Consider the following 72,089-nt stretch of genomic DNA (forward strand, 5'->3'; position numbering starts at 1 on the left):
TATTAATTGCCATGCATGCCAGGTATACAGCTTCCCACCATTATGATGGTTTGTTTACAAAGTAAACCAGAGTTAACCTATCACTTAGTAAATCTTTCTGCAGATCTAAATACAAAGGAAATGAAATTACTACCCCATAATGATATGGGTAGCAGCCATAATCAGCTCCAGTATTACATAAGCAGTGGTATAAAAGTTAAGAATTCAAGAGCAGTCGTGGCTACATAGCAAGCCATTTTCTCAGCATCCACTGACAGAATATTGGATACAGGTGTTGAAAAGGAGGTCTTACAGTTTGCTCAAGACATAGATGAATCTTGAGAATATGGTGTTAAATGAAATAAGACAAAAAGATAAATGTATTCCTTGATCTTGGATGTGAAACCCAAAATTACATATTGAAGTATATAGAAGTATACGTCTGTGTATGATGAACAAATTTAAGAATGTAATATAAAATGAGAAAAATAGTAAAAATATATTAATTTTTAGATTTTTCTTTTTTAGGTTAATATATATTATTTTTAATAATTTTATTTGTTTGAAAGGGGATAACATTTTAGAGTTTTCTTAATGATGAGATATAGCTACTGTTACCATGATGCATATACCGATTTGCTTGAATAGTTAAGTATATATCTGTGTGTACATAATCTTGTCATGCTTTATACCTCAAAGCTAAATTTACAGAGTAAATTTTCTTTTAAAATACAATTACAAAAAAATCCTCAAATAAATTGCCTATCAAGTTAATTTCCTATCATAGACTAAAAAAATAAAATACAGTAAACCAAAATGAAGGACGCTTAAATAAAGAAACAGCCAAGGCATTGTCTGGTGTCAATAGAAGAAGCTCTTGGTCCTGTGAAGGCTCGATTCCCCAGTGTAGGGGAATGCCAGGATGTTGAGGAGGAAGTGGGTGGGTGGGAGAGATAGCATCCTCATAGAAGCAGTGGGAGGAAGGATGGGAGAGGGGGGAACCAGGAAAGGGGATTAACAGTTGAAATATAAATGCATAAACTATCCAATAGAAAAGGAAACAGCCAAAACCGAGAGCCCTGAATATATGGGGAAAAACATAGAAATAGTGAAATGAAAAGTTTCTTCTAGAAATAACGACATCAAAACCACTAGCTAGACTGACAAAGCTAAAAAGACAAGAGAGGAATAATCTATGTCAGGACTGAAAAGTGCTATACTGCCAAAAGGTATTTTAGGTGATAAGATAACATAGTATGAGAAACTATGCTCCTACTAATTTAAAAACATAATGTAAATGTTCCTTTGCCTCAAAATAAACAAACTTCCAAGGATCAAATAAGGTGAACATATAACCTAAATAGTCTTACAGCCGTGAAGAAAATGAGTTTTGCTATTATTTTAAAACACTCAATAAAGAAATGTCCAGGCTTGGATAATTTTTTTTTATTTTTAGGTTTTTGAGACAAGGTTTCTCTCTGTGCAGCCCTGGCTGTCCTGGAACTGCTCTGTAGCATTAAAGGTGTGTACCACCACCACCACCACCAGGTCGAATTTTATCAAATATTTTGAAATGATGCAAATTTTGTGCAATTGCTTCCAAAAGGAAGAGATCATTCAGAACTTGTGATGTGATACTAAAATCATACAAGGATAGCTTTATAAGTATAAGTATAAGTAAAATACAGATCAATATATCTCATGAACATGTTTAATATTTAATGGTGAAAATTAGTGCACTTGAAATGAAAAAAAAGAAAAAAAATTCCACTATTACTAGTCTTTTCTTTCACAGCATTGAGAGATCTACTCACTGCCAAAAAGAGAATACAGGAGAGCAAAAGGCAGGACTCTATAGGAAGAAATGAAACAGTCACTATTTATAGATGAGATCATTTTCTGCATATAAAATTCAAGCAATCTAGCAAAAGGTACTGAATTATTAAGTGAGATCACCTAGTTGCAATATCACAAAAAAATCAATCACATTACAATTTACATATCAATGAAAGTTATAGAACCACAGAGGTTAGGTATAGAGTAAGGAACCAGAGGCTGGAGTCGGGGCTGAGGATGTGGGTGGCGGTCCAGATAGATCTCATTAGGAGATAATAAGATAGATCTCATTAGGAGATAATATAATTATGTGTAGATGGAAGGGTCTGGAATGGGATGGTCAAGTGGGGAGGGAGACGGTAGAAGAAAAAGATGGAAGAAATATGGAGATAGACAACTAATATTAAGGAACATTTGAGACATAGTTTGGAAACCTAATACAGTAGAAATGTTCTAAATTATTTGCATATATGAAGTTGATATAAATGAAAGAGCCAAATATCATGTGTGTGGATGGGGCAGGGGTTGTATACCACTGGCCATCCTTTGCCACCAAAGTTTCCAATCCTGGAAATGGGTTAAATTGTTGGCCAAATGTGTTTGTCTATGGGAATACCCAAACAACTAGGCTATTGCCAAGACTGTAGGTTGGTCTCCACTAATTGACAGCCAGACCCTTTGCTGAAGACAACACCTACACAACTCATTGAACACAGAGAAGTTGATCTGGTGCCTACACAGAGCCTTCACTAATATGTTCTCGAATCTTTAGTATAGGAATATACTCTAGACATTACCAAAAGATAAATGTAAACATCATGACAAACACAAACCCTATGATCTTTAATACTGTCCTGCTTGCACTTATGCTATGGCATCACAACACTTAAGGGAGTAACCAGACCAATATCTGATTTGAGTTATGGCCCAATTAATGAAATGGTACTCATGCCTGACACAGCTTAGATGATCAAGAACCTGAGACCAGATAGTCCAAAGACCTATGGTAAAGCCAAATATGACTGTTGTATTAAAGTAACATAGTAAACAAATGACCCTTGGTGACACTTTACTACACTTATACATCAGTACCTCGTTCAGCTATCCTCAGAGGAGCTTACTCCTTCAGCAAAGGAGAACAACTACAGAGACCCACAGCCAGATTACATAGAAAACTTCATCAAATCTCTCCTGCCAGGGCTCAGGGAACCCTGCAAAATAGGAAACAGAAGGCATGTAAAAGTCAAAGGGAATGAAGGACTCCACGAAAATACGGCTTTCTAAATCAACAGAATCTAAGCTCATATGGACTCACAGAAACAGAGGCAGCATTCACAAGGCCTCAACTGGTCTGCGCCAGATCCTCTGAGTATGAGTGGCTTCAGTTTAGTATACTTATGGCCCTCCTGAGTGCAAATGAGTGTGTCTCTGACTCTTGTGCCTCTCATGGGCTCTTTTTCTTCTGCTTGTTTTGCTCAATTCAACTTTTTGCTTTGTATTATCATATTTTGTTGAATAATATTTTGCTTTATTGTTATCACTTGTTTTTTTTAATGATAATAAGACAGAAAGGGAGTGGATCCAGATAGGAGGTGAGTTGAGAAGAAACTGCGAGAGTAGAGGGAGGGGAAACTGTACTCAAGACATATTATGTGTAAAAAATGTTTTTTCAATAAAAATGAAAAGAGGTTTTCTGTTACTCTGATAATATTAAACAGTAAATGTAAACTTAATAATAAAATGAGCTCAGAGTGTTGAAACTTACAAAAGGACAATGACATAAATAGAATATATGAAGCAATTATGTTCACGAATTGAAGTATTCAACACAAAAATTATGCCAAGTTTTATGATCTGATAAGTAATGTTAATGTAGCTCATAGCAAAATATCAGTTTTTTTGTTAATGCACAGATGATCTCAACATTATGACTCAACTTGTTGTAGTTTTACACTGAAAAGATGCCAAAGTGATACATTTTCAGAGAAATATTTTATATTTTTTGAATGCATAGCCCACTTAACATGTTAAGGAATAAACAACAGAATCAGCCTTTCTGAAATCTGATAAAGGGAATAAATATATGTGATAATATAAGACATAATAAAGATAATTAAAGAGAATCAAATACTGAATCTTTGAAGATTAAGAACATTAGCAAATCTGTAGCATTTTGACTGAAATGACAGAGAAGGGAACATGTGTACTGTTGAAAATGTAAGGGAGATGGTATGTATAAAACTTTGAAGTGATTTAAAACTAATAACTTAAATAAATGAGAAAAATCAAGCAAAATAAACAATACAACCATTTCTCCCTAAAGAATCCACCACACCTAATCCAGGGAGATGGGAAATGTGAGCATTTCTATCATGGGAAGAGTCATCAAAATCTCCAAGAAAGAAAACTCAGTCCAACCTGTTTCAAGACAGAATTCTACAAGGTATCTTAGAAGTGCCAGTCTTCCATAAATCATCACAAGTATAAAGAAGAAATGAACAGGGCTGGGGAGCTAGATCATTCCTGACAGCACATAACCTTCATGTCAGTTTTCATTTCTGGGTTTTACGAACCTTTGTGTAGTTAAGTATAGAGCAGAGTCAAAATCAACTGAGAAACCCAGGGGCAGAAATGTAGCATCTCTTATAAAGGGAGACTGATAAACCAATTTATGGGAATTTCCCCTACTTATTCTATAAATCATTAAGTATCATGTCCTAGATGTCTGAACAACCAACTCCAGCACCGTTCAAATTCATTAGTTACAGTGAGATTTGAGAGTTCTAAAATTTGGATTCCTAAATTTTGATTAATTGCTTTTCGAAGTACAATGGCAGAAGAAACTGTTTTTCTTTTTTTTTTAAACAATCAGATGTTTCTATTCAATTTCCTGACCCTCTGTACTTTTCTCCTGTCCCTTCTAATACCTGTTTCTGCCTCCCTCTTTTCCTCCCACTCCTCTCTCCCTCCAAGGTTCCTCCTTTCCTCTTTCTCCTGTGATTATTTATTCCCTGTTCTTTGTAGAATTGAAGCATCTATCCTTTGATTTTCCTTCTTCTTAAGTTCCATATGATTTGTGGGTTGTATTGTGGGTATTCTGAGCTTTTGGGCTAATATCCACTTATCAGTGAGTGCATACCGTGCATGTTCTTTTGTGTCTGGTTACCTCACTCAGGGTGATATTTTCTAGTTCCTTCCATTTGCCTGGGAATTTCATGAGGTCATTGTTTTTAGTAGCTGAGCAGTACTCCAAAGTGTAAATGTACCACATTTTCTGTATCCATTTTTCTGTTGAGGGACATCTGAGGGCTATGTGGACAGACTGTATTTGAACCAGTAAGAAAGAATAGCAACAAAGAACCTATATGTGTCTTCTAATGGGACAGAATCAGCAGAACCAATGGGCCTCAGACCATGCAGAGACCATTTTTTAAGGTGATCACCTACCAAAGAATCTGCATTTTTCTTTATGGAACACAAAAGAACAGTTCCAAGCAAACTGTCACTGTGAATCGGTGCTCAATAAAGAAAGATGTCCTCAAAAAATGTTTAAAATGGGGATTCTGTCTTAAAAGGTAGAGTTACTTTTTAAATTTTAGATAAATGTCACCCTTTATGTGTGAGATAAATTTTAAATTATTAGAAATATATTTTGTTTAAATATGAAGTACATGACGTGACATGTTGCCTAGCTTCCTAGAAGTATTAAACTGTGAACCTGATGAAATCACCAGAGGGTTGGATAAAGATGGAGTAGGAAAGAGGGAGGGATGAGGGCATAATTTTGAAGTGTCATCCATGTACTCATAGGTGCTAGCTATGTGAAGAACAGGAGGTGAAGAGGATGTGCTTTGTGTGACTGATAAACCAAATGACAGAGGGTGAATACATTAAAGTTCTATGCATGTGAACTATTGTGATGATTGTACATTTTAACTAAGCTTAACAGGGAAGCAAGAAAGTGGACATGAGGACAAGTGAGGTCAGAACAAAATAAAGAAAATTGGAAACTTAAGAGTGATGAATTACAAGAACTGATGATAAGAACCCTAGAAGAATGAACCAGAAATACTTAGTGCTGGTGATAGATGTTGTTACCGAATGGCATGTGGCATTATTGGTAATGCTAAGTTTAAGAACAGTGCCAGGGGGAGGAATGGCTGGCAGAGGAGGAAGAGAGGAGAATGAGTCATAAAACTGAACTACCAGGAAAATTCTACATATATATATATATATATATATAAATTTAAATAATTACAATGGAAATAATTTTGTAAAATATTCTATCTAAACTTTTGTAAGTATTAATAAAGCCCTGATATGTAATTATAATAAGATTGTTGCAGGTTGAAGTTATGAAATAAAAGACATCTTTAAATTTTTATTAATTTTTGAGTTTCATACAAAGTATTTTGGTCATATTTACCCTGCACACTCCCCAAATCCACTCTATCTCCCTATTCCCCAAATTCATGTCTCTTTTTTGTTTTTAATTAAATAACCCATTAGCTCTAACTTGTACTGTCAATATTCTGGGTATGAGAATACCTGATAGAGCATGGTCTACCTTCCAGGAGCCAAAAACCTAAAGAAAACTATCCCTTCCCAAGAAGCCATTAACTGTCTAGAGCAGTGATTTTCAACCATCCCAAAGCAGTGACACTTTAACTAAGTTTTTCATGTTGTGGTGACTCATCCAACTATAAATTTTTTTCATTGCTACTCCATAACTGTTATTTCTAATGATCTTAGGAGACCCATGCAAAAGGATTATTTAACCCCTAAGGGGGTTGATTGCATAGATTGAGAACCACTGGTCTGTAGCTTCTTAGTTGGGGACACTAGCTCATGAACCATTTACAACTCCATGCTAGAAAACTGACTTTCTTGATGTTGTATAGGCAACCATAGCTATTGTGAGCTCATAAACACGGTCATCCTGCCATGTCTAGGAAAAAATTGTTTGGCTCCAGTCCTCCCCAACCTCTGGATATTTACAGTCTTTCTATCCTGTCTTCTATGATGGTGTCTGAGCATTAGGAGGGTTTGTAACTCACTGCCAAGCCTGGAAGAGGAGGAATCCATATATGATAGCAGAGATGAAGAGTGAAAAAGTACTAACTGATGAAATCTGTAATTGGATAGATTATCATGGTAAGAGTAACATGCCTTGAATTACTTCTGGTAAAACTGAACCAAGTGAGAGGAAGATTATAAGGGGACATCAGTATATTCTATGTTTTTAAATTTCCTCTTTTCTAGTATTATGAATGTAGTATATACAATCTTGAGCAGCAGTTAGCCATGTGATTGAGAGTAAAAACATCTATAGTATATTGCTAAAACATTTAGTTATGTGTTTTGAACTTAAAATCTTTCCATTTTTAAAACTTTGTACAATATATTTGATCATATCCTTTGCCCTCTCCCAAGTCCTCCCAGATCCCTCCAATTATTATATCCACCAAACTTCAAGCCCAATGAGTTTATCATGATTCATTTTCATCATGAATCAATGACTTATTGTGTATGAAATTTGGTAAAGTAGACGTACAAATGCAATGTGAAATAGTATACAATAAATTAAATAAATTACTCTATCCTATATTACAGTTCACTATATAGTTACAGTAATTAACTCCACTGTGGTATTAGTAAGGGAATAGATTCATAGATCAATAGAACAGAATAGACCAATCTAGATATAACCCTAAGCTCTATGCCTAATTGATTCTAAGGAAAGCAATACAATGGAGAAAATATGTCAACACATGGCACGAGGGTGACTGTAAAACTATAGCAAAGAAAAATCAATTAATATAGATATATATTCTATACTGTTTACAACTTTTAAATTAAAATGAGTGGTGCCATGAAATGTAAAACTGAAAAGTACCAAATTTTTTGAAAATAAGGGAAAAAATTTCAGAAACTAGATGCAGAAAATGGAATGGAGTACATTACACCAAAAGGACCTGTGCTATCAGTAAATGAAATAAAGAATTTTGGACTTTAACAATATCCAAATTGTTCTGTGAAAGCCTAAGTAGAGAAAATATAACTGTGCAGACTGAGACATGCTATTTGTAATTCAACTATCAGGCAATGGGTGGAATATTAGAATATTCTAGAATATTAGAACATTCAAAATGGATGAAAACTTTGCTACATTTCATTGAAGAAGATGCACAAATCTTAAGTGTACATAATAAAAAGAATACCTAATCAAGTATTAAATGAATGAAAACTGAAATCCAAAGAAGTTATGACCACACATTTATCAGAATGACTAAAATCAAAAATGACAAAATGTGGATGAAGACTCGGAGAAACTAGTTACATAGCCCATTATAATGAGAATGGAGGATGTACTAGGCAGGCTTAACAATCTGACATTTTGTTAGAATAGACCTGTAATTACTATGAAATTCGTCAATTGTATCTTGGACAGAGTTTCAATTCCCAGAACCCAAAACATGGGTCTGATCATGTGTGACTCTAGTTCCAGGTGATTCAATGTTCTCTCTTGATCTCTGAAGCATAAGCACACAGGTGTTGCACATAGACATATTCAGCAAAGCATTTCATATGCATAAAGTAAAAAAATAAATCTAAGAAAGTTTTGATGTTGATTCAAGACAGAAAATAATAAAAACTAAAACTATCACATTTCTAAAAGAAAAGATTAAAAGAAAGTTTCACAGTTTAAGCTGGTTTGTATTGAATTTACAAAATAGATATACCTACCATAAAGGAAAAATGACAAATGCCATTTGAAAAAAGTTAAAAGTTCTGCCAATCAAAGTTATTTTTTTCCTAAATGAAAAACAATACCTTAGAGGCTCTATTAACAATGCACATGTCATAAAAAGACTCTGAGGCAATTTTTATTGGTTATTTTATTTATTTATATTTCAAATGTTTTCTCCCTTCCCAGGCTTCCCCTCCTCAATCCCCCCATCCCATTCCCCTCCTTTGCCTCTATGAGGCTGCTCCACCACCCCCTATCCCACTCCTGCTTCACTGCTTTAGCATCCCGCAAAGACATTTGACAAAATTCAACACACCCCTTCGTGATAAAAGTCCTGGAAAAATCAGGCGTTCGAGACCCATACATACCCATACTAAAAGCAATATACAATTAACCAGTAGCCAACATCAAACAAAGGGAGAGAAACTTGAAGCAATCCCTCTAAAATCAGGGACTAGATAAGGCTGCCCACTCTCTCCCTACTTATTCAATATAGTTCTTGAAGTTCTAGCCAGAGCAATCAGACAACAAAAGGAGATCAAAGGGATACAGATTGGAAAACAAGAAGTCAAAATATCACTATTTGCAGATGATATGATAATATATTTAAGTGATCCCAAAAGTTCCACTAGAGAACTACTAAACCTGATAAACACCTACAGCAAACTGGCTGGGTATAAAATTAACTCAAATAAATCAGTAGCCTTCCTCTACACAAAAGAGAAACAAGCCAAGAAATAAATTGGGGAAATGACACCCTTTACAATAGTCCCAAATAATAAAATATTTTGTTGTGACTTTACTAAGCAAGTGAAAGATTTGTATGACAAGAACTTCAAGTCTCTGAAGAAAGAAATTGAGGACGATCTCAGACGATGAAAAGATCTTCCACACTCATGGATTAGCAGGATTAATATAGTAAAGATGGCCATTTTGTCAAAAGCAATCTACCAATTCAATGCAATCCCCACCAAAATCCCTACTCAATTCTTTATAGAGATAGAAAAAGCAATCTGCAAATTCATTTTGAATAACAAAAAACCCAGGATAGCGAAACTATACTCAATAATAAAAGAACTGGGGAAAATACCATTCCTGACTTCAAGCAGTATTACAGAGCAATTGTGATAAAAACTGTATGGTATTAGTAGAAAGACAGGCAGATAGATCAGTGGAACAGAATTGAAGACCCAGAAATGAACCGACACACCTATGATCACATGATCTTTGTCAAAGGAGCTAAAACCATCCAATGGAAGAAAGATAACATTTTCAACAAATGGTGCTGGTTCAACTGGAGGTCAGCATGTAGAAGAATGCAAATCGATCCATTCTTTTCACCATGTACAAAGCTTAAGTCCAAGTGGATCAAGGACCTCCACATCAAACCAGATACATTCAAACTAATAGAAGAAAAAGTGGGGAAGAATCTCGAACACATGGGCACTGGGGAAAATTTCCTGAACAAAACACCAATGGCATATTCTCTAAGATCAAGAATCGACAAATGGGACCTCATAAAACTGCAAAGCTTCTGTAAGGCAAAAGAAACTGTCATTTGGAAAAATGGCAAACAACAGATTGGGAAAAGATCTTTACCAATCCTACATCCAATAGAGGGCTAATATTCAAAATATGAGAACTCAAGAAGTTAGACTCCAGAGAACCAAATAACCCTATTAAAAATGGGGTACAGAGCTAAACAAAACATTCTCAGCTGAGGATTATCGAATGTCCAAAAAACACCTAAAGAAATGTTCAACATCCTTAGTCATCAGGGAAATGCAAACCAAAACAACCCTGAGATTTCACCTCACCCCAGTGAGAATGACTAAGATAAAAAGTCAGGTGGCAGCAGATGCTGGGGAGGATGTGGAGAAAGAGGAACACTCCTCCATTGTTGGTGGTATTGTAAATCGGTACAACCACTCTGGAAATAAGTCTGGAGGTTCCTCAGAAAATTGGACATGCCACTACCTAAGGACCCAGCTATACCTCTCCTGAGGATATACCCAAAAGATGCTCCAACAGACAACAAAGACACATGCTCCATTATGTTCATAGTAGCCTTATTTATAATAGCTTGAAGCTGGAAAGAACCTAGATGCCCTTCAACAGAGGAATGGATACAGAAAATGTGGTACATCTACACAATGGAATATTACTCAGCTATCAAAAACAATGACTTCAGAAGCCGTGACAGGACAATGGAGGCTGACATAAAGATTCCACTCTGTGTATTTACAGAAGATTCTGCTCTGTGTATTTACAGAACCATTCATCACCCTACAGAGACCGTGGGGACTGAGACAGAGTTGGAAGCTACTCAACTCCCCCAGGCCAGTGGTATTTCTGTGTCTCAACAACACGGTTCGAGCTCCTCAGGACCTACCCTGGTGAGTCCACTCTAAAATGAACTCCAGGATGATAGCCACCACGGTGGGCATCTTCTCCGTCCTGAATACCATCCATTTCTTCATCTTTGAGCTGAACCAGATGACGCACATCGGCTTTGAAGAGAATTACAGCATCTACCTGGACACAGAGTTCGAGGTGCCATCCTGGGTCGTGGTCTACAGGCATAATATCAGCACGAGGCTGTCCATTACCACCATCACGGTCAGCTGCTTCCTCCTCTTCTGCCTGGACAAGAACATGTTCATCGGGCTGTTGGGCTATACCTTCTGGATCACCGTCTACGAGCTGCTCAGTTTCACCATGGTCCTGCTCATCCACGGCACCATCAAGGAACAGTTCAAGGACCTGAACCACTGTACCTGCTCTTGCAAATTTCCCGCATGCTCCTGCACTTCGCCCCCCAGCCCTTTGTGGTGAAGCACGCTACACGCTCTACAGGGACCCCAAGATCGTGAGCATAGCCGGCCTCTGCAAGCGCTCCTCCATCAGCACAGTGGACTCGTGGCCACCTGTCGGGCTGGGGTCCTTGCACCTCAAAACAAACTGAACCAGGATTGGGATGGTGCCCACCTGGGGTCTGCTCTGACACCTCGTCTTTTCAGGAGAGGTTGAGTTACGTGCAGCCTGTTATAGGATTGGTTACCTAATGATATATCTGTTACCTTTGCATGGACTACTTTGCTGGTGCCCATTTTTAACTTTTTTTTTTTTTAAAAAGATGTATTTATTAAAAAAAAACAATGACTTCATGAAATTCATAGGCAAATGGAATGAACTAGAAAATATCATCCTGAGTGAGGTTACTCAATCACAGAAAAACACACTTGGTGTGCACTCATTGATAAGTGGATATTAGCCAAAAAGCTCGAATTACCCAAGATGTAATCCACAGACCACAGACAGCTGAAGAAGAAAGACGACCAAAATGCAGATGCTCCCACTCCTTCTTAAAAGGGAGAAAAATATCCATAGGAGGGGATATGGAAGCAAAGTTTAGAGCAGCGACTCAAGGAACGGCCATTCAGAACCTGCCCCACATGTGGCCCATATATATATATATATATATATATATATATATATATACCAAAACTAGATAAGATGGATGAAGCTAAAAAATGCATGCTGAAAGGGACCGGATATAGATCTCTCCTGAGAGACACATCCAGAGCATGTCCAATACAGAGGTCAATGCTAACAGCAAACCACTGAACTGAGAACAGGACCCCCTTGGGAGGAATGAGAGAAAATATCGAAGGAGTTGAAGGAGCTTGCAACCCCATAAGAACAACAATGCCAACCAACCAGAGCTTCCAGGGACTAAACCACTACTGAAAGTCTATACATGGACTGACTCAGGGCTCCAACTGCATATGTAGCAGAGAATAGCCTTGTTGGGGCACCAGTGGAAGGGGAAACCCTTGGTCCTGCCAAGGTTGGACCCCCAAGTGCAGGGGAATATGCGGGGCAGTAAGGGGGATGTATGGCGGGAATACCCGTATGGAGGAGGGGGAGGGTAAGGGAGGAGATGGGGGCTTATGGACAGGAAACCATTAAGCAGAATAATATTTGAAATGTAAGTAAAGAAATATATCTAATAAAAAATTAAAAAAAGTAAAGTTAAACAATTACTATTTCTAGAGATGGAATTTATTGGAAAGAGCTTCAGGAGAAGTCATAAACGGTAAAATTGTTCTATCTCTTATTTTGGCTTGCTTTCATAAAGATGCATATGTTTTTCAAAACCCATTAAGTTCTACACTTAAAATTTTGTCATTTTGTTTAATACAAATTAAAAATTGAAAATGAAAACACAAATAGAATTAATTGCAGTTTAAAATTGTGTGAATAAATATTTTGATTTCTAAAAATTGTAATGCTTAACCATGTTTGTTTAAAAGTATTTTCATTGCATGTTACTTGAACTGTTTTTCTTATACATTTAATAAGGAAATGTAGGCAGAATCTAAATAATGGATTCCCCTATAGATTGCCGGGAATCGCTAATAAATGATATGAAGAAAAAATTCAAAAACAGCCAGAAGAAAAATGAAAAGGAAGAATAATGATTGTCCAGAAGATAAGAAAGCAAGTGCATAATACATAGGCTAAACAACTAAATACAAGCATGATCACACATAGGCAAGTCATTTGGACAAGTCACATGTTTTAGATATAGACTCACATAAAAATGCAAATAAAACATGGTCTTTATCTTACGTAGTTTGAGAGAAATAGCAGTGATTCCGAATACAAATAAAGTAAATCAAAGCTTAGTCTGTGGTACATTTCAAACGTTTGTAAATTTGATTTACATAAGCATTAAAATATCTGTTTCAAAATGCCCTAAGAAATGTCAGGGGTTACACTGTTGTCTCAGAGAATGCAATTTAAATGACAAAATGTGTATAGTATTTCTAACCTGTAGTGTATCATAAAAATAGAGAAGGAAATTGTGATGGTTTGACTATGCTTGGTCCAGGGAGTGGCATTATTAGGATGTGAGGCTTTATTGGAGTAGGTGTGTCACTATGGGTGTGGGCTTAAAGACCCTCATCCTGGCGGCCTAGAAGTTAGTATTCTGCTAGCAGCCTTCAGATGAAGATGTAGAACTCTCAGCTCTGCCTGTACCATACCTATCTAGACACTGCCATGCTCCTCCTACCTTGATACTGGACTTATAAGCCTTGATACGGGATCTCTGAACCTATAAGCCAGCTCTAACTAAATGTTTTTTATAAGAGTTGTCTTGGTCATGGTGTCTGTTCACAGCAGTAACTAAGACAGAAGTTGGTATCAGTAGTGGTAGGCCTGACCATGATTTTGTTTGGAAGAATGTAGATTTTGGGACTTTGCATGGGGAAAGCAGTGGGATGCTTTAAATAGGGGCTTAATAGGCAATTCTAGTAGAAATATGGAAGACTGTTAGTGACAGTGATTTCAGTGGAGAATTTCAAAATATGGCCTAGAGACTGTTTTGTGGTATTTTGGTGAAGAATGTGGCTACTTTTTGCCCTTGTCTGAAGAATCTGCCTGAGGCAAGGTGAAGAGACTCAGATAAATTGCACTGAACAAGGAAGTCTCAAAAAAGCCCAGCAGAGACTTTGTTCTTTTGTTAAGTCTCATGAAGAGCATTTTGAACAAATGTAGCAAGCTAAGAAAGGAAAAATATAAAATATATGGTTCATGTATTAAAGGGACAACAGGACATGAAATGTATTCAAGGATATTAAATTGAATTAAGGAAGTAGTGACCTTGCGGCAAGGTCCCACCTAGCTAAGTTTAGGCCCAGGTATGTTAGTACAAGCCTTTAATACCAGGAGGCAAAGAAGAGCAGGTCTCTGAGTTCAAGGGTAGCCTAGAATAGAGCAAGTTTTAGGTGAAGAAAACCCCAAGTCCAGACTCGGTGGACATCTTTAATCCCAGTCTTCAGGAGACAGGCATGAAGATCTCTTAGTTCAAAGTCAGTCTATGGAGCAAGTACCAGGACAGCCAAACTTAGGCAGTGAAGGGGTTGGAAAACAGAAAATGGGTGATAATATAATAGAACAGTTGTTACAGCGCTAGCAAGCAGCAGAACTTTGCAGCATTGGTCACATGGCTCTGGCTTTAAACGAGTACAGAATAGACTGGGACAATTGATGCTGGTTAGCTGGAGCTAAGAAATTAGTAGCAATTAAGAGACCAGCATCACTGAGGTGAAATCTTCTGGAAAGTGTTTTTTGGGAGCACAAAAAGCTGTGTTTCAGAGATAGCCAAGGTTGTACCTCGTGCTACAGCTGTATTTGGCAATGTCTAAGAGTCACCCAGGTAGTACTGGTTTTGAGGGCATGGAGGGGTCATGAAGAACAGCTGAGTCTTGGTACTGTGAGAGGCCATGGAAGGCCATTGTGCAGCCACGGTTGCAGTTGACAGCCCAGAACTGAAGGGATCATGCAAAGGACTTGAGGCATGGCACCATAAAGAGAGCCTGTGAGAGGCTACTGGTGAAGCCTAGTTGTAGTGGAAGACCCCAGTGTATTGGAGATGCCAGTACCATGGGATGACTGCCAAGAACAGCAACTTCAGTAGAGTGGATCAACCTGAGCTTAGAGTACTACAGAGGGCAGAGCTAGAGAAGTAATGTCATTCCTTTAGAGGAGCCCAGAAGATCATGTGTGGGTCCCAGACATTGAAACAAGAAGCTGTAACACCAAAGTTGCCTTGGAGACCCCAAGATGTTCCAGATGCCAGAGCAGTAGGTTATTTGCTGAGGAAAGCTGCTAATGGAGTGGAACCAGCCCTGAGAAAGAAGCATGGTGCAGTCAACAAAGATGAAAAAGGAGTTAAAGATCTGAAGACTGTCTTGATATCAGACATGGAGATGCAGAGTTTTTAGTTTGCCCAGCTGCTTTCCTGTCTTGCTTTAGGGATTACAGTTAAGTGATTGGATGAATCTCAGAAGATACTTTGAACTTTGGACTTTTAACATAGTTAAGATTGCTATAGACTATAGGGATTTTTGAAATTGAACTAAATATATTATGCATTATGCTGTTTAGGTACATCTCCCATAGACTCATATGTTTGGACAAGTCTATGAAGCCAAGGAGTGGAGAAAAGATTAGAAAGTCAATGTAAAATGAGTGAAAATATATGAACAATATGCATAATACCAAGAAAAGTCTATGTTACAATTAATATAACTAATCCTTAGAACATAAAAAGATCTTCAATCTTATGTAGAATGATATAACAATAAATTTAAGGTACACTTTTTACAAATCAGTAGAGAAATAGTTGTTTTCCTATAAAACTGATGGAAAAAGCAAAATAATTGGGTGGTCCTTTAACTCAGTCATGATCCTTCTGAAAAGATAATACTTATACTAAACAATAATCACACATAAATATTCCACAAACAGTATGTAATACATTTATTAATTGTAAGATTTCAATAGCAAAAGTCCTGAAACCAATTTGATCTCTTCTTTTAATTTTAACTTTATTTTTCTTAAAAAAAATCTGGTGCTCTCAGAGACTGAACTACCAACCAAAGAGCACACATGGGCTGGACCTGGTTCCCACCACACATACGTATATGTAACAGATATACAGCTTGACCTTCATATGGGTCCTGAAAAACTGGAATGAGAGCTTTCCCAAAAGCTGTTACCTGCATGTGGAATATGTTCTTCTAGCTGGGATACCTTTTCTGGCCTCAGTGGGAGAGGAAGTGCATAACCTCACAGAAACTTGAGGTGCAAGGTTCAGGAATACCCAGGGATGGGCCATCCTCTCAGAAGAGAAGAGAAGAGAAGGGAGATGGGAAAGAGTCTCTTCGAGAAGGGAATTGGGAGGGGTTGGCAGTGTTTGGGATGGAAAGAAAGAAAGAAAAAGAAAGAAAGAGAGAGAGAGAGAGAAAGAAAGAAAAGAAAGAAAGAAAGAAAGGAAGGAAGAAAGGAAGAAAGGAAGGAATGAATGAATTACATATATGTTTATATAAATGCTAGTTTTAATTAATGTCCCAGAAAACATTTTCTAGAAAGTATAAAGAACAACAACTTCACACTTGATCTTATCCAAATGGGTAACAGAGGCCATTTGCTGATAATGCCCCCCCCACACACATACACAGGCAAAGAGAGACAAATAGATAGATATAGATATAAATAAAATTGAAAACTGCATGTAAATACACAAATGCATTTATACAAATTTAGAAAAATCACATGAACAAATGTATGGAATTTATAAAGCATTGAAAATGGCTTGCATAATACAAGTCTTTAAGGCCACACTTGAACACATATATGAATTATAATTAATAATTAAGCCACATAGGCAAACAAACAAAAATCTTTTTACTTGATGTCTCAAAAAAAGATTATATTTTAAGGATTTCTCTATTAGTAAACTAGATACTTTTTTAAGATTTCACCGTTAGATTACAATTTGATTGAGATAGGTCACAGTATACCTGGAACCCACTTTGCATGAGCATTGGACCATAAAAATGGAGATCAAGTTGTCACTGACAAGGAAGCTTCTCCTTGTTCATTAGCTTTCATAATCCTGGAAGGTACTATGCAGATTGCTGGGGGCATGAGTGTGTCATCTTACCCATGTGTGGGCCTTATGAACCGCAACAATGACAGCACTGTTAGGAAATGCCCATGAGTGCAAGAATGGCACAAATGTTATAGGGGTGACTAATAACTTTCTGAGGATTTAAGGCTTGTTCTATGGGAATAAACACATGCTTCCTATTGGGAATAGGGTCAAGAACCTATAATTGGAGAGATCATAGGCTCTAGGGTGAACTTACTCTTATGTTTTCAAATGGATATGGTATCAAACTGCCCTCTAAATTCTTAACTCTCTACCCACAGATTAATACAATTCTTAGACATCATTAGAGAAATTTATTTGTGCAGTGGATGGGAGTTAGTGTAGAATCTCACCACTGGTCAGAGAACAAGTGACTGTTGAGTTTTCAGTCACCAATGGGATGTCTATATCACACTTCCTCCCCAAGGCTCAGGGACCATTTTGTAGTAAGAGATAGAAAGTTTGTAAGAGCCAGAGGTCAGAGAAGACTAGAGCAAAAATGTGTCTTCTGAAAATAGCAGGATTGCTATCCTCACAGTTTCCCAGCACCTGTGGTCGCCTGCACAAGGCCTTTACAAGATTCATCTGTCAATATTCTAGTATGGAGTGCAAAGTGGTTCATGAGTCTTCTGTCCTCACTGAGGAGTTATGGACAGTTCATGACTTCTGGAGGAAGGACAGTCAGTTTCCTTTAAGGATGTGAGTCTTCATAGCTTGGTAATGCTCCAGTGAATTGCTCTGTACCCAATATTATATGGTCAGCAAAAAATGGAGTCAATTAATAACTATTCTAAGCAAAAGAACAAAAGCATTCACTTCAATTGTTCTAAAATTATAATTTAATGTTTTAAAACTAAATCAATGTGCATAGGTACTTTTCTTTTAAATTTCCCAAACCAATAAATAAATGATTAGTCAATCCAAAACAAATACTTAAATTTTACTTTAATCATTCCACTGATGTACTTTAGAGTCCATGATGGATGTCATTTTCTGTTAATGTGTCTAGTTGTATCCAGAGTGGAAGGTCCTTACCTTCCACGTGCTGTCACTCTGGAATTGTTCTTAATGAAATATTTGAATGGTTAGCTCCTTAGTTTTCAGTGTTCCCTGCTTTACTATCTAGTGTAAGAATGTTGCATCTTTTATCACAGTCTCAAGCTGTTTACAGGGCTTTTGTATAGCTCTACTTTAAAATAAACATCATCATAACTATACTTTAACAATAAATAATATACTTAAATGTTATACTTTAACAATAAATAATAGTTACAATGAATTGGCAATTATAAGTTTTATATACTATATGATGGCAACATAATACTTTAAAATTAAGTACTGTGTTTAATTAAAAAAAGTACAACAACTTTGAAAACAAGTTTGACAATGGCACTGGTAGTTAGATGCAAAGAATAGTCTTAAAAATGGCAGGTATAACATTAAAATATTCTATTTTGCCTTTCAATAAATATTTGATTATATCATTAACACATTGGAGTAAACTTTAATAAAAAATTTAAACATTTCAAAATAATAATAATAAATCCCTATGACATATATATAAACCAGAAAGCCTCACAGGTTGCTTCATATAGTTTTCAAATGGTGTTAAGCTGCTGTCCATCTGAGACAAGTGCCTATGCTGCTGTAAAGGCCTCCAGTCTACTGGACACAAGTATTCTTTCAGCTCTTGCTCTAGCTTTGAACTACGCTAACATATATTTATCTGACCATCTAGTATGAACCCTATACATAATTCATCAGAAAGCAGTGACAATATATGTTAAACTTTACAGTATGCAAAGTTATCTGAGTTAAGAGAAGTCAAGCTTGCTATGAGAACAGAAAAGGCTCCAAGAAAAGGGGATGATGCGTCCCTTGCTTTTATACTGATCTAGGCAATGTTTCATTCTAAATTTGAAAGCAAAAAAAAATATTCTAGTAATATATTGCACAAACAAATTTTAAAGACATATATTCAAGAAACACTGATTCTCTTGGCAACTGTGGAAAATAAAGTTAATAGTGCCAAGACACAACTTTTATTAGGAATCCATTAAAAATGGAATTGGTTCCAACAAAATTCTTATTTTGATGTAAGACAAAATATACCTTAGCTAAAACCAGTTTTAAATTATGGAAACATATATGTTGTCCCTGGATTGCTAAGCTGTCTTTATTACACAAAGCTTGTTATTTACTGGGAATTTCTAGCTCATAAAATTCAGGAAGACTTCCTCAACTGGATGGTTCCAAGCCATGCTTCAAGCTGAGCACACCAAACAGAAGTATATTCTCCAAAATATCATAAGGGGCAAAAACACAAAGGTTCTCCCCTGGAGATTGATGCCTGGACACAGCAGCAAATGAAAAGTGAGACACTGAATCCTATAAGTGAAATTGTTAGGGAACTCTGCTTGTTAGTCGTAAGTGCACAGGTACGTATCATCCTTGCTAATGACTGCTGCTTTAAATAAGAGGCCATTGAAGGAGGGAAAAGTGTCGCCTCTGTCTCTGTCCCACAGAAAGGAGCGACACCACAGCGTTCTTCTCAAAGCAGTTTATTCAGGAACCTTTCTTTCTGCATGCTAACAACAATCTCAATTTTCTTTCCTTTCTCCCTCCAGCCCCCTAGCACACTCCCTTATATCCTCCCTCAACTCCGCCTCTCAGTCCAGACTGTGTAATCTCAGTTCATAGGTCCACGTCACATGGCCTGATCTTGCGTCATGGTGCGCCTGCGCAGCTCTCACAATGGATGTGGCTAGTTTCAGGTGTGTGAGGAAGTCGGGTGCTAGTCATGAGACTTAGCTGCAGTCCCTGGTGCCATCTTGGGACTGCCTCCACACCCGCTCCCCACATCCTTTGTGACTGTATAGCTCAGAATGGCTCCCTACAGGAAAGGAATTTAAGTTACTGCCTAAACATGAATTCTGAAGTCTGAAGAGGTCTTTTTTTTTTTTTTAAGCTGAGAACAACTCTTTCCTCCTACTTAAGATCATTTTTCTCCATTTGAAGAACAGCTTGCCCACTGCCCAGGGACATAAGAGAAATACTGCTGTTGGAGCACTTCAGAACAGAATGCAGTGACACTATGAAGGGCCCTTTTAGAAGGGCATGGTGATTAGGTGCACAATTGCGTGCTATCAATTGAATTCCACCATCACTTCAAGACTTGTACCACACTAAGGCCACACTTCTGTTTGGTGTTTTATTCACTGTCTGCAGTAAAAACTAACTTTATTTAACTGTTTTGTGAGCGATAACACTTATGAATCAGAATAATTCCAAATTCCTCATCCTGCATTATCAATAAGAGAAAAATGTCTATAATTTAGCAGTACCAATTCCATTAATTTGACTCTCCGATTAAATTACAACTAACATGGAAACAGGAGTATATCAATACTGGTATAGCTTGAGTGTTTGTCAATTAAGAAACATGCTTTTGTTTTTCTTCTTATTTGACAGTATTTCCCAGAAAAAAATTAGAAGTAAAAATAAAAGCATTTGTCTCTTTAAAAAGTCCAAGAAGATGCTTTATAGTCATTAAAAAATTTGAAAGCAAGAAAATAACCTGAGCCCGTATATGTGTGCATACAGCAAGTGTGTATATGCATATATATACTGAGGAAAATTCAAAGGTCACTGTCTGTCTAGAATAAAATGTATTATGAAATAACACTAAACTTTCCCAAAGTTTTTCTCACTATTTAAAATACAAACACACACACACAAACACACACACTCACACACACACTAGTATCCCTGTTCTAAATACTATAGTCAAGCTATAAGTGATATGAAAACTGTCTCATATAAGCAATTTTGTTCCAATACTTAAAATATCTCAGTCAAAGAACTTTTGAACTAGTAATATAAATCCTTTTAGCGTGGATTAATGGCACATATACGTATTACATTGCTTTCTCAAAAAGTTTTGTGTAAGATCCAATTTTTATATGTATTTTGAAATCCCTGAAGATATTTATCTCTATATTTTCCTTAGTAGGAACATTTAACAATGTTTTAAATCTAATTCATCATACACTTAATTTTAATTATACAAAACTTGGAAAGTTTTGCCTTCGATGATCTCCTTTACTTATGATATCATAATATTTCTTCATTATGCTACATTTAGAAAACAAATGCAAGATTCTCTTTCTGTACAAGTGTGGCAAGATGAATGTTACTCCATGACACACCCTGGCTGCATCCTCTCAGTAGACAATTTTTACATAACAAAGACAGCAGCTAAATCTTAAACACTTCCAGAGTACTCAGGGAAAGGGTAAAGGCCCCAGTGAGGCTATACATTAACTGTGAGGTTAAAACATTTCAAAGATACTATTTCAGGAGGAATTAGTCTTGGGGTGAGCCACATCCCCAAATGGCCTTTCCCAATCCTTACAACTGTTACATTTTCTACAGACCAGAGAACCTTCTAGGCATCTAGGATCTTTCCAATGCACGCATGGCCATGCTTATGCTGCAACACAGAGTAACTGAAAACAAGGTGAGACAAGAGATTCCCCATTTCCCATGCTAGCCCTGGATGTGCAACGCTGGGCTGCCACACTGCTGACACTGTAATTATGGTCTGCTTTTGAATTGATGCTGGAGGCTTGAGAATGGCTCTCCTGCAGTTGCACAGCACTGGGGGCACTGAACATGCTGCCATAACTCCTCTTTTTCTACACTGATGTATTAACAGGCAAAGGCTTCTCACATTCTAAAATGTCTTGTTCTATTGAAGTACTTAAAAGTATTGTTGCGGTGGCAGCACCAATATCAGATTCTTTAAGAGTTTGCACTTAACTTTGCTTGTGAACAGAGCATAAGTAGTGAGGTGATAAACACTTTTGGATAGGGTAAAGGTTTCTTCTTCAAGGCCTGCATAAGATTGGGCTAAAATCTCTGGATCAACACATCATGATAAGGAGCCTTTTCCATTAACCTTGCCATGACTTCTTTCCACTTTCTGAAAATATTTATCAGGGATAGATTATGCTGAGCAGAATTCTTCCAGCCTGTAGGTGCAGTGGCAAAGTATGAGAAGCGATCCAGAATTCACTTGTAAATTTCTTTGACAGGCAAACATTTATTTGGTGAGTGTTCAATAGCCATATAAATGAGAAGACTAAAGGAGTAGGGGGGCTTAGAAGATGCTGATTATTTTTCTGGCTTCTGGTAGCCCAGTGGTCCAAAAGATGGCATATCATCTCCCCCTATGTCACAACAGATTAACCACTGGAAGGCCTTCGCTGCCAAGTCTGAGGTTTGTTAGATTACTACTCTCATCAAGCCAGTTCAAGTTTCTTAGTTCGTCATCTGCTGAGTCACTGCCCACTAAAGTGGCCTTTGGCCTAGCAGCATCCCCAGCTTCAGGCACACTTCCCATTTTGTAAATCTGACTCAGTCCTTCAACCTTCTCAGCTCCCGAGGTCTCAGATCTCTTATCTGGAGTCATTCCAATTACTGGACCCATTTATTTATTTCAGCTCAGCCTCAGTGAAGAGGAGGCGAGGGCCGGGCCAGGCCAGACACAATATGGCAAAGCACCCCAGCTGTTCCTGTGGCTCCCAGCAGCCACCTCTGGGACACCCACACACTCTAACAATTTTAAATATTCTTTTCCACTTCGAAGATTTAGAGGTGACATTTTTGCTTTTACTTTTGTAGTTTTGTTACTAGGAGAAGACATATAGCACTTGTATTTTCATGTCTATCAATAAGAATAAATCTGATGAGTAGAAGTCATGTCACAACATACAGAACTCCAAGAATGACAGAATTCATCTCTGTAAAACAACCTAAAATGAGAGGAACCGTGTCTTAAAATAAGCATCAGTTATCTGTAAATTTCAATGAATAAATCTATAGTAAATAAGTGAGAATTTATTATCCAAACAATCATAATTACTCCAAAAGGATGCAAATAATAGTTGGAAATAACATCAGAGATACAAAGTAAAACCTTGAGAGTTCAGGAAAGAATCATCGTAAAACATGAAAAGACAGGAAGAACTAAAATTTACTAAAAACAGTTCCATCATAATATGTCACAGTTAAAAGATATTAACTAAAATAGAAAGGAAAGCCTAGAAATATTCAAAATTGTGTTTTCATTTTATGTACATTATCATATGGATTTTGCTGGCTTTTAGGGTAGAGTTCACTTCAGATTTAATCTCGCTTTGTAGGAGTCACAATTCTGCACTTAAGCATACATTTTATATAAATAAGACGTCCAAAGTTCATAAAAGTTCATTAGAAGAAAGTAAACTCAAAGATGAAATGAAAGCTATGCTTAAGCACGTGACATTTGAGAACACAGAGGAAAATTATCTCACAATAATCAGAATAAGCTACTAGATATTTTGTCAGTGTTTACTTAATCTTTGAGATATTTTGAAATGAAAGATAGGTCTTTAAAATGTTTTAATGATTTGATTTGGTAATATGAAATAATTGAAGCTAAACAGCCAAAACTGTCTTTGGTGAAGCATCTTAAGTGTGTTTTTGAAAGTGACAGGGTTTTCAAACCTAGTACATGTTAGTGAGCTATGAGCCAAGCCTTCAATTTTGGGTCTGTACTTCAAACACAAGCTCCTGTTACATTTCCTATACAGAATTTCTACTAAATTTATTATCACAAATTCATTTAGCTTTATTTCTTCTTTCACTGATAATGGTGCATGTTTAAAATGTGATCTGAGTTTTAAATAGCAGTAGGGATCTCATCAGAGGTTTTATCTCAATTAGTAAACAAAATATTAAGTAGAAAATGACTTTTTATAAACAAAGTTGACTTTGAGTCATAAATATTTAAGAAAATATAGAAATTAAAAATTAGGTTATATATAACACCATACTTTTGTGATTTATTAATTTCAGAGTATTTTGTCAAATCTTCAATAATATGTATTTTAATTATTTATAATTACTTCATTTCACTATATCTCCATATCTACTCTAATTAACAGAATTTTTTTTGTGTCTAGTTTGAACATATTTTGAAAGTATGCACTAAAAATATCTACTTATAACAATGGCTTTTTGTTGAACTTCAAGATTTTTATTTTCTAATGACAATAATCTAAATATAATTATTGTTATATATTTATCAGGGGACAAATATACTTTTACAGAAAAATAAATCCATCTCTTTCAAGGTACGGTTAAATATCCCGATACACAACTGGAGCACAGTAGCCAACATTACTGTGGAAGGAAGAAAATCTTTACCTACTGAAGCTGAGGTAATTCCCCTGAGCATACAAGAAACTGGCAAAAAGCAGTACCTCAGTGTCTATGATGGCAAACGAAATTCATTCAAGTTTCAAGTCTATGATGGCAAATGAAATTCATTCAAGTTTCAAGTCTATGATGGCAAATGAAATTCATTCACGTTTCAAGTGTTCTGATTTATCTGCACCTACGAAGCCTAACAATGATGAGTTCTGAAGTAAGAAATAAAAATTCAATATTTTAATAAAATTTTGTTATGGCACCTTTTTATAATTTTTTAAACCAATCTTAGGAAAATAATTCTAAGTTTCAGATCATAGTCATAGTGCTTTATTGATATGGTTACATGAAGATCTGCTACATAAATATTGAAATGCCAAGTGAATAACTATTGTCAAGCCACAACTGTATCATAGCAACCCACCAACATGAAAAATCAAACTATGCTGGGCCTGACTATGTGCTATGGAAATATGAAGAGAAATGGAAAATTAGATACCGCAAACCTCAGCCAAATTTTAATAGATAATATTAAAACTAATATAGCTCTGATAATTTTCCTTCAAAGATAAATGAAAATTAGTTACTGAGTCTTTGGGAAATAAAAATCTATCTTGGTGAATATATTTTAACTTTCTCTGTTATCAAATCTCTTAAATTTATCTGTATTCAGTATTAAAAACCTTGTTTTTTGAAATATGTTATTAACAGCTCTTGAGCATGCCAAGTGAAAATAAAATTACAATATTTAATAAGAGTGTCCCTAAAATCCAAGATATTATAATTCAAGAAATTTAAGTTTTGAAATTACATAAGAGTACAATATACTTCTAGAAAACATGCTTTTTTATCATTAACCCACTTGTGACATGATTTTCCTTGTTCTTAAGTGCGTGTTTAGTTCTTTTCTGTCAGAAATTTCAAACAAAACAACATAAAAGATGACTACAGGAAGAAAATTACTTGCCAGGAAACTGGGACTGTTTTAATTATAATTAGTAATCAGAGAATTTCCTTCCCATTATATTGATCAGATGAATCTGAACTTATCAATGGAATTTGATCCTTTTGCCTTGCCTGCCATTAACTTTAACGTGAAAACAGCTCATTGAGTGGTGACAAAACCGAAGCTGAATCTTTAGGAAAACTTCACAAGGGTGGACAGGAGGAGAAAGTGAAAGCAACAGTAGGTAGTGATGGCTACCGTTGGGTTTAAGAAATCTATTCAAAGTTGTTATGTCTGTGTCAGTAAACATTTGAAATAATCTAAAGTCTCTGAGTAGATGATTTGTTTTCTAGTTTGCTTTCTATTACTATGATAAAGGCCATAACCAAAGCAACGTAGGGAGGGACAGATTTATTTTAGCTTACAACTCCTAATCACAGTCTGTCACTGAGGGAAGTCAAGTCAGGATCTCAAGGTAGGAACCTTGAGGCAGGAACTGAAGCAGAGACCATTAAAGAATGCTGCTTTCTGGCTTGTTCATTATGGCTTTTTCCATCCTGATATGAAGGGAAAAAAAGAGAAGTCGAAACAATCTTCCCAGTGGTGGACCACCCACAGTCGGCTGGGTCCTCTCTCCTTAATCATTGGTCAAGAGAATCCCTCAGATTCGGTTACAGGTCAAGGCTATAGAGAAAATTTTTTAAACTAAACAATTTTAACATGTTTAAGTAAGAAAACCAGAGTTCACAATTAAACTGAATTTCATTTTTAACTAAGGTAGATTTATTCAAAGTTAAAACATTTCTTTTTATTTTCAACTTGGATACGCTTGTGCTAGAAATGACAGAAAGAAATCAAATATTAAGTTTGAAAACAATAGTTATTTCTAACCATTTTATCTCAAGAATTGTCTTTAAATTATCGAACATATTTCAATAATAACTACTATCGTAGAGGTGGCTACAAATGAGCATTCAATTAGTTAGTTAAGTGGCAAGCATACACCATCTCATTCCCATAGGATACCTATAGGATAAGAAGTGTTATTTTCTATATTTAATAAATAAGTAAATTGGGGCTCTGAGTAGCTGAAGAAAATGAGTAGTAAATTCAAACTTCTGACCTATTCTAAATCCAATTCTCTTAAATAATATGCTTTAATGTTAGTGCTAGCTATTGCCTGTTGAAGGACTGAAGAAGACCACCACTTATTTTTATAATTTCCTATAAAGCTCTGGTACTGTGATGTACTAGAGGAGAAATTAAGAATTTGTCAGGTGTTCACATTTTTGTACTCTATCTTATTATTACTCAAATGTAGAGTGGGTTAATTGTGGCATATTTTATAATAGGAAATATCCAGTGTCAAACTTACATTAAACAATGCATAAAGTGATAGATTGAATGTTATAAAGCATAAACTATACCATCAGATACAAAGATTAAACAAAATTGATTGCCAAACTGAAGTGTTACCTGAAAATTACATATCACTTTTTGTTTGTGCAAGAATTAAATAATTAACACAAAATAATTAACACAACCACAGAAACATCCAATTACCTGCCAATTGAATTTAGCTATGCTATAGTGCTTACATTGAACTTATAAAAATAATAATACACTATCAAAACATTCCTTAAGGGAATATAGATCCATCTCAATAAAATAAATTATGCATGATAATTAATATATAACATAAAACTAACTTTGGGAAATTCAAAACAATTCCAAAAGCAACCCACAACTCATAAACCTTCTCCAAATTTGCTGTAAAGGGTCCTTCCGCACAGCATGCAAAGCTTTACCCTCTTCAACAATGCTCCCTGATGATAGGATTCCCGTTTGCATTTTTTGGTGACTTTTACTTCCACCATAGAAAATTCAAATGATTTGGTTGATCTTTGTCCATGTTTTTGAAATGTGTTATAATAACGAAATGTAGCATCATTTGACAGGATTTAAAATAATGTCACTAGAGATAAAGGTACCTCATCTGTGTTTTCGCAGGGACAATGGAAAAAATTATTCATGAATGAAAAACAAAAAATAATCCTGGAGTTCTTATAACTATTAAATTTTTAATTAAGTGTCACTGTACTAATAACCATATTTGCTATCTGTATTTTAAGTATGTCATCAAGAACTAAGAATTTTGAATAATTTAGAAGTAGCTAAAGAATGACATTGTCATTGTGGTAATACATTTTCTTACTTCATTATTGTTTTTGATGAAAACATATACCTAATAATAAGTACATTAAAATGGAATTCAAACTCAACCAAACAAAACTATTAAGGGGGACAAATAGGAAACAATAAACAAAACCTTATATACCATACTGTTCAGAGCACTATACTTTACACTATCATAGAACGTCTTCTGTTAAAAAAATCTTTATATGTTAAGGGAGACATCAATGCAAGCAATAAACTAAAACTTTCCCCATATAGCCAGCTTCTGTGAACTTAAGCATGTCCTCCATTTTAATTTGTTGGTATTTTGAAATCCCTACGATTCTTCTTTGCTTAAAATAAATGGTCCTTTATCTTTTAAGGTCATTTGTGGCAACTGTCCTTGCCACCAAACTCTCCTCAATCAATTAGATGTGCTGTTTAGTCTGCTTCAGTTGCTGGGGTGACCCTATGCAGGAGATCAGTCGTTTTTCAATTCATGTTTTTCATCAAGTAGACATAGCTTTGAAATATTAAAAAGAAACCCACTAGCATAACAGTACACTTACATCACTATTAAAATGTTTTACTTAAAAATTCAACCCAGAATACATATTTTATAATTATAAAAAAATGCCTAAATTTTATCGAGTTACAAATATTTGGATTAATTCAATAAATTTTCTTAGGTGCTGAAAATTAGAAGTGATGAAAAGAAATTGGAATATTTAATTCTTTACAAAGTTTACTTTAGAAATATTAGACACTTAAATCACCATAAAAAGCTCATCTATTAAAAGACCCTGTTTTCAACATCACATTAACATCGAAGCTAAACAGTTGGCCGTGTCATTCAGGATCTGAAGTAGAAAAGTCTATTGTGTCTCCTCAAAGTGGTGCTTCGTGAGAGTTTACTGCAGGAAAAAAGGTTCATGAATGCTTTTGATTTCAAAGGAACCTTTGCAAATATTTAATTTAGCTGGTATTTGAAATAAGGGCCACTTTAAAGATACACACACACACATACACACACACACACACACACATATATATGTGTATATATATTTATACATATGATGCATATACATTAGTGTTATATAAATATATATTTTATATTGTATAAGTAAAATTTGTTGAGTTGATTGAAATATTTGTGATTTAGTAAACTTTAGACATTTTTTTACAATCATAAAGTATATACGCTGGGCTGAATTTCTGAAAGAAACATTTTAATACACAGGCGCGCACACACACACACACACATACACACACACACACACACACACACACACACCCTGAAAGACCCTTGTACATACACATCATTAAATATATATATACATACACATTTATACTTAATATAATATATAAAGATATATATTCAAATACAATAAAGGTACAAAATACAGCCTGATTATCATTTATCTCTTTGGGCTGGTACATTAATTTCTCCTGGAATCAGGTATTTGTGTTATTGAAGATAGAAGTAAGTACTGAAATTACATAATTAAACAGTTGTACTAGGTGAAAAAATGTCTGAAAGTGTAGCTTCTGTTTTCCCAGCAATCATCTGTTTTGTCATTCTCTTTTAAGAGTGATGAAGCGAAGCTGCCTATTCTCTTGCACTTTAGAAGTATGGTTGGCATTTTCTTAGGGAGGAAAAGCATCTGAAGCGTTGTTGCCCTCTCATGAAATAAAATCCTCGACAACCAAGTTATCTCATGGATCACGTTTATTTAAGGGTCTTTCAGGATTTGGTAGGAAACTGAGCAATACGTCAGAAGCTTTATCAGTAGCATGGACAGACAGGTGTTCTTTGGCTTCTAAGAAGTCTGTGAAAACAGTCCAGTTAGAAACTAAAGACTATTAAATGATGAGGAGGATGGAAGAGAAGGACACAGTAGGAAATAAGGGACACCAAACACTAAAGGCTATTTGAAAATCATATGGACATCTACTACTATAGAAACTTCCCAAAATATACATATATGAACTGAAATCTACAATCATGGCATGCCTTCAATCTCTACTGGGTAGAGTGATACAACTGCTATGGGGTAACAGCTTTCTGATTGGATTTAAGACGCATGAGATGGAATTCATACTTGACACTAGCAAAATGGCCAAGAACCTTAGGTAAGATAAGTCATGAACCTAGCTAAAACCTAATACTATTATTCTGCTAAAGCATCACAGCCATCAAGCGATGGATAATGATATTCTGTTTGTTATACCCATAGATAAGCACGTCTCTCGGCCTTCATCAGAGAAGCTTCTTCTTGCAATAAATGCCAACTAGCACAGAGACCCATAACTAGACAATGTGCAGAAAGAATGAGACATTGGGGCACTCAGTTCTTAACGGTATGTCTTTATCAAAGCCCCCCTCCACTAAAGGCTCAGTGATCTCTATGGAAAAGGAGGCAGAAGGATTCTAAGAGCCATAAATAATAAATGAAGCCAAGGGAACATTGTATTCAAGACTAAACAGTACTGATGCATATATGAACTCACAGGGCAACATGCATAAGGTCTACACAGGTACAAGCTAGACAGGGTCACAGAACTGAGAATGGCAGGTGGCCATGGGCACCTACCGATAACCAAGAAGCATATGCATTGACACATGCTTGCAAAAGAAAGAAATATATTTCTCCCATTCACTGGATATATTAACTATACCTCAAAGCAAGCTCCAGGCCGAGGAGTACTTGACTAGGACAAAGTAATCTGAATGGTATTTTTTAGACTTGTCACACTTTTCTTTCTTAGAGCACTTTCTGGTTTCACTGGTCTTTTTTCTTTTTTCTTTTTCCATCTTTATTAACTTGGGTATTTCCTGTTTACATTTCGATTGTTACTTCTTTTCCTGGTTTCCAGGCCAACATCCCCCTAAACCCCTCCCCTTCCCCTTCTATGTGGGTGTTCCCCTCCCCATCCTCCCCCAATTACCACCCTCCCCACAACAATCACATTCACTGGGGGTTCAGTCTTGGCAGGACCAAGGGCTCCCCCTTCAACTGGTGCCCTTACTAGGCTATTCATTGCTACCTATGAGGTTGGAGCCCAGGGTCAGTCCATGTATAGTCTTTAGGTAGTGGCTTAGTCCCTGGAAGCTCTGGTTGGTTGACATTGCTGTTCATATGGGGTCTCAAGCCCCTTCAAGCTCTTTCAGTCCTTTCTCTGAATTCTTCAGCAAGGGTCCCGTTCTCAGTTCAGTGGTTTAATGATGGCATTCGCCTATGTATTTGCTGTATTCTGGCTGTGTCTCTCAGGAGAGATCTACATCTGGCTCCTGTCTGCCTGCACTTCTTTGCTTCATCCATCTTATCTAGTTTGGTGGCTGTACATGTATGGGCCACATGTGGGGCAGGCTCTGAATGGGTGTTCCTTATGCCTCTGTTCTAAACTTTGCCTCCCTATTCCCTGCCAAGGGTATTCTTGTTCCCCTTTTAAAGAAGGAGTGAAGCATTCACATTTTGATTATCTGTCTTGAGTTTCATGTGTTCTGTGCATTTAGGGTAATTCGAACATTTGGGCTAATATCCACTTATCAATGAGTGCTTTTGTGTTTTTATAATGTGTGTGTGTGTGTGTGTGTGTGTGTTTGTTTGTTTCTTTGTTTATTGTTGTATTGGTTTGAATTTTAGAAAGAACATAAACTAGGCTGGGTACAGAAGTGGGGAGGTTCTAGAAGGAATTAGGGTAGGGGGAAACCTATCAGAATATATTGTGTGCAAAAAATTCAATTAAAATGTTAAAAATAAGAAAGAAAAGACTCAGTTCACTTAGAAGGAGCTTCATTATTACCTAGGGTTGGGAGTGGAGAGCAATTGACCACTCTCATGAATGGCAGTATTATCTCTGAAAATTTCAAAATGCATCCTGGAGTGAGGTATGGAGTAGAGAGCCACCCCTCCAAACTAATTCACTGAATCAAGATCCAGCCTTTATAGAGCCAAAGCATTAAATCTAAGCTCTTGGCAGATAATTTTCTATATCACCCAGTTACCTACTCTGCTGCACAGGTTTGCCTTCAGGGGTTAGTACCAAAACGGTGAGGCCAGAGTATCTTGTAAGGGAGGTTTCCTGCCAGTTAAGAGAGACTGCAGCTATGGTTGGAACAAATCCTAGAGCGCTTCCCTTTCTTTCTTTTTTAAAAACTTTATTTATTTATTATATATAAGTACAGTGTAGCTGTCTTCAGACACACAAGAAAAAGGCATCAGATCCCATTACAGATGGTTGTGAGCCACCATATGGTTGCTGGGAATTGAACTCAGGACCTCTGGAAGAGCAGTCAGTGCTCTTAACCACTGAGCCATCTCTCCAGCCCCCCACAGCTTCTCTTTTTAAGAATCACTGAAAGGACCTAAGGCAAGAGAGGTCTATAAAATTATGGCAGAATGTAAAGATTCCATACTTTCTGAACTCTAAGCTATCTCATCCCTTACTTTATAATCTCTCTGAGGGTCTGGTAGCTGGAGAAATTGCTAGCTCACTGGAACATTAATGTCCTTTCTTTTTAGTTATTGCTAGAAGTCACACAAATGCCTGCTCAGCCGCTGAGGGGCACTCATTATTATCAGGTCTGAAAAGTGAATAAAAATCCATATAAAATATTCAAAATTTCCATAGTAATGCATTAAGTGTGACCCCCATCTCGTAGCCTTCCATACTGCATTGGGGTCATCCCTACTCTTACAAAGACATTCCAAACTAGCAGTGATTAAGTTAAATGCCCCCCCCAAATGCCTTAATTCAAGCTAAACTTGCTGGTAAGAGCTACAAGAATGTCATCTGCACATTGATACTAGCAGAAGCACAGGCTGCAGGGTGATGGTCCATGGTCCATCTCGCTCTCCTGGGCACAAGACATGGGCAGAGTGCCAACATCTTGCTCCTCCACTTCTGGTGGGAATCTGTGGCTCTGGATCTCCTTCATAAGTTGACACATTGGCCGTGACAGTACATAGTAGATGTTTGGCCTCTGGAACCCACTGAAAGTAGAAGCAGCAGCAACAGTGTATGCACCCATGGTCTCAACAGCATCCAATCACCCACATGCATTTCAGGCAGGCTACAGCGCTCGATGATCCGATCAATGTCATCACATGTTGGTCCCCAGATGCTGGATGAGTAATACTCATCTGGCTTGGGTCTCTTCTGCAGCAGGGCTTTCACATTTGCATGATCATAAAGCATGCAGTTAAATGATCCATACACTCCATCATTCACATTGTGCATGAAGGCTTGCTCATTTCACTCATCTTCATCGTCAGAGCTGGGCTGCTCCTTCCACACTGTAGAATTCACTTCACCCTATAGGCTGAAACTGAACAATCAGCTACTACCTGGTTATGAGGACCTGAAAGGGAGTACTATGACATCACAAATGGCATCAGAGGAAGCAAGAGTTTGGCTTTCTTTCAAGTTACTCCAGGACTAATAAACCTCTGCAGCTCCATAGGCTGGCAACCCACCACCAGCAGGCACTTCTCTATGGTCCTCCCCTTGAATGCTCACTAAAGAGACATTAAAAAAACTCCCACAATTGTTCTATGATGGGACTCCCAACCTCTCTCCATTGCTTATTGCTAACACACACACACACACACACACACACACACACACACACACAACTATTTCATTCGTAATAATTGTCATGTGCATTCTTACAGAAGAAAAAGAGTTACAAATTTCTTTGTTTTGCTTGGGAAGGGATCAGATCTGGTTGGTAATTGCCTTCCTGATCAAGAGCTATTTCCTTCATGGTTAACCAAACATCAGCTCCACTCAGCTGGTCTCGTTTTAAATATCACCAAAAGTGAATAGCTCCAATTACGACAGGAAACACATTTCCCGACATGAAACAAGGACCAGAAACAGATTTGTTCATGTCTCAAAATACTTCTCAAATCAGGGATAGGCAGGCATGTTATTCCTTTATCCCTTGCACCCTTCATGCCTTATTCCCATAAACTCATGCACGCACAACACACACACACACACACACACACAGACACACACACACACACACACACACGCACACGCACACACACGCACACACATTTTAAAAATTGTGATAACACCAAAAAACCTTTTTTTATGATTTCCCTATGAAAAATAGCTGAAATTTCTTTCTTTACAGTGATATTTTCTATTTTAAAGTTGAAAAAAAATCAAGGGAAAGTCATAAGCAGGAAGCAAAGTGCCTCTTCTACTTTGCTTGGGAAAGAGAAAAAACACCAGAAAATTATGTCAGAAACTATCACGCTCCTCTTAAGATGTTGATTACAAATATTTGTTGGAAATTTCAAGAATTTGAGCATCTATTCACAGGATTTTTATGCATCTCATCCTCACAATTTGGAACTTAACTTTGAGAAAGCTGTGAATCATCCTTTGGTCACTAGATCCCATTTAAGGACTGGATGTTACTGTTTTGTAGCCAAATGCCAGACAACAGAAGTTATTCTCTTTCCTTGGACAGCACGTTGCCTCTGGTAGTAGAAAAAAAAATAAAAGGAAGAGTATTCGAACTTTGTTCCAATTAACCCATACCAATCAACAATTTGTTTTCTTGGGGAACCTCTCCAAGTAAAGGATAAAATTTTTGAAGTCACTATGGATCACTCCAATTAAGGTCATAGTCCTTTACAATTCTCTCTGAGCATTCTAGAGATGATAAACCTGACAGAATAAAATAAAATAAAATAAAATATGGTCATGGTCTGAAATATATTAAAAGACAAAGTTATCATTTGTATGTGTGACTCTGGGGACTGGAAGACTAAACAGATATTGAGAGTATCCACGCTGTCCAGATCATGGGACTTACCAGACCACCTTCTTGGGCTCACTGTTTAAGTTTTTTACTTAGCAATGAGGATGAGGGTGTGTGTGGAGTGGAGTCTCACCTGTTAAGTTGCTAAACTGCTATTGGTTGGGTCTTGAAAGAGACTTTCAACCGTAGATGCATCTGTTTGGGATAGAAATGTGAATGTTCAGAGCCTGCCCCACATGTGGCCCATGCATATACAGCCATCCAATTAGACAAGATGAATGAAGCAAAGAAGTGCAGGCCGACAGGAACCGGATGTAGATCTCTCCTGAGAGACACATCCAGAATACAGCAAGTACATAGGCAAATGCCAGCAGCAAACCACTGAACTGAGAACAGGACCCCTGTTGAAGGAATCAGAGAAAGGACTGGAAGAGCTTGAAGGGGCTTGAGACCCCATATGTACAACAATGTCAACCAACCAGAGCTTCCAGGGACTAAGCCACTACCCAGACTATACATGGACTGACCCTGGACTCTGACCTCATAGGTAGCAATGAATATCCTAATAAGAACACCAGTGGAAGGGGAAGCCCTTGGTTCTGCCAAGACTGAACCCCCAGTGAATGGGATTGTTGGGGGGAGGGTGGTAATGGGGGGGGAACACCCATAAAGAAGGGGAGGGGGAGGGGTTAGGGGGATGTTGGCGGGAAAAGGAATAACAATCAAAATGTAAATAAGAAATACCCAAGTTAATAAAGATGAAAAAAAGAGAAAAAAAAGAAATGTGAATGTTGCATTTTAAAGCCAATTCACATGTTCTATTTGTTCAGTCATTGCGAAGCACTCCCTTCACCTTCCCATTCCCTTACCATAACCATTAGGTATGACAACCTAAAGCTCAGACAAGGATTCAGACAGACAAGGAACCAAAGAGAGAAACAGAGAAGATGAGGTCCCTCCAGCACCCCCGAGGTCCTGAAGGTTACAATCATGCTATTGTGCTTTCATGGCTGACCTTGAGTCAAAGCAGGTTGAAATTACATTGAAGAAGGTTTCAGCAGCGTCCGTTCTAGGAAGTAACAAGTTTTGCCCCTCCCACTGCTGGCAAAAACTTCAAGTTCTCTTGTGCAGTCAGTTCACTTGTGCTCCAACCCTAGGCTGAGTGACCTCTGGGCTCCCAGAAGACCTAGTGCGGCCATCCTTGAAGTGGAAGAGCTCCGGTTGAGACTCATCTGCTATTTCCATCATGGACACAAAGATACCTCCTGCTGCTTCTAGCCTGCCAGGTAAATACCCCCATCTTTCTGGCCAGTCTGTTGGTTTTCTTTGGGTACCTTCTGCAAATGTGGTGCTCATAGCCTCTGTCATTTCTTTTAGATATCAGTCACATCCTTCCAATTAGGAAGATTCAGTTGAAGTCAAACGTGTTGGTGTCATACACCTTCACGTGGAAATTCTGGCAGAATCCTGAAACTACTACTTTTTAGAGCGTCAGTTCTCAACCTGTGGGTAGCAAGCCCCTTGACAAACCTTTCTCTCTAAAAATATTTACATTAGTATTTGTAACAGTAGTAAAATTGCAGTTATGAAGTAGCAATGAAATAATTTTATGGTTTGGGGATCACCACAGCATGAGGAAGTGCATTAAAGGTTACAGCATTAGGAAAGTTGAGACGTATCCTCTGCAATTTGAAATGCAATGAGTGCTCCTCAAAATCAATAAAGACTAGACTTAGGTTGTCTCTTGACAGAATGCATTATCCAAAACACCAGCACAGGCCTGCCTCTTAGCTACGACAAAGGGCTCTGAAGCAGAGGACACTATGCCTCTGTTAAGTTAGTATTGACAAAATGATTTTACAGAGCCAGGGAGTACAGATATGTGTTCCTAGCTAAAAAGTGACAGTGGTGACTAACATGGAAGACTGTTGGCTGAGTGGTTAATATTGAGAGGTGATGTGACTGAAGTCTTTGAGCACAGACACCTTCTTTACAGGCTCTTCTCTAAGGATCTCCTGCTTGCTGGGCCAGAAGGTTTTTTTTTCCCCCTAAGTCTCTTGGTTCTCACTTGAGCCCACAAGAGGCAGCAGAGATTGGATATCTTTTACTTGTTCCTGTTTTCTCTTGAGACCTTCTGTTCAGATACAGTAATTGTAACAAACACACATACTCACCCCCAACCCCTGGCACCGTCAATACAACACAATGCACACTATAGACTCCTCCTTGAGATTAATAAAAGGTACTAGAGAAAATAGTTAATAGCGAAAGGAATATTACAGAGGTTACTGTATATCCTTTGCAATTCATTCCTTTGCTTTCAGTTCTTTTGTCTCTTATTGAAAGAGTAAAAGGTACAAAGAAAAAGAAGAAAAATAAAAATATTGAAAATTAAATTAAAATGTATTAGGGGTGAGAGAGAAGGAGGGAGAGGGAGAGGGATGGAGAGGGAAGGAGGGAGAGAGGGAGAGAAAGAAAGGGAGAGAGAGAGGGAAAGAGAGAGAGAGAGAGAGAGAGAGAGAGAGAGAGAGAGAGAGAGAGAGAGAGAGAAAGAGAGAGAGAGAGAATGAATATGAATAATGCAGGGGAAAAGAAATGGGAGAAAGCTGGAAATTAAGAGACTTAAAGAAACCCAAAGGAGAAAATTCAAACACAGTAACAAATAACAGAGATAAAGAAAAGCAAACATATAGAAACAGAAAGCAATGACGAGGGACAAAAAAGTGGAGGAGAGACCCTCTGAGCATTGTGTCAGTGAGCACTCCATCCTTAAGGCTACTTTTTTGTTTCTGGAGAACTTGAAAAAATAAACTGGGAGTCTTCAAACTGAGACAATCCTCTCAAGTCCATTGTGTTTCCTTCTGTCTCCTTTATTGTAGTGATGTGAGTTAATTAGTACAACTCCCACAACAAACAAAACAAATTGTGAGTCACCATCACAGTTTTTAAAAGAAAGGTTTCATCCTTGGGCTGGAAGGAAAAGATGGTCCAGCACCACTGGCTGCTCTTCCAGAGGTCCTGAGCACAATTCTCAAGAACTGCATGGTGGCTCACAACCATCTGTAATGGGATTTGATGCCCTCTTCTGGTGTGAGAGGTAGATAGAACTTGCAACCAAGAAAAAAAAAATCAAGAAAATTCTTATAGCACTTTATAGATGCCCTCATACATATTATAAATAAAAACCTGTGGTAATTTTCACAGCATACACAGACACAAACACAAATTACTGCGCAGAATTTTTTTCTTCTAGCAGAAAAAAGTAAAAGTGAGTTAAAACATCAAGAGATATTCTCTAGTTGGTGCTGGAGGAATGTCTGACTCAGCCACTAGGGGGAAACTCTTGCTCTTTCAGAGGACTTGAATTCTATTCTGAGCATCCACCTGGGGCACCTCACCATTGCCTGTAACTCCACCTCTAAGGGATTCAGCGTCCTCTCCTGGATATCACAAGCACCTGCACTAACATGCAGATACCCACATACTGATACACATACTTTTAACCAAAACAACAACAACAATACTAAGCCCTTTTAAAACAAATACTCTAGTTAAAGTGACAGGGGCAGATGTCAAACACATGGCTGTTGGACAAGGAGGGAATGAAATGTATATGCCTACCAGTGAAAACTACGGAAAGTCTAACAGTCATAATACACATGCAGAAGACCTGATGCAGACCTCTGCAGGGCCAGTGCTCGCAGCTTCAGTCTCCATGAGTTCATATGAGCTTTGTTCAGTTTATTTAAGGAGACCTGTTCTTCTGTTGTCCTTCATCTCCCCTGGCTTGTACACTCTTTCTGCCACCTCTTCTGCAGGATTCCCTGAGCTCTGAGAGAAGGAATTTGATGGAGATATCTCATTAAGAGTTGTTTGTTCAAAGGTATCGATTACAGCTTTCTATTTAGTATATTTATGGGACTTCTGTGTGTGAATGAGTGGGTCTCTGATGCTTGTGCCTTCTCTTGAGCTTTGTTCTTTCTGTGGGGTTGTCTTGTCAAACTTCAATGTGATTTTTTTATCTTATTATATTTTATTTTGTTTTGTTGTTATCTCTTAGAATCCTGTTTTATTTTGTTTTTCTAGTGAAAGACAGAGAGGAAATGGTTCCAGATGGGAGGGGCAGAGAAAAGCTGGCAGGAGTAGACAGAGGGGAAACTGTAATCAAGATACATTGTGTGAGAAAATAATCTATTTTATATAAAAGAGGAAAACATAAAAAGAAAGTTTAACAGTCAAAATATAAAATATTGAGTAGTCATTGGTTTAGACTGATATTTTCAAAATGTATACTCATATGACAAAATATATCAGACACACTATCTGGAATCAGCTGTGAATACTGATATCAACAGCTTTAATGTTTACTAAAAGACTAGAACATTGAACCGTGTAATCTATTTACCCAAATTTTATAACTGCATTGAAAATTAACAACCATCATGATCCATGAGCAATATGCAAATGTGATTTAAACAATTATGGATATACTATCATAAAATATGTAGTTGAATGTTCCAATTATCTATCATTCTTGCTGATAATGACATGTGTGTCAAGTATTAGGCTAGAGACACAGAAGCAGAGTTTGAGAAGTCACAGGCATTTTACTGAGATCATTTACTGATGTAATTTTAAGAATATTCTAAGTCAGCAATAATTGGAATGATGGAATGATGTGTTTTCAGGGTATATATCATAACACAAAGGTTCCAGTGCTGACATTCTATTGGCAACACACATAACCAAAGATTTTGATCTTTCTTCCTCTTCTAGTAATTTAAATACAAAATATATGATAAATACAAATAGAATGTTCTTGTTTCATCTCAGTCATTTCTATAATTCTCCATATTTACCTTTATTATTTTATTACTGACATTTTTGATACTTGTGATATCATTTGGTTAAAAGGCATGTGGAACACAGTGATAAAAGCATGTTTTCATGTAGATTTAGAGAAATTAAATGGTTCTTCACAATGTCTTCAACAAGTAATTCAGTTTGGAAACCCATGGTGTATTTCCTTTTAAGTGACCCATGCTGGCCATATTTATAATATTCTTGTAATTTTGTTGGTTTGCTTATTTGATTAGGCTCTGGGGGTTGAAGACAGGGCCCTGGACATGCTAAGACATAAGCTTTGACATCACACTCCAATATTGTCTTAATAAAATAATTGAACATAGTTATGGTATACAAGGTGATGTTTTGGTTCATGTACACAATAAGCATATATTATCGTAATAGTACCATTAGAGCAATAGAATGGTAACATACAGAGTATAGATTTGACTCAAGTTTGATGTTTTAATGAGTGAGGACTGAAAAATATAAGACACACAGTTATTAATTATGTATGCTATAACTGCCTCTGAAGAAACTGAACTAAATAAACAATATCTATTTTGGAAGTTACTTAAGTCACTCTATAATAGGGTTACCCTGTGTGTTCATTTTACTTTGTTGTCTTATCCTTTGTCTTTATCAGAAATTAGGCAAGAATAAAATTAGTCTTACAGTTCTGAGGACAAAACTGCCAAGAAACTAAGAAAATCTAGTAGCTTTAAGTCATGAGTTAACTGGAAAACGAGTTGCATAGTTTGAGTATGATAGAACTAATGAGCCTAATCCTAATGATCTATTATCATAAGAAGATCTTCAGTATTTGACGGTAATAAAATATAATTAAATTTAATAGAATAATGTTTCCTTCAGCTAATGTTTCCATTCCTCCCCTAGAGAAGAACACAACTAGTAAAGATAAGAATTTATTTCCCTTCCCTTTGTTCTCCAACTCTCCCTAGGAACAGTGTTTGCCATGTATAACTCATGTGCTAAACTAACTCAATTGTTATATTAATAAATTCACAGAACTTAAGAGATCATAACAAATTAGTGCAAACCAGAAACTGAAGGATCCACTGTGAGACTTTGTTAGGGCAGTTTCCTCAAATCCCTGGAGTAAGAACACAGTTATATGTTAATGGCTTATCATTTACAAATCCATCTAATTATGTGAAAATATGTACTTACATTGCATTAATAGAATACCAAAAGTATTATTACAAAAGTAAAGTTAATAAAATCAAAGTATGTGTTCTACCAAGCATATTTACCATGGATTTTCAAATTGTAAATGCAATATTTTTGTTTAATTCTTTGATTTCAATTATTTAAAAAGTACTCAATTTAAGAATGATTAGTCTTGACACATTTGACCTTTGGAATCTGATATAAGATTTTACCAAAAGTTACGCATTGACCTGAGTCTTTTCGCCTTCTAGGATGGGGACTCAAAGGATGTACAGATGTATAGCTGATGCAAAAATTAACACGTTCTTGAAATTAACTTTTCTTACTTTTATAATGTTGAATCAGCTGTGAACCCTGATCTAGGCATTGTGCTAAGTGGTTTGTACAAATTATTGATCTTCTTATAAATCTACTCTCTTACAGAAACATTCTCTCTGATGCAGTATTATAGGCAAAAGCTTACATGCCTGGGGGAAATTTTACTTTAATGTCAACCAAAAGACTTCTGAAGGTCAATCAAAGGGTAGCACAGACAGAATTTGAACTAGATCAATGCGAATCCAAGGTCTGTCTTCTTACTCTTTCAGATTTATCCCTCTTTATTAACATAATCCTGGGAGACCATGTAGAAACTCATATTACTCATCTAAGATTCTAGCTTGTTTTGGAGGTTTACAAGCCTCAGAGATTTAATGGCTCGTGATATCCTTATCCATAAAGCTACTTTCATTGTAAAGGAAATAGGAAAGGAAGACCTAGATGTCAAATTGATCTTCCTGAAACCTTCTCAATGTGAATGTATTTTTTTTCAGGATTTCTTCTGTCCATAAGTGATATAAGTTAATTTGAAACTTGCATAAGCAAACAAGGATAACATCCTGTTTCATGTAATTTAGCAAGTGGCAAATAAACATAATTTCCTGTCTCAAGTAATGCATGCTCAGGAAATGCTAAATTTCAGGTATGTAAATGGTATGAGGTGGCAGACCATATCTGGCAGTTCTTGACTGTGCATTCTTTGTGGTTCATTCTAGATCTTAAAACAAAAGGCATGAAGAGAAATAGCTTGTATTTGATTCTATTCAGTAAGGTTGTATATACATAATCCATCTTAATTTGGGGGAGTGAAAGATTGGGGAGATTGAGAAAGGAAGAATACAATTGAAAGAAACAATCTCCATTATGAAATTGCTTGTGCTTCTGCCAAAAAGTAACGTTGGGTGCTCAGTCAGGCTCCAAATTCTAATTTTATTGTATGGTATTTGTATGAAAATAAAGAGACAGACATATGCAGTACAGATACATTTGAAATAATTAACCCTTAATGAAGAAGTTGAAACATCTCACATATAGGTTTAGTATCAACATTCTTTTAGTAAGCACTCCAGAACCCAAGGCACGCTTTCTTCTAGGTAGACTGAGCCCCTTTTGAATATTTTTTCATTACTTACAGATCACTAGGAGCAATGTTTTCATTCTTTGAATCATAAAACTTTAATAATGTACCTGTTTATAGTTATTAATAATGTATTGCAATATTTTGTGGAAGTAAAAATTACTTTTCTATCAGTTAGATAACAATATTGTTATCTACAAGGAATCACAATAACTGCTATGCCTTTAAATTCACATATGAATCTACAATCCTCTTTCTACATTTTTCACTTCCACACAATGACAGAGAATCTATTTTGAAGGATTGTATATGTTCCTGGATTAAACCTACAGTCTACAGAAAGAAGACTTCTGGGTATAGATAGGGCAAACATAGTGAATTGTGCCCAAAGCCTTCCACTTCATCTCACATCCCTGTACACAGCAACTCTATACATGAGAAAACGTGCAGGCTGCAATGCTGCTTCTACCATGTCTGATTTTTGTAAAGACAACATAGCAGGAATTACTAGCACACTGGTCCAGCAACCTTGCTCAGGAGCAGGGCTACATTTTTTCTCAGTGTAATATCATCAGATAGTTACTAAAACAGGAATAGGAAAGTTTTCTGTTACACAAATAAGAATGTTCTGGATGACTAAATTACTTGCATATAATAAATATTAAGGAAGACATTTCTTGTAATATGGGAATTTATATTCCAAGATACGCTATTTCTTTGGTTAAAGAAAATCATATCCAGGTAGACAGCGTGAAATACTAGAACTGACATTGTAACAAACATCCTTTACCTAACTCTTTTAGAAATCTCCCGCAAAATCTTTACTAAGCAAAGCTTCCCCCTGAGTTTCCTTTGCCCCGCCTTTGAGAAATAAAAAGAATCAGGTTCAAAAGCAAGAAAATTATCAGACCAAGAGAGAATAATTTAAACATTTTATGGTTGTTAGCACACTAAAATTAACCAATAAATTCTTGACTTATCTGTTTCTGAACTGTGTCTTTTAGATAACTGTGCCTTTAGTTAGTTCTTTTAACTAAAAATTAATAAATATTTTGCCTCTGGATTTTAATAGATGAAGAAAGAAATATCCCTTAGTTGTGGCAAAGATTATATCCAGTCCTGTATGTTTTCAACCCAAGTGCTTTGTACACTGGAATACTCTTTACCTTGTCAGCTTTACTCTGTATCCCTAGGATAAATGCAATGTCTTCCCATCTCTATATTGGTTCATGCCCTTCAGCCACATTCAAGCTGCAAAGGAGTCTTTGCTGTGGCATCCAACATTATTAGAGTACTTTAATCTATTCTCTGTTGCCTGAGGATGCCCCACCCACAAGGTTGAAGGACCTACCACCACTGTAACAATCGTCTCATGGAAAATCTAGGTTTTCAGTTACATAGTTGAAGTTGAAAAAAATAATGCTCTGACAGTCTTTTGTTCTTAAACCCAGGTATTGGTATATTGTAAGTTCATCCAAATTCTATTCTATTGTAACTGGAGTTGAATTGACTTTCAATGTCCTTTGACTACATATATTAAAGGAGAACAGATGAACTTTTTTCTAAAATGTGCAAATGCCCAAGAGTCTAAGAGTGTTTGATGTCCTACTTCTGATGAACTGTGAGTAACCAAATGGCAACCACACAGGCAAACATGTCTCACATTTGCAGACAATAGTATTCCTTGGAATTGGTAATGATAGTCTCTTCTGCCTACAAAGAACGTTGTGGACTTTAATGACAAGCAAAAGCCAACCCATGAAGTTATGTCAGAAGACACTAAAACCAATTACTCTCAATAGTTCAGCACTTATATTTTTCAATACATAGTTGGGAGCAAAGGCTCTGACTTGCTGCTGATAACCCTCTAGACCTTAGGCTGTGTTTTCATATTGGTTTTGTGAATATGAAGAGGGTTGGAAAGTCCTGCAGAAGCAGGGTTAGAAGTCACAGGTTGGCTTTAATATTTGACTGTAGTGTTGGAATACTCTTGACACTGCTTGGGCCTTCCCCTTAAGAAAAAGAGGTTATGGGCATATTTACATACACTGCCAGTTTAATGCCCTAACTACAGAGCCCTGAAAGTTTGCACTCTTTTCTGGGTTTCAAGTGAGGTTCCTGGAGAGGACAAAAAATCCTAGATCCATTTATTTGAGTCTGGTTAAGGAATATTTGCTCTTTCTTGGAAAAGTGGCCCCTGGGGTGCAATTATTTCACATGTCTTAGAGTTTTACAATTTAATGCAAAACAGTAACCTTGTGTCCCCTCCTCATCTCCCTTCCTGCCTATCTGGAGCCCCATTCAAGCACCCCCAGCCCCTCCTTCCTCTCAGATTCTGAAGTGTCACTCACAGTGCTTTCTTACTTTCAACAGCTTCCAAAATAAACAGCGGAGGTTGTCACCGACTGGGCATTCACTCAGTTGGATACAACAGTATCTCCCAATCACTTTCCTGTGAGCTGCCCTTGGCGGCAGGTCCACTCCCTAAAAGGCCAGCATTTGCCAATCTCTGACTTCTGCCAGGTCCCAGAATCAAGGATTTCAGAACTGATGGTATATACGTGCCCACCGAGAAGGAGGAGAACAGAAAAAGAAAGGGAGACTACACCTCATAGGATTTTGACTCAAGTTTAATATTTCTCTTTTATTTTGTCTATTTAAATAAAATATATTCATATATAACAGAGGGGGAGATTTTTCTGTTGTTGAGTGTGGATCTAAAAGTTGGTTTTCAGATTTAAGACTTTTTCTGTGAGCTTTTCCTCCCGTGCCTCTCTCATCTGCGCCCTCCCTCTCCCCCTCCCTCCCCAGCCCAGCTCAGGTTGAAACTTTGCAGCACGCATTCACTTCTACCCCTCCAGGGATGGCTCTGAGCTCTCGAGCGCACGCCTTCTCGGTGGAGGCCTTGATGGGGAGACCCAGCAAAAGAAAAGCTCAAGACCCAAGAGAGGAGATGCAGCCTGAGCTGCAGGAGGAGCAGTTCATAGAGGAAGGGGAGGAGATACTGAGCAGCCCTTCTGGGGACAGTGAGCAGCCGGGTAAGTACACTCAAGCAGCCCTGCTACCCTGAGCACTTCTCTCCTGCGCGCCCTGGCTGGAGCGTGTCTTCTTTGCCTATTCTTTGCGTAGCGGCAAGGATGTCCTGGCATGACCGGCCCCACAAGTCGGGTTCTGTATTGTGGAACACATTAGTCACCTGACTTTAGGACAAATTTCAGAGTCTGAATTTCACTGGAAGTGCTATGGTTTGTTTGCAAAGAAAATGAGGGTCCCACTTGCTTTTAGAGGAGTGATTCACACACCTCTTACAATATCCTAAGAGCTAAATCTAGCTGTTCTTCTCAACAAGAAGCAGCGTGTCCCCCAAAAGTCCAAGAAAATCTAGATTCAGGTTGTTTATGAAAGTTGGGTTAGAGAGAATTTTGAGTGTCCTACCTTTTATGGGATACAAGTTGCACACCACCCCCCACCTCTTCATTAAGAGATCACAAAGGGTTTTGTGGGAAACTTACACTTCAGACTTCCTGGGGGTGGGGTGGGAGGACAGGGTCTATCAGTTCAAAGATAGTCTCCTGAGAAAACGGTGTGTGCAACCTCCCAAACTCTCGAATCCCGTCTATCTAGCAGAAAAACGACCCAAGGCAGAATCTTCAAAAACTGTTTTCTCCTGCTCTGACAACGAGAGCAACAGCCTGGAAAGTCTGCTGGAGGAAAGCATTATCCAAGTGGAGCTTCAGGGATCTGACCTATGGAAGAGATTCCACGACATTGGCACTGAGATGATCATTACCAAAGCGGGCAGGTTCGTTCAGCTGGGCCAGTGACTTCCCTAAATCACACACAGTAGGCACTTAAGGAGGAGAAATCAGTTTTTGTAATGTGAAGCTCCTCCCCCTTCCCGTTCCTTGGCAGATGTTAGAAAGCTACAGACTCCTCAATCTATTGCTCTGGCAAGTACCTAGGTGCATTAAATGGTCGACTCCTGTTTTCTGATACATCTTTACTCCAAGGACTCACTCTTCCGGTTCCTGCCTGTGTGCTGTATGCAAAAATCCAGACCTGTGTAGGCCGGGTGTACTTCCAACTTCTTACTGTTGTGGACAGGGTCTCAGTGCAAGCCTAGCAAATAATACTTCATCCACCATCCCTGGTTCAGACCACTAGGAAGTCAGCCTTTCCACAAGCTAACCCTTTGGTGTGGGGCAGCTTCCTAACTATTCTTTCTAATTTCAACCATTTACAAATGTACTTCACATATCCTTTTCCTAAATGCAGCAAGGAAACAAAACTTCTCCTGTTCCACTTTTTTTCTTATAATTTTAATATCACATGGGAGGTCATGGATAAGGACTCACTATAAGATATTCTACACCACTAGGAAATCTCAGACTTGTTAAATCAACCATCTTTTTCTTGCACAACAAATGTCATTCCCTGAGCCCATCATAGAAAGGGAAGAGTACTGATTCTTTGTCCACAATTCATCTTCTTTCAAAACTCTAATACATCCCTCCTCAGGTTCTAGTTTCTATCCAAATCCATTTTTTCCCACAGACGTATGTTTCCTTCTGTTCGGATCAAGGTGAAAGGGATGGACCCTGTGAAGCAGTACTATGTGATTTTGGACGTGGTACCGGTGGATTCCAAACGCTATAGGTAACTTGATAGATATGGGGATGTTCCAGTTTACATAGCTAAATTCCAAATGGGCCGAGGGCAGAGATTCCGAGCATCAGTCCTGCAGCTAGACACCTGAAAGCAGGATGTATTTTAAAGTATACATAGTGAGGAGAGAGGATTGCTCATCCTTGCACTTTGATAGCTGAATTTTCTCATTTGAATCTGGGTTCAAAGTGAAGGAAGGGCTGATCTTTTCTATTCCCTCCTCCTGGGAGTTGGTGTTAAATGGCTCTGTATTGTACCTTCTGCCTACCCACTCTCCTGTATCTTAGATATCTAAACTGCGGTTGAACTGGACTCTGGCACCCTGGAGGCAAACAGTTCGGAAAAAATTTAGGGAGGAGAAATGCCATAGATTTAAGGGGGACCCTGGCTTCTGGGAACAGCCTGTAGCCCGGTCAGGTTCTCAAATGCTACCATGATTTACCCAAACCTAGTGGTAGAGTCTTAGGGTCAGGTCTAGGTTTTTGCCCATCTATTGTCCCCCTTTTTACCTGAAAGGATGGCAGGATTCAGACAGTATCAGGATTCTATTATGCTTTTCTCTTGAAACCCCTAATTTGGCTGGATCAAATACATACAAATTGTTCTGAAGATCAGAACCCTTTGAGTTAGCTAGCAGCTTAAGAAGCTCTGCTCTGCTCTGCTGACGCTTTCACTGGGAACTCTGAAAGTGAAGGGGAGGGTGATGCGAAAACAGCCCAACGTAAGCTGAGTACAGTCAACCTTGGGCGCCTGTGGTGCGTGGCTCTTGCAGGGGAGCCTATCTAGGCTCTTAGCTGCTTCTCAAGGCAAGAAAGTGCAACTCACCAGCAACTTGGAACCTCGTCAGCCGGGAAACAGTAGCAATTGCTAGCTTTTCGCTTTGTACTGGCACTGGTTTCTTGGGGAATGCTCAGAGCAAAACTCAGTTTGAGATCGGAAACAGATCAGAAAAATCAGCCTGGAGGACGTACGGGGCGGGGTTCCTTTGGAGTTTTCTGCTGTGAAGTTTAATTGGCAAAGGGGTTCGTAGCGAAAGGGGGCTTTGACTAAAACTATTAAGTGTGTGCAGGACAGACTTAGTGCTTTTCCCTGTGTTTCATTCTTCGCGCTTCTCGCTCGCTTGTCATTCATGGACTTTTTAAGGCATAGCTACAGTGGGAAAATAAATCTGATTCCTGCTCCGGTTTCTTTGAAGAAATACGGGACTCAGATATCCCACGCCATTTTTACTCGCCCGGACAATTCATTGCATTTGGATGGCATATGCATATTTACTCTTCGTTTTTTTTTTTTTTTTGTTCGTTCGTTCATTCATTTGTTTGTGTGTTGCCCTTGAACACTCTTTGAAAATGAGGTTAGATCTTCTGTTTATTTACTAGCTTTTGGGATACGCGTTTGAATCTTTGGTAAGGCTCTAAAGTAGAGAAGTCTGAAGTGTCCCATTCCTCTGCTTTGTGCTGGCTGAGCCTAAAGCTAACTTCACTCATTTTTTATTCCCTCAGGTATGTGTATCACAGTTCACAGTGGATGGTAGCTGGAAATACTGATCATTCATGCATCACTCCCAGATTTTATGTCCACCCGGACTCCCCTTGCTCAGGAGAAAACTGGATGCGTCAAATCATCTCTTTTGATCGAGTAAAACTCACCAACAATGAGATGGACGACAAGGGCCATGTAAGTGAGCACAATGTTTCTCCTGGAGGAGGTAAGTGCCAAGGCTCCTGGTCAGAGGGAGTCCTCAAGAAGTCACTCTTCTTTGTAAGTGTTGAATGTTTTGGGAACCAAGCTCTTGGATCTGTAAGTCATAGACTGCAAAGGCTCCTTTAACCTGAGGGCTAGATTCCAGAAGGGGTAACTGCAGGGATTGTAAGGATCCAAAGACCCCCCCCCCCCCCCCGCAAAGAGAGGGCAGTTTAAGCTAGAGAGAGGGTATCCTGCCTTGGGGAACAGGAGGGAACACTTCACAGGGCTGTCCAACTTCCTAGGTAACACTGTGGGCTTCAGCTTCCCTTAGAGTCCACACAGTTGTTACCTTTGAGGTTGAGGGACACAGGGGAGCGAATGAGAAACCAGGCTGGACGTTTTCATAACATGCTGCCAGTCCTGCTTATTTTCAGGTTTTCTGGAATTTTTTTAAACTTTGTATTGATCCTTTGTGAATTTTACATCATGCACCCACCTCATGCTCTCCTTCCAGTCCCTTATATCTGCCCTTTGTTCTTGAAATCTTCCTCCCCAAAATAAAACATACACGCAAACAAATAGCAACAGCAACAACAAAACAAACTTAAAAAAAAAAAGAAAGCAAAGCAAACATCTCATTTTGGAAGCTGTAGTGTGGCCCCCTGTTTATCCTTCTGTCCTGCAAACGTTCATTGCTGTGAGTCATTGGTCTGGTTTTAGGTCTCTGGCTTCTATGACAAGAATAAGGATTTAATATTGATGATGTTACAGAAGTCAGAGGTTTCCTAGATCCTGAGCCTTCTTCTTAGGTATACTCCACTGTCATCCTAGTCTTGTACCAACCACAAAAGAAGAAAAGGACCAGGATTAGGAGGTGTGGAATATCAGGCTTCTGGCAATATCTGGGAACATCATTTACTGACCAGAGAGATCTTATCAGTTGATCAGGTCCTCTTGACATTTCCTTATCACATGGTCATCCACATTTGAGAGCAGGAAAGGCTGGATATGGAATTTGCTCCATAGTGTCACTGTCACTGTGGTGCCTTACTCTGGAATGCCTTCAGCTAGCAGGGGTTCTGTTGGGGGCGAAACCCCACAACAAAGTCCTTCCTGGCATACCTATATCTAGTTATTTGGTGTGTCTTCACTGGCGGTTATTATAAACTGGCGATGGTGTTGGGGAAAAGTAGGTGTTTAAGATGGCATTTAACCATTTCTTCCTCAGATCATTCTGCAGTCCATGCATAAGTACAAACCCCGTGTGCACGTGGTGGAGGAGGACAGCAGGATTGACCTGTCCCTGATTCAGTCCTTTCCTACTGAAGGAGTTAAAACATTCTCCTTTAAAGAAACTGAATTCACTACAGTGACAGCTTACCAAAACCAGCAGGTAAAGCTGTCTAGGTCCCTGTAAGTGAGAGTGGCTCCACTGGTATATTGGGATAGAAGAGCATTTCATGGGATACATTTTAAATGATGGAGAAAATATCATGGTTTTATTTTATTTTCCAGTCATAACTGATAGAAAGAGTTGTGGTTCTTGTGTTAAACAGGAGGAGATCGGGGCAAAAGGGACTACTGGCAAAGGAGAAATTGTTTTTAATTCTGACTTATCTATGTGCTCATGTTTATTTAAAGTACTCCATTATAGTGATAACACTGTTGTTAAGAACATAGGCTGCATTTTTCTCTTTGTCTTTCTTTTGAATTCATAGATTACCAAACTGAAAATAGACAGGAATCCTTTTGCCAAAGGATTTAGAGATCCTGGGAGAAACCGGTAAGTAACCTAGCAATCAAATTTAATATTTATGTAGCCATCTTAATAACTAATTACTAAAAATAATAGGTAAATAGAATTGAAATCAGACAGAGTATTTACATAGCTCTTTTGTGAGTATTGAAGATAGGGCACCTGTGAATCAAAGACTCAGAAGCTTACACTTTGACAGGTAGGAAAATAACCCCAGGTTTAGATCCTAAACCATTTCTTCTTCTACTATTCCTCCTACACAGTGTTGAGATGCTAGTAGTATAGACATGTGGAGCTTACAGAAATGTACTCAGACCCAAGCTCCTAGTGTGGATTTTACAGACATTTATGAGACCCTAACTAATAATCCCTCATAAAGTATAACAAGTATATATGGATTATTATATTCACAAAGTGTATCTCTTTTTTAGGGGTGTACTGGATGGATTTTTAGAGACCTACCCCTGGAGGCCTTCTTTCACTATGGATTTTAAACCTTTTGTCCCAGACACACAAAGTAAGAAAACCTTTTAACTTTCTGTTTTATTTTTACATATTATTGCAGTAACAAAAGGCATAACTCTTAAGGCAAATTCTACTCAAGAGGATAATTATATGCCAGAAAAAATGTGTGTTCACAAGAAGTATCTATTTATTATGTAGGAAAGTAAGAGGTAAAGACAGGCAGAAACTGAAACTTAAGGGAGATAGTGAAGTGATGTTGCAAGCAGATATATTGGTTACCTCACTTATTGAATTATCTTACACATGTATTATATCATACATCATACATGAATTCCATAGTATCTCATTCCTTTATATGAAGAATCTAGGCTATTTTCACGTATGTGTTGCTGTTATTTCCAAATTCTTCAAAAATTCATTGAACATATGATACATGGTAACAACATATTACGAAGTTGGTAGCATTTAAGGTAAAGTGTATGTTGAGCATGGAAAACGAGTTAGGAAGAAATAAATGCAAGTATAATGCTACATATACAGGATGTGACTTGTTACTGCTTGGAGGGAAACTGAAAGTAAAAGATGAATACTACAAACAGAAAATAACAATTAAGAAATTGTGGTTAATAAGGCAAAAAATTACTCTCACCATGTAAAAACACAAAATGGGCCAAATCTAGCATGAATGTGGTTCAATTTGTCTACTTATAAAATTTTAAATGGTTTTTAATTTATGCATTAGAATTGAGCATATTAGTGGGGTTCCATGTGATATTTTCATTCCAATATCCATTAAAAATATTTAGACTCATTGAATCATATTTATGTCCTTAAGCAGTTATCACCTTTATATAGTGAAAACTGTTAAGATCCATTGCAGTTTTCCCAAAAGCACAATATACTTTTGTTACCTATACTCCCTACTGTGCAATAGTACATGGTAACTTCTTGTTAGTCTCTAATTATAACTCAGAACATTCTGATTTGACATTTGCTCATTCCCTTTTGACCTCCATTTCTCTCAGTATTTGGTAGTCATCATTATGTTCTCAGTTGTCAGATCTTTTATATTTCACATGAGTGAAACCTACAGTATGTGCTTTTCTACATCACAACCAATTTAATTGTCACAAGTATTTAAAAATATTTGTAATGTGTTTCTTAACAAGCAGTACACTGCCTTATGAAAGCATTATCATCATAGTTGGATAATGCATGCGTTCTAGTAAAATAATCTGCAACTTTATTTACACAAAGAGTTATAAATAGAATATTTTATTTATAACCAACATAAAACTGGCTCTGTTCATTTTTACCCCACTAAAGTTGCTTGTCTGTGGACATTTATTTAACCTTGCATTTATGGAGCAAGACATCAACATTACACTAAAGTTTCACATGATGCTATAACAAGTAGCTGTAATGTAAAGAAATTAAGTATAATTATTGTTGAAATGAAGTACTTTAGTGAGTTGCATAAAAAGCTATGAACAGTTTCTTGAATAAATCAGTTCAACTGGCAGCATCAGGCAACATAGTTTTAAAATATTAAATAACCTAAATTTTAAAAAAGGACATAAATGAACATTAATCGATCACTTAAAATACCATTAACTTCATCATTTATGGATGGTAGAGCACACTCTAATTGGAGAGAAGCAATAGTTCTTAAAATAACTTTTCATTGCTTTATTACAGATATTTGTCATTCTGCCACTAAAATATTAATGTATATTTATATACAAATATACTCAAAATAACAAAATTATCAGCAAAATTTTACAACTTCATTAAGTATAGTCAAACATAATTGACTGAATATTTATAAAAATAAAGTTGAAAATCTTGATTTTCCTGGGCCATATTATAATTTTATTATCAGTTAAGCCAGTGGTTCTCAACCTTCCTAGTATTGCCATACTTTAATACAGTTCCTCAGGTTATGGTGACCACCAACCATAAATTCATTTGTTTGCTACATTTATCTTATAACTGTAATTTTGCTACTGTTATGTATAATAATATACAAATCTGATGTGCATGATATCTGATATGTGACCCCTAAACAGGGGCATGCCCCACAGGTTGAGAACCACCATGTTAAACATTAAAAGATTTGGATGCCCCTGAGTGAACACTTTCCTTCTCACCTTAATGTTAATGAAGCACTGTCTTCAATTCTTGGTAGAGAGAACCATAGAAATCTCCCTGTTTCTTATTTTCACATAAAAACATTATTGTCAATATGTTCTTCACCAATTTTCATATTTACTTGCTTTAATGCTGAAACAATCTGTAAATCCCCAAACAATAAATTATCTTGTTCAGTTTAAAAAAAAGTAAAAGGTTAGCGTTTATTTCTAACATATCATTGGTTAATATGGGGCTTCTTTAACTCTTGGGAAAATATAAAGTACAGTGAATGTTCGGTGTGTGATATATAGTAAGTATAGTTCGGTGTGTGATATATAGTCAGTATAGTTCAGTGTCTGATATATAGTAAGTATAGTTCAGTGTCTGATATATAGTAAGTATAGTTCAGTGTGTGATATATAGTAAGTATAGTTCAGTGTGTGATATATAGTAAGTATAGTTCAGTGTGTGATATATAGTAAGTATAGTTCAGTGTCTGATATATAGTAAGTATAGTTCAGTGTCTGATATATAGTAAGTATAGTTCAGTGTCTGATATATAGTAAGTATAGTTCAGTGTCTGATATATAGTAAGTATAGTTCAGTGTCTGATATATAGTAAGTATAGTTCAGTGTCTGATATATAGTAAGTATAGTTCAGTGTGTGATATATAGTAAGTATAGTTCAGTGTGTGATATATAGTAAGTATAGTTCAGTGTCTGATATATAGTAAGTATAGTTCAGTGTCTGATATATAGTAAGTATAGTTCAGTGTCTGATATATAGTAAGTATAGTTCAGTGTCTGATATATAGTAAGTATAGTTCAGTGTGTGATATATAGTAAGTATAGTTCAGTGTGTGATATATAGTAAGTATAGTTCAGTGTCTGATATATAGTAAGTATAGTTCAGTGTGTGATATATAGTAAGTATAGTTCAGTGTGTGATATATAGTAAGTATAGTTCAGTGTGTGATATATAGTAAGTATAGTTCAGTGTCTGATATATAGTAAGTATAGTTCAGTGTCTGATATATAGTAAGTATAGTTCAGTGTGTGATATATAGTAAGTATAGTTCAGTGTGTGATATATAGTAAGTATAGTTCAGTGTGTGATATATAGTAAGTATAGTTCAGTGTGTGATATATAGTAAGTATAGTTCAGTGTCTGATATATAGTAAGTATAGTTCAGTGTGTGATATATAGTAAGTATAGTTCAGTGTGTGATATATAGTCAGTATAGTTCAGTGTCTGATATATAGTAAGTATAGTTCAGTGTCTGATATATAGTAAGTATAGTTCAGTGTCTGATATATAGTAAGTATAGTTCAGTGTGTGTAGTAGTAAGGCAGCAGCAGTACTTCCAGTAGTAGAGAGAACCACATTCCAGGTTGGTCAGAGGAATACAACTATCTTTCCCCAAGCTAAAACCTGTGAACTTGCAAAGAAAACCACTCCAAGAATGAAACAGAAATGGGCATAGATAAGATTAATGGTTCAGCAGAAAAATCAGGTTTATTGTTCTCTGTGTGACTTGTCATTTTGCAGATGGAAGTAGTGGTTCATCTCCAGTGACATCTAGTGGAGGAGCTCCCTCTCCTTTGAACTCCTTACTTTCTCCATCTTGTTCTCCACCTACGGTTTACATACCACCAAGCTCCATTGGGATGACCCATCCAGAGACGTACCTGCACAATGTCAACGTGCCCTTCTGCTACAGAATTTGTCCAACTAATTATTGGCGACCACAACCTTTTGTCTTACCTACTCCTGAAAGACTACCAAGCTTCAACAGCTCTCAGTCCTTTCCCCCACTCATGATGGAAGTCCCCCTGGTATCCTCCAGGGGCTTCATCAATTCAAACAGTGGCTTACATGAAGACTGCAATGGCCATTGTCTACAAGCATCTCATTCTACCAGTCAAATGTTATATGGATTACAGAATCCTGGAAACATTTTCCATCCAAACCCCATTGCCCAAGAAGCAATCTGTTGTCCTTTTCATCCTCCCAATGGCTGTTATAGGTACAATGTTTCCATGCCACCTAGATTGGAAAATGTTGCCAATCACCTCAGTGAAAATGGTACCAATCAAATTTCTTTTACTGGAGGCAGCTGTGATCATTCCCATTGGTATCCAGCAATCAACCATTACTTTTAATATGACAACATCCACATTTTAAGACGTTCACATGTAAGCATCTATTTTCTTTATTTTTAACATACATAAAAAACATTTCTTAAAAACTTCCTTACCAAAAAGCATTGCTTTGTTTTGCTTTTAAAGTAACTTAACAAATGTTTGCAAGAATTTCTATATAATGTCATCTGTGACCTGTAATAATATGACATTATAATAACCTTGGTCTTCAAGTAAGTTACTTAATAAATACTATTTGATAAGATGTGCCATCAGTGATAATTAATGCCAGAAGATTAAGTCTCCAATTATAACATTATTAATTCACTATAATCTGTACATTACACAATTAACTAAGGCCAAAAAAAGAGATGGGTATAATTCATATAAAAAGAATAAAAGTATTTCAGCCTTATCTATGAACATTGGCTACACTATAAACAGCTATCAAGCAATTATGGGAATTCAAAATTCAATCATTTTGTCCATTTATATTTTGCCAATAGAAGAAATAGTAATTACAATTTTAAGGTGTAAATAGTTTTCAAATATTGTTTTCCATTAACCTGTGTACCTTGAATAATATTTAATACTGAAGGGATGTAAAATTCACTTGAAAACTATCTGATAGCTTATATGTAATTACTTCATTAAGTGACAAGAAGTTATTTAACTGAAAATTAAATAACATCTCTGAGTTTTTTAATTACTATACTAGAGAAGATATTAATTTTATAGTTGTTCCACTATGTGTATATATATATATCAATGCTTTAGATATCAGATAATTTTGTTATGTGTTACAGTTTTAAATCTAAGCATATATAATTAAACTAGCAATAGTAATTAATAAAAAGAGGCAACATTTTAAATGCTACAAGTTTGGCATTTATCTTATTTTACTTTGTAAATAGTTCGTAAATCATCCTTTGGCACTTTTAATTATATTAAACAAGGGAAACCTTCATACAAAATTAGACTTTGAAGAAACCTAAATCAAGTAGCCTATTTTCCTTAAACTAGGCTGTCAAATTGGCCAAGGTTTCCACCTGTTTGGCATATATATATATGGCATATATATATATATATATGGCATATATATATATATGGCATATATATATAAATATATATATATACATATATATATATATGGTTTTGAACCTGTCCTGGTATCTGATTTCCTCAAAATAAACCTAGAGAAATAAACCTTGTGTCAATTTAATAAAATTTGCACACTGAGTCAGGAAATAAGCGAACGATATTTTATCCTTGCAGAGCTCTCAATCAAGCTTAGACCTGTAGTCAGATTCCCTGGTCAGGAAGGTATTTTGTGGAACAGTCAGTCAAGCTGAAATCAATGACAAAAGTTGAACTTAGTTGAAGGTCTAAGTAGACAGATTGTTTTATTACATTGTTCATTACACTTTAAACATTAATATAAGACTTTATGTAACAGAATTTAGAACATTCAGTGTATGGTGCCTAAACTATATGGATATTATATTTTGGAAGACCAAAGTATAACTTTATAACGTTTTATATTACATACTTTTAGAATCTTAAAATTAACTAATGTCATTGCTTCTATTTAGTGTGTTTTGAAAATGAAGAGGCTTCTTCAAAACTCCCCAGCTGTAAAGAGATGGATGGTTCACACTGGCATAAGTTCTCCATATGGTCTGAAGATGGACATGAATTCATATTTTTGTGAGGTTGAAGTGTGTTTGTGGCAGGAAAAGGAGTGAATTCTTAGTGAAAGCAATTGGTGACTCAATGGATAATCAGTCTTTGAACTAACAATATCTTATGTGCTGACCACACGACACAGGTGTCAGCAACGCATAAAGACAAGCATCTGCACTGGACATTATGAAAGATTCTTCTTAAATTCTCCTAATCATTTCTATTTCGCACCTTGGGGAAATCATGGCACAGAAAGCAAATAAATACAAATGTAGCTTTTAAAAATTGTCGATGTGCCAGTCAGTTTTCTGGCTGAGCCAGAATGTATCTGAAATAAATGTGTTGTATAAAAACTAAAATATATTTTGCAAAAATTTATATGTATGCTAACAACAAATTTAGTATGTTTGATATTACAAAAATGTATATATTTATATATACCATGTATAAAGTAAAACATTTTGCATTATTGTCTCCTAATTTAATATCACTAACAAGTTTTAACGTATGTATATGGTTTTATAAATTAAAGATGTCGCTCTAATTGTGTATAAATACATAATGTGTGTGTGTGATCTCCAATGGGATATTTACTTTTCTTTAAAAATGATTTACAGTGTGATTTTTATCCCACTCCTAAAGAGAGATGCTGTACAGAGAATTTATTCAGTAGACACTATCAATTATGTATACTTATGTGGAGAGGCATATTTAAATATATTTAGAAATGTCTAATTGCATATGCTATACTTTGAGAATTGAATTGACATGGTAGAAGTACAATGCTTTATAATCCAATTTAAAGATACGTTGTTGCTTTTCTGCTAATAAATATTAAACCAGTCAAAATAACAACAATATTCGAGTATATAACAACAGTTTACCAGTTGATTCCACTGGAATTTAGCATGCCTATTGGAGGAGTTAGAAACAAACCCAATAGCTTGGTCACTGGTGGTAGTTGCTTTGATATAACTAACTTGGTATACGTTTAATCTTCTTAGATTTGATCTGCAATTTTATACTATTTTGTATTAAAACTGTATAAATAAATATGGTTTGGACGGCAACATAAAAGAGAATGAAGAGATAACATAGAACATTTGAAACATACTCCATAGGTAAAACTATTTACACAAGTGGGGACTGGCCAAATTCAACATGTTGTTTCAATAAAAAATTGAGTAAAAAGATGAGTATCATTTCCTCTCAAAGTTTCAAATGTTCATGTTTACAAATTTGTCCTGCACATTAATATGTAAACATACATTATGGTGAGCAGATGTACAGGAAAATGTTATCGTATCTTTGTATTTAGTTGAAATGTATATATATATATATATTTATTGGATCACTTTTGACTGCTTAAAAGAGTTACAACAGTTAAAGTTAAATATGATAGAAAATTCTGAGAGTATAATACAATGCATTGTAGCAATTAAACACTTCAGTCAAATATTATATTATTATTAACACGAAAGAATTATGACTTTGATTTAATATCACATTCTTATGAACTTGATTATATAATGTAATATTTTAGCTACAAAACCTGTAATTAACAATTTAATGTCTTACTAATATGAAAAGGAATAAAATCATGATCTTAAGTTAGATAAAATTTGATGTTAGTGTTTTTATTTAAATATACAATTCAATTTTTCTTCCCTTTTACAGCCATGTTTTAATGCAGTGCTTTAGTACTTAACCTTTATTTAAATTTTACCTGAAATTTTCATATTTTGCTCATAACATAAACATATTTTGACTTCTAGCCAACTAAATGAATTCACTAGTTTTCTTCCTTGTTGAATTTTATATATTCTTTGAAAGAATATTGTCATAGAAACAACACACAAATATACACACATACACACACACATATACACATAATATAGAGATCTTGCTTTGAAAGAGGCAAGAAAAATCAATGTTGAAATTTAAAATTTAGCACCCACACAAAAAACTGTATTTTAATTTAATTAAGGGAAGTCATACACAGACCAAACTGTCTATTTTACTATTAGCTACATGTTGCAAATCAGAGTTGAATTGTCTTCAATTCCTGATAATTGACAGAATTTGGCAAACATATCATTATTTTGTGATCTTTCATGGTGATTCTTTTAATTTACTTACTTATTCTTCTTTCATATATTACATTCCAACTGCAATTTCCCCTTCCTCCACTCCTCCCAGTCACTTCCCTTCCCCCACTCCCTCTCCCCCACATCCACTCCTCCTTCATTTTCCTTCAGAAAAGAGCAACCTCCTAACCAAACATGACATAACAAATTACAGTCAGACTAAGCACATACCTCATATTAAGGCTGGATGAGTCAACCCAGTAGGAGGGAAAGAATCACAACAACAGGCAAAAGAGCGAGAGATAACCCTTGTTCCCTGTTAGGAGTTCTATAAAACCACCAAGCTACACAACTGTAACAAAAATGTAGAAGACCTCTAGTCAGGGCCATGCAGACTCCCTGGTTGTCCTTCAGCAATATTTATTTTTATTTCTTTAATTGCATTTTTTATTTACATTTTAAATGTTATCCCATTTCCTAGTTTCCCCTCCAGAAGCCTGCTATCCAATCCCACCCTCACTTCTACGGGTGTGCTCCCTCAACCACCCACCCACTTCTTCCCAACTCCATGCCCTGACATTCCCCTAACTGGGGCATCAATCCATGAAAGGACCAAGGACCTTTCATCACACTGATACCAGACAAGTCCATCCTCTGCTACATATGCAGATGGAACCATAAGTCCATCCCTGTGTCCTCTTGGGATGCTGGTTTAGTCTCTGAGAGTTCTGGGTTTTCTAGGTAGTTGATATTGTGTTCTTCTTGTGGGGTTACAAAACCCTTCACTTACTTAAGTCCTTTCTCTAACTCATCCATTGGGAACTCTGTTCACAGTTCAATGGTTGACTGTGAGCATCTGCCTCTATATTTGTAATGCTCTGGAAAAGTCTCTCAGCAGAGAGCTATATCAGGCTCCTGTCAGCATGCACTTCTCTTGACATCCACAATATTGTCTGTGTTTGGTGGCTGTATATAGGATGCATCCCTATATGGGGCAGTCTCTGGATGGTCTTTAAGTCTCTGTTCCACACTTTGTCTCCATATTTCCTCCTGTGAGTATTTTTGTTCCCCTTTCTCAGAAGGTCTGAAGCATCCATACTATGGTCTTCCTTCTTCCTGAGCTTCATGTAGTTTGTGAATTTTATATTGGGTATTCTGAGTTTTGGGCTAATACCCACTTATCATTGTGTGCATACCATGTGTTTTTTTGTGATTGGGTTAACTCACTCAGGATGATACTTTCAAATTCCATCCATTTGCCTAAGAATTTCATGATGTCATTGTTTTTGATAGCTGAGTAGTACTCCATTGTGTAAATGCACCACATTTTCTGTATCCATTCCTCTTTTGAAGGATATTTGGGTTCTTTCCAGCTTCTGACTATTATAAATGAGGCTGCTATGAACATTGGGGAGCGTGTGTCCTTGCTATAAGTTGGAGCATCTTATGGATATATGACCAGGAGTGCGGTAGCTGAGTTCTCAGGTAGTAGTATATCCAATTTTCTGGGGAACCTCAAGACTGATTTCCAGAGTGGTTGTACTCTGGTTGATTTCCAGAGTGCTCCACCAACAATGGAGAAGTTTTCCTCTTTCTCCACATCCTCACCAGCATCTGCTGTCACCTGAGATTTCGATCCTAGCCATTCTGACTGGTATGAGGTGGAATTTCAGGGTTGTTTTGACTTGAATTTCCCTGATGACTAAGGGTGTTGAACATTTCTTTAGGTGCTTCTCAGTCATTTCATATTCCTCAGTTGAGAATTCTTTGTTTAGCTCTGTACCCCATTTTTTAAAAGGGTTATGTGATTCTCTGGAGTCTACCTTCCTGAGTTCTTTGTATATATTGGATATTAGCCCTCTATCAGATACAGGATTGGTAAACATCTTTTCCAAATCTGTTGGTAGCTGTTTTGTCCTACTGACAGTGCCCTTTGTCTTACAGAAGCTTTGGAACTTTATGAGGTCCCATTTGTTGATTCTTGATCTTAGAGCATAAGCCATTGGTGTTCTGTTCAGGAAATTTCCCCCTATGCCCATGTGTTCTTGGCTCTTCCCTACTTTCTCTTCTATTAGTTTCTGTGTATCTGACTTTATGTGGAGGTTCAAGATCTAATTGGATTTGATCTTTGTACAAGCCAATAATAATGGATTGATTCGCATTCTTCTACATGTTGACCTCCAATTGAATCAGCACCATTTGTTGAAAATGCTATCTTTTTTTCTACTGGATGGTTTTAGCTCCTTTGTTACAGATCAAGTAAATATAGGTTTGTGGGTTGATTTCTAGGACTTCAATTCTATTCCATTGAGCTACCTGCCTGTCTGTGTTCCAGTACCATACAGTTTTATCACTATTGCACTAATACATCTTGAGGTCAGGGATGGTGATTCTCCAGGAAGTTCTTTTATTGTTGAGGATAGTTTTTGCCATTCTGTTTTTTTTTTTATTATTCCAAATGAATTTGCAAATTGCTCTTTCTAACTCTATGAACAATTGAGTTGGAATTTTGATGTGGATTGCATTGAATCTCTAGATTGCTTTTGGCAACATGATCATTTTTTACAATATTAATCCTGCCAATACATGAGTATGGGAGATCTTTCCATCTCATGAGATCTTCAATTTCTTCCTAGAGAGACTTGAAGTTCTTGTCATACAGATCTTTCACTTGCTTGGTTTGATTCACACCGAGGCATATTATGTTATCTGTGACTATTGTGAAGGGTATCTTTACCCAATTTCTTTCTTGGTCTATTTATCCTTTGAGTTGAGTAAAGCTATTCATTGGTATGAGTTAATTTTATATCCAGCCACTTTAATAAACTTGTTTATCAGCTGTAGGAATTCTCTGGTGGAATTTTTGGGATCACTTATGTATATACTATCATATCATCTGTAAATAGTAATATTTTGACTTCCTGTTTTCCAGTTTGTGTCCCTTGGACATCTGTTTGTTGTCTAATTGTTCTGGCTAGGACTTCAAGTACTATATTGAATAGGTAGGGTACTGGGAAGCCTAATCTAGTCCCTGATTTTAGTGGGCTTGTTTCAAGTTTCTCTCCATTTAGTTTGCTGTTGGATACTGGTTTGCTGTATATTGCTTTTACTATGTTTAGGTATGGGCCTTAAATTCCTGATCTTTCCAGAATTTTTATGATGAGGTGGTGTTGAATTTGTCAAATGCTTTCTCAGCATCTAATGAAATTATCATGGTTTTTTTTTTAGTTCGTTTATATAGTAGATTACATTGATGGATTTCTGTATATTGAACCATCCCTGCATACCTGGGATGAAGTCTACTTGATCATGATGGATGATCATTTTAATGTGTTCTTGGATTCGGTTTTTGAGAATTTTATTGAGTACTTTTGCGTTGATATTCATAAGGGAAGCTGGTCTGAAGTTCTTTTTCTTTGTTGGATCTTTGTGTGGTTCAGGTATAAGAGTAATTGTGGCTTCATAGAAGGAATTCGGTAGTGCTCCGTCTGTTTCAATTTTGTGGAATAGTTTGGATAGTATTGGGATGAGGTCTTCTATGAAGGTCTGATAGAATTCTGCACTGAACCCATCTGGTCCTGGGCTCTTTTTGGTTCGGAGACATTTCATGACTACTTTTATTTCTTTAGGAGTTACCAGACTGTATAGATGGTTTATCTGATCATAATTTAACTTGTTACCTGGTGTCTGTCTAGAAAATTGTTCATTTCATCAAGATTTTCAATTTTTGTTGAGTGTAGGCTTTTGTAGTAGGATCTGATGATTTTTTTTTGAATAGCTTCAGTTTCTGTTGTTAGGTCTCCCTTTTCATTTCTGATTTTATTAATTTGGATACTGACTCTATTCCCTCTGCTTAGTGTGGCTAAAGGTTCATCTATTTTTTTTTTTTATTTTCTCAAAGGATCAGCTCCTGGTTTTGTAGGATTATGTCAATCATCTTGTATCTGTTGAGGCCTGTTTTGTGACCAATTATATGGCCAGTTTTTGAGAAGGTACCATGAGGTGCTTTTGTTTTAGAATGAATTGTTCTATACATATCTGTTAAATCCATTTTTGTTATAATTTTTCTTAGTTTCATTTTATTTCTGTTAGCTTTTGTTTCTATGGTCTGTCCATTGAGGTGAGCGGGGTATTGAAGTCTCCCACTATTATTGTGTCTTTTGCAATATATACTTTGAGTTTTAATAATGTTTCTTTAATGAATGTGGGTGCCCTTGCATTTAGAGTATAGACGTTCAGAATTGAGAGTTCAGCTTGGTAGATTTTTCCTTTGATGAGTATGAAGTGCCTTTCCTTATCCTTTTTGAAAACTTCTGGTTGAAAGTCGATTTTATTCAATATTAGAATGAGATCTTGAAGGGGCTCGAGACCCCATATGTACAACAATGCTAAGCAACCAGAGCTTCCAGGGACTAAGCCACTACCTAAAGACTATACATGGACTGACCCTGGACTCTGACCTCATAGGTAGCAATGAATATCCTAGTAAGAGCACCAGTGGAAGGAGAAGCCCTGGGTCCTGCTAAGACTGAACCCCCAGTGAACTAGACTGGTGGGGGGAGGGCGGCAATGGGGGGAGGGTCGGGAGGGGAACACCCATAAGGAAGGGGAGGGGGGAGGGGGATGTTTGCCTGGATACCGGGAAAGGGAATAACACTCGAAATGTATATAAGAAATACTCAAGTTAATAAAAAAAAAAAAGAATGGCTACTCCAGCTTATTTCTTGTGACCATTTGCTTGGAAAATTGTTTTCCAGCCTTTTACTCTGAGGTAGTGTCTGTCTTTGTCATTGAAGTATGTTTCCTGTATGCAGCAAAATGCTGGGTCCTGTTTATGTAGCCAGTTTGTTAGTCTGTGTCTTTTTATTGGAGAATTGAGTCCATTGATGTTAAGAGATATGAAAGAATAGTGATTGTTGTTTCCTGTTATTTTTGTTGTTAGAAGTGGAATTATGTTTGTGTGTTTTCCTTCTTTTGGGTTCATTGCAAGAAGATTACTTTCTTGCTTTTTCTAGGGTGTAGTTTCCCTCCTTGTGTTGGAGTTTTCTAATTATTATCCTTTGTAGGCCTGGATTTGTGGAAAAATATTGTGTAAATTTTGTTTTGTCACGAATATCTTGGATTTTCCATGAATGGTAATTGAGAGTTTGGCTGGATGCAATAGTCATGGCTGGCATTTGTGTTCTCTTAGGGTCTGAATGACATCTGTCCAAGATCTTCTAACTTTCATAGTCTCTGTTGAGAAGTCTGGTGTAACTGATAGGTGTGCTTCTTTTATATGTTACTTGGCCTTTTTCCCTTACTGTTTTTAATATTCTTTCTTTGTTTTGTGTATTTCTTGTTTTGACTCTTATGTGACAAGAGGAATTTCTTTTCTGGTCCATTCTATTTTGTTTTGTCCATCTTGCTTATTGTGAGCATCTCAGTGGGAATGAGATACTGTAGTATCACATATACTTACAATTAACATTTTCCTAATGACTAATGATGCTGAGTATAGTTTTATGCCTATATGGTGATATTATAGCTTGGATTTACACAGTAACTTTAGCAAAAGAATATCAATTTATGCAAAACTCAGATATTTAGAAAGAGTTATGTATGTGATTTCTTAAGCATGCCATATTAACAGTATTAAGATTTCCAAGCCATAAGCACATAATTACTTTGCAATGTGCTTAATTCAAATGAATTAACATAGAGTTGGGAATTCTGGGCTTCTTTCCCTGCCTGGATAATATGCAGGCGATAAGTCATTAAGACTGGTGCCTTCATTCTTCCACTACTAAGAATTATATTTCATAGACCATCTGTTTTGGGTTCAAGGAGTTCTATCTACAAATTGATTCTTAAGTGCAATTACTTACAAAGCTTGAAAGGATAGTTAAACATCTTTTGCATAACTTTTCATATAATCATGAAGTTGTATCTTTTATTCTGGGATGGGGATTTTGGGGAGGGAATCTGGGAAGGGTGATAACATTTGAAAGGTAAATAAACAATAAAAACTTTTAAAAATATGAGATGCTACTTATTTTCATATCTTAAAATATTCTACTACGTTCCTCAAATAGTACATGTTTCTGTATACAATTCCTTTTAAATGATGATGTACTTATTTTATTAGTATATTTTTGGGAAGGTTTGTTTAACCTGCATCTAAACAAGGAAACTGGCCTTTTTTCTTTCATTTCTTTGGCTGTGGTATCAATATTACACAGTCTTCACAGAGTGAGTTTGAAAAATGTTCCTCCTATTTCATATTATTTAAGAATGTTATTATTTCTTTAAATATTTGTAGAAGCACTCAGTTGAAATCATTTGGATGTGAGCTTTTTTGGATATTTTAATTACATTTCAAATGTTATACCCTTTCACAGTCTCCCGCCCCCAAACCTTATCTCATCCCTCCTCCCCCTGCATCTGTGAGGATGCTTCCCCACTCACCTACCCACACCCACCTTAACACCCTGGCCTTCCCCTACATTGGGGAAATGAACCTTCACTGGAACAAGAGCCTCCCCTCCCAGTGATGCCACACAATGCCATTCTCTGGTACATATGTAGCTGTAGCCATAGGTCCCTTCAGGTGTACACTTTGTTGGTGGTTTAGTCCCTGGGAGCTCTTGGGTGGGGGTCTGGTTAGTTGATATTGTTGTTCTTCCTATGGGTTTGCAAACCCCTTCAGCTCCTTCAGTCCTCTCTCTAATTCCTCCATTGGTGTCCCCATGCTCAGTCCAGTGGTTGGCTGCAAGTATTGGAATCTGTATTTGTCAGACTCTGGCATAACCTCCCAGGAGACAGCTATATCAGACTCCTGTCAGCAAGCATTTTTGGCATCAGCAATAGTGTCTGGGTTGGATGGCTGGGTATGGGATGGATCCCCAGGTGGGGCAGTGTCTGGATGGCCTTTCCTTCAGTCTCTGCTCCACTCTTTGTTCCTGTATTTCACTTAGACAGGAGCAATTCTGGATTAAAATTTTTGAGATGGGTGGGTTGCCCAGTCCTTCAAATGGGGGCCTGACTATCCACTGGATACGGTCTGTACAGGTTCTATCCCTCCTTTGTTGGGTATTTCATCTTATGTCATCCCCATTGGGTCCTGGGAACCTCTTGCTTTCCTGGCATTTGGGACATTCTATTGGCTACCCCCAGTTCCTCATCCCCCATTGCTACACACTCTGTTCAATTTCTTGACCCTCTTTAATCTTCCCAGTCTCCTCCCATACCTGATCTTGCCCTCCTTTACCCCTTTCCCTCCTTTCTTCCTCCCAAGTTCCTCTCACCCTCTACGTCCAGTGATTATTTTGTTACCCCTTCTAAGAAGAACTGAAGCATTCACACTTTGTCTTCTTCTTGAGCTTCATATGCTCTGTGAGTTGTATTGTGCATATCCTGAGGTTTTTGGCTAATATCCATTTATCAGTGAATATATATCACGTGTGTTCTTTTGTGAATTGGTTACCTCACTCAGAATGATATTTTCTAGTTCTCTTTAGGACTCAAATGGAGGAACCTTAAATTAAATGCCCTGTAGTGGGGAGAGGGAGTTTATAGGTCCACCCTCAATAGAAAGATAGAGCATCAAGTGGAGGGATAGGGTTTCCATTCCACAGTCAAAAGCTCTGACCCAAAATTGTTCCTGTCTAAAAGAACCGCAGGGACAAAAATGGAGAAGAACCTGAGGAAAAGGAGGTCCTGCAACTGGCCCAATGTGGCTCCATCTCAAGGGGAGGCCTGAAGGCCTGACATTATTACTGATGCTATGGAGTGCTCACAAAAAGGGACCTATCATGACTGCCCTCCAAAAGACCCAACAAGCAGCTGAAAGAGTCAGATGCAGATATTTGCACCCAACCAATGACCAGAAGCTGGTGACCCTGTGGTTGAATTAGGGAAAAGCTGAAGGAGGCTGAAGAGGAGGGTGACCCTGTAAGAAGACTAGCAGTGTCAACTAACCTGGACACTCAGGATCTCTCAGATAATGAGCCACCAGTCAGGAAACATACACCAGCTGATATGAGGCCCCTGACAGATATACAACAGAAGAAGGCTGGGTCTAGGCTCAGAGAAGATGCACCTACCCCTCAAGAGACTGGAGGCACCAGGAGTCCGGAGGTCTGGTGGAATGGGGGCTGGGAGGATGGGGACACCCTCGTTGATCTGAGTGTTTTTAAGGCATATTATTTTACCATGTTTTATTTCTTATTGCATTTTTAGTATAATTTTCTTACTCACTGTGTTTTAGTAATTTGTATTTCCTAGGGCTTTCCCCCTCTTCATCTGTTTTTATTTGATTTGTCTAAATTTGTTTGTGGTACTTCTCATAGTGCTTTTTGATTTTATAAATTTTGTAGAAATATTGCAGTAATTCTAGCTATAAATTATCACATCCATTCTCTCTCTTTTTTTCTTGTTTAATCTACTGAAAGCGTCATCACATTCATCCATCTATCTTTTCAAGAAGCAACTTGCTTCATTATTTTTGTTTTTCCTTTTTATTTTTGCTATTGTGTTTTATATCATTTATTTCTGGGGTAGATTTCAGTGTTTTGTTCTTTTTTGCTTTCTATGTGTTTATACTCTTCCTTTCCCAGTTTCCAGAATCTTTGCCAGTTGCTCGTGGAGTCTTCTATAATTTCCTCAAGGGATCCTAACAGCTGCAAGCACTTAACCACTAATCAGCTCAATGCAGCTCACCTGTGTGAGTGAGCCTTGACAGCTCCAGCTGCTTTGAGTCAGGATTTTTTATTTTCACTTTTTCCCTCATAAAAGACTTAAAAGTTAAAGGGAAAGAACTAATGAACCTGCAAGATTACTTTCAGCTATTTGAGTGTGGTTCAGGGTACAAAATATTTTAAAAGATACATTTTAAACACATATTTCTAGCAACTAATGACTACTATATAGTGGGAAAGAAATATTGCATAAACAACCAGAAAGTTAAATCCAGATTCCAAAAGAAACACACACAGAGAGAATACTAAGTAAAATCAAAAATAAAATTCTACTTGTAAACCTTTTTTAAAAAATATAAACCACCTGTGAAAAGAATTTCCTATGGCAGTAATCACCATATAATTGAAGTAAATGTGAAATCTTTTGAAAAAAGGGAAGGTCTTACCACCATGGGATTAACAATATTAATCATGGATATGGAAGTCAAGAAAATTTCTGAGAAGCAAGATATATCTATTTTAAAAGTAAATAAGGCTATTCAAAATAACAGGTAGCTAGTGCATAAGCCAGAAGTGAGAGCTGTTTTTTCTCCTATTAGATCTTTTAATAGCAACCCACACTGCTTCTGTGTGGAATGTGGCATCTGATAGAAATAGCAAAAACTTTACCCGGCCAATATTTCCCCAAAGGAATGGCAAATGGCTAATAACTGTCAAATACACTTTAAATGTAGCAATCTCTACCTTAAAAGAAGAACCCACTTTAAAAACAGCTTTGCAACTGACATGTTCAGCCAGCTTCAACTTCCCAGACATTTACTCATCACCCTTTATAATAACTCTATATGAGTGAGCCAAATTGTTGGCTCAGAAACATAAAAGAAGAAATCTTTGGGTCTGTTCTGTAGAGTTAGCAAGACTTAGATCTAGACAGCCTCACACAATCTAAGGTCCAGGTGCTCCTCATTAAATCCCCCGACCTGAAAAGGCACAAGGTTATTACTGCCTCAACCTAAGGCAAATGGAGCTCTAAATGCTGGATGGTTCTTACATTCATGGTAGTCACTCTTAGGGAAACCTATTGGTTGAGTTTCAAGGAATTTCTAGATACAGAAAGTGGGCAGGTACTTTATGAAGTCCATTCTTCATTATATGACTGGCAAAACTGAGGTAAAGAGTGTCAGATAGGGGGTTGGGGATTTAGCTCAGTGGTAGAGCGCTTGCCTAGCAAGCATAAGGCCCTGGGTTCGGTCCCCAGCTCCGAAAAAAAAAAAAAAAAAAAAAGAGTGTCAGATAGGATTGGAATAGTTTTCTCCTAAATAAAACAGGATCATTTTCTAGAAAAATTGTTCACATAAATAGGTTTAGAAGACAGTATTGTGCCCAGTGTGTCACCAAAGATATGAAATTTGTCTTATTTTTTCAGCTGTTGAAATGATGTTAGGACTATATAAGAGGTGCCTTGTTTCAGAAGAGATTCTTTAGACAATTGTTATATTCAGACAGGCTAACTTTAAGCAAAACTCAGCACCTGTTTAACTGTAGTATCTTTTTAGAACATTTGAGTTTCAAAAGCATAGTGAAGGCCTCCCACTTTGCCTTACCATCAGCATTAATTGTACAAACCGCTCAGTGTTCTTTCCTTGACCGCATATCTTAAATCATCCCAGTATTCACATAAATAGAAGACCATCAAGCCATTTTAGGGCATTTTCAAGGAGGTAGTTTCTTAGGTTCTAAGAGAATTCTACATGGTATGTTTTCATAGATATTTTTGTTATTTATATGAAAGAGTGTCTCCATGTAGCCCATGCTAGTCCTGAACTTCAGATCATCTTGCCTTGGCCTCCTGAGTGTAGGAGTTATAGACATGGACCACTGCCTTGGAGATTTTTACAAAGAAATTTAAAAAGTGGATTGAAATACAAGGTCTCTATAAGGAGTAAGGTACTGAAGCTAAAGCTATGAGATTACAGCCAGAAAACCCAGGCCTACGTAGTCTTGCTTGAATAAGAAATATGCAAGTCATTAGCAACAAATTTTCAGTTCTCTGAGCTATAAAATAGGCTGTAACAATTTCAGAGGACTCTGTCATGGTTGTATAAGATTACATGTGCTAATTTTCTTAATATATTGCTCAATACAGTAGAAATATAACACATTGCATTAATCCACATTTGTTTTAAAATAATTATTTTGGATAATTAAAAAACAAAGAGAAAAAATCCATTTTATCTGATCATTTGGTCTGAGAAATACAGCCGATAGAACTTACCTTTAGAAAATAATAGATTTTAACAAATTAGATGGCTTACAACGACTGATGTTGTATTGGGGTTTGGGATCCATCAGGCAAAGTGACACACACACACACACACACACACACACACACACACACAAATATGCAGGCATATAGACACCAATGTCTGTGTTCTTATCTAGAATCTAAATGAACTTGGTTAAGCATAAGTATATATTTGAATAGATTGTGTTAAATAAAACCATTCTCTTCATCTTTAAAATGAAACAATGTTCTTTGTGACATTGTATTTGTATTTCTATCAGATTGATACTGTCATGATAACCCTCAATTCTGCAGAAGAACACCCATAAAGATATATGTAATGAATGACTATGGCTTTATTTTCCGCAAACATCACCTTGTGAATAGGCAACAAAGGTTCCGACCTATGTTCCTATCCCTCCACCAAGACAGTGCCAACTTTATTTGGTCACTCAAACAATACTGGAATAGTTTCTTCCTCTCGAATGTTGTTCCCTGTGAAATTACTATTGTTTTATCATGCTGAAAGAGCTTGTTTCCCAAGCTCTTTCATGTTTTCACATGAAAACTACATGTGAAAAATAAGCATTATATCTTAATTTTGTAGGTGAAAGGTAAGGTTCGAGTGAGAATGATAAATCACTATGGGAAGTTCTGAGCATGTGTTACTATGCCAGCAATAAACATTTCTTTTGAAATTTCAAGTTATTAAGCCAGCTCTCACCCAGTTTGCTGGAATGTTATACTTGAGCATGATCACATCCATATCTTATCAAACGTCCTTTGCAATGACCCATGTATGCAAAGTAGCTACTGTTCAACATGTTTACAGTCCTTTTAAATATGCTATTAAGAATACATTTTGATCCCACTGTAAAACAAAGGAGATGTATTTCAAACACTTTGGATTTCAAGTATTAGGGATTAAATAAAGTAGTGGCCATATTCTTTTATAGACAGAAATACAGGCTGACAGTGAAAATGCCCTTCTTGTGGTTTTATATGTGGCCAACTATTTTTCCCACAGAATACTGGAACAAGATACAGAAGTGATCAAAACAGAAAGTTATTTTGACTGATTCTTTTTGCTTGCTTCCAATTAGTCAAGCATTTTATTGATTAGGGCTTACTTAGTTATAATTTCTCAGAGGGCTGCATCTATAAAGAATTCTTATATTGTATTTACTATCTGGATCTACCACGTGGGTACTCAGTATATTCTTAGTAAGTGAAGGACTTAATGAAGAATATGTTTGACACATAAATAGGGGTATTAGTGACTGGCATTGCTTAAGGCATTTGCTTTCTAGAGACATTTGCCAATTAAAGAGAGAAAGCATCATGTTTCATCAATGTAAAGAGAAGAACAGTAGTAGAATAGTAGGACCATATTGTAAGACAAGACTGTGTAAAAGAACATATATCACATTGTTCCTGAAGCCAGAGAATAAAGGGTTTCAACTAAATAATTCTGCCCCTTTTCATAATCTAGTATTGCAAATTAAAAAAAAAAACATCTATTGCACATATAACACCACGTTTTCACTTCATTACTTGGTGGAATTATTTCAGACAAATTATGTCCTGTTATTTTTTTAAATATAAGATATGTTATAATTAAATAGAATTATATTACACTCTCACCACCCTCTTCTTCCAACCCCTACCTTATATTTCTATCTTCCCCACCCCAAATTCAAAAGTTGATAGCGTATTTTTCTTTTATTATTTGTACAAATATAAAAGTAGAGCCTGCTAAGACCATTTTTTGTTATTTGAGTGATAACATTTCAGGGTTGACCACCCTGCACTGGACAATCTGTAAACAGACTCATGCTTGGGAGAGTCTCATTCATCTCCCAGCAGTCATCAATTGTCTAAAATCCATTTTCTAGAGTTGGGAATCTGGGGAAAGTTTCCTTTTACCACACTATCATTGATATTGCCATTCTATCTGGTCTTGCTTATGTAGCTATTTCTAGGAGACAGTGTCACATCAGATGACTTTCTTGGTCTTCGGGCTCTTACAATCTTTCCAATCATCTGCAATGTTCCCTGAGTCATAGATACAGGAGCTGTGATGGAGATGAATCCATGTGGACCTGACTCCTCAGGATCTATTGATCTCAAATTGTGTCCAGTAGTGATGATCTACATCTGCATTAAAAAGTCTCTTCTTGGGCTCATATCCAAAATATACAAAGAACTCATGAAGTTAGACTGCAGGGAGACAAATAACCCTATTAAAAATGGGGATCAGAGCTAAACAAAGAATTCACAGCTGAGGAATGCCGAATGGCTGAGAAATACCTAAAGAAATGTTCAACATCTTTAGTCCTAAGGGAAATGCAAATCAAAACAACCCTGAGATTTCACCTCACACCAGTGAGAATGGCTAAGATCAAAAACTCAGGGGACAAAAAAAAAAAAAAAAAAAAAAAAAAAAAAAAAAAAAAAAAAAACCTCAGGGGACAACAGATGCTGGCGAGGATGTGGAGAAAGAGGAACACTCCTCCATTGTTGGTGGGATTGCATACTGGTACAACCATTCTGGAAATCAATCTGGAGGTTCCTCAGAAAATTGGACATTGCACTACCTGAGGACCCAGTCATACCTCTCTTGGGCATATACCCAAAAGATGCCCCAACATATAAAAAAGACACATGCTCCACTATGTTCATAGCAGCCTTATTTATAATAGCCAGAAGCTGGAAAGAACCCAGATGCCCTTCAACAGAGGAATGGATACAGAAAATGTGGTACATCTACACAATGGAATATTACTCAGCTATCAAAAACAACGACTTTATGAAATTCATAGGCAAATGGTTGGAACTGGAAAATAT

At 36.9% G+C, this 72,089-nt stretch overlaps 1 protein-coding gene and 3 pseudogenes across 4 annotated transcripts; 2 read left to right on the top strand and 2 right to left on the bottom strand.

The window, feature by feature from the left end:
* The first annotated feature begins 6,786 nt into the window (after window positions 1-6,786).
* Tbx22 (T-box transcription factor 22) lies at window positions 6,787-57,814 on the top strand. Of its 4 annotated transcripts, NM_001434403.1 has the most exons (11): window positions 6,787-6,969; window positions 35,389-35,517; window positions 44,525-44,701; window positions 45,288-45,465; window positions 46,218-46,319; window positions 47,831-48,005; window positions 49,243-49,407; window positions 49,733-49,797; window positions 50,202-50,287; window positions 53,918-54,564; window positions 56,103-57,814. In NM_001434403.1, exons 2-10 carry the CDS (start codon window positions 35,478-35,480, stop codon window positions 54,529-54,531), a joined length of 1,602 nt encoding a protein of 533 aa, NP_001421332.1. In that variant the 5' UTR covers window positions 6,787-6,969; window positions 35,389-35,477; the 3' UTR covers window positions 54,532-54,564; window positions 56,103-57,814.
* Window positions 10,979-11,531, top strand: LOC147998276 (transmembrane protein 217B pseudogene; annotated as a pseudogene).
* Window positions 21,560-22,563, bottom strand: Foxn2-ps1 (forkhead box N2, pseudogene 1; annotated as a pseudogene).
* Window positions 31,984-32,691, bottom strand: LOC147998277 (ornithine decarboxylase pseudogene; annotated as a pseudogene).
* Window positions 57,815-72,089: the final 14,275 nt, after the last annotated feature.

Source organism: Rattus norvegicus, chromosome X (genome assembly GCF_021556685.1).
Source record: "Rattus norvegicus strain SHRSP/BbbUtx chromosome X, alternate assembly SHRSP_T2T, whole genome shotgun sequence".
NCBI classification, from domain to species: domain Eukaryota; kingdom Metazoa; phylum Chordata; class Mammalia; order Rodentia; family Muridae; genus Rattus; species Rattus norvegicus.

Excerpts from the sequence above, each read along its gene's own strand:
- Tbx22 (NM_001434403.1), top strand. The coding sequence starts at position 35,478 with ATGGACACAAAGATACCTCCTGCTGCTTCTAGCCTGCCAG. Across the intron at positions 49,798-50,201 it reads AGAGATCCTGGGAGAAACCG|GGGTGTACTGGATGGATTTT; the intron begins GTAAGTAACCTA and ends TCTCTTTTTTAG. Across the intron at positions 50,288-53,917 it reads TTTTGTCCCAGACACACAAA|ATGGAAGTAGTGGTTCATCT; the intron begins GTAAGAAAACCT and ends GTCATTTTGCAG.